We start from the raw sequence: 72089 nt of genomic DNA, 5'->3' as shown, positions 1-72089 counted from the left end.
AACCTTCGGTACATCAAAACATATAAACTCATCATAAAACTATCATCGTAACTTTAAGCGTGCGGACCCTTTGGGTTCGAGAACTATGTAGACATGACCGAGACACCTCTCTGGTCAATAACCAATAGCGGGACCTGGATGCCCATATTGGCTCCCACATATTCTATGAAGATCTTTATCGGTCAGACCGCATAACAACATACGTTGTTCCCTTTGTCATCGGTATGTTACTTGCCCGAGATTCGATCGTCGGTATCTCGATACCTAGTTCAATCTCGTTACCGGCAAGTCTCTTTACTCGTTCCGTAATACATTATCCCGCAACTAACTCATTAGTCACAATGCTTGCAAGGCTTATAGTGATGTGCATTACCGAGTGGGCCCAGAGATACCTCTCTGACAATCGGAGTGACAAATCCTAATCTCGAAATACGCCAATCCAACAAGTACCTTTGGAGACACCTGTAGAGCACCTTTATAATCACCCAGTTACGTTGTGACGTTTGGTAGCACACAAAGTGTTCCTCCGGTAAACGGGAGTTGCATAATCTCATAGTCATAGGAACATGTATAAGTCATGAAGAAAGCAATAGCAACATACTAAACGATCGGGTGCTAAGCTAACGTAATGGGTCATGTCAATCACGTCATTCTCCTAATGAGGTGATCCCGTTAATCAAATGACAACTTATGTCTATGGCTAGGAAACATAACCATCTTTGATTAACGAGCTAGTCAAGCAGAGGCATACTAGTGACACTCTGTTTGTCTATGTATTCACACATGTATTATGTTTCCGGTTAATACAATTCTAGCATGAATAATAAACATTTATCATGATATAAGGAAATATATAATACTTTATTATTGCCTCTAGGGCATATTTCCTTCACGAACGTACGGCACCTCCGAGTTCAGCACACGTTCAGCTCGATGACGTCCCTCGAACTCCGATCCAGCCGAGTGTTGAGGGAGAGTTTCGTCAGCACGACGGCGTGGTGACGATGATGATGTTCTACCGACGCAGGGCTTCGCCTAAGCACCGCTACGATATTATCGAGGTGTAATATGGTGGAGGGGGGCACCGCACACGGCTAAGAGATCAATAGATCAATTGTTGTGTCTATGGGGTGCCGCCCCCTGCCCCTGTATATAAAGGAGCAAGGGGGGAGGCGGCCGGCCTAGGAGGAGGGCGTGCCAAGGGGGGAGTCCTACTCCCACCGGGAGTAGGACTCCTCCTTTCCTTGTTGGAGTAGGAGAAGGGAAGGGAGAAGGAGAAGGAAGGAAGGGGGCGCCCCCCTCCCTAGTCCAATTCGGACTAGTCCATGGGGAGGGGTGTGGCCACCCTTTGGGGCCTTTCTCTCCTTTCCCGTATGGCCCATTAAGGCCCAATACGAATTCCCGTAACTCTCCGGTACTCCGAAAAATACCCGAATCACTCGGAACCTTTCCGATGTCCGAATATAGTCGTCCAATATATCAATCTTTACGTCTCGACCATTTCGAGACTCCTCGTCAAGTCCCTGATCTCATCCGGGACTCCGAACTCCTTCGGTACATCAAAACTCATAATAAAACTGTCATCGTAACGTTAAGCGTGCGGACCCTACGGGTTCGAGAACTATGTAGACATGACCGAGACACGTCTCCGGTCAATAACCAATAGCGGGACCTGGATGCCCATATTGGCTCCCACATATTCTACGAAGATCTTTATCGGTCAGACCGCATAACAACATACGTTGTTCCCTTTGTCATCGGTATGTTACTTGCCCGAGATTCGATCGTCGGTATCTTAATACCTAGTTCAATCTCGTTACCGGCAAGTCTCTTTACTCGTTCTGTAATACATCATCCCGCAACTAACTCATTAGTTACAATGCTTGCAAGGCTTATAGTGATGTGCATTACTGAGTGGGCCCAGAGATACCTCTCCGACAATCGGAGTGACAAATCCTAATCTCGAAATACGCCAACCCAACAAGTACCTTCGGAGACACCTGTAGAGCACCTTTATAATCACCCAGTTACGTTGTGACGTTTGGTAGCACACAAAGTGTTCCTCCGGTAAACGGGAGTTGCATAATCTCATAGTCATAGGAACATGTATAAGTCATGAAGAAAGCAATAGCAACATACTAAACGATCGTGTGCTAAGCTAACGGAATGGGTCAAGTCAATCACATCATTCTCCTAATGATATGATCCCGTTAATCAAATGACAACTCATGTCTATGGCTAGGAAACATAACCATCTTTGATCAACGAGGTAGTCAAGTAGAGGCATACTAGTGACACTCTGTTTGTCTATGTATTCACACATGTATCATGTTTCCGGTTAATACAATTATAGCATGAATGATAAACATTTATCATGATATAAGGAAATAAATAATAACTTCATTATTGCCTCTAGGGCATATTTCCTTCAGTATCCCACTTGCACTAGAGTCAACAATCTAGTTCACATCGCCATGTGATTTAACATCAATAGTTCACATCACCATGTGATTAACAACCATAGTTCACATCGTCATGTGACCAACACCCAAAGGGTTTACTAGAGTCAATAATCTAGTTCACATCGCTATGTGATTAACACCCAAAGAGTACTAAGGTGTGATTATGTTTTGCTTGTGAGATAATTTTAGTCAATGGGTCTGTCACATTCAGATCCGTAAGTATTTTGCAAATTTCTATGTCTACAATGCTCTGCACGGAGCTACTCTAGCTAATTTCTCCCACTTTCAATATGTATCTAGACCGAGACTTAGAGTCATCTAGAGTAGTGTCAAAACTTGCATCGACGTAACCCTTTACGACGAACCTTTTGTCACTTCCATAATCGAGAAACATATCCTTATTCCAGTAAGGATAATTTTGACCGTTGTCCAGTGATCTACTCCTAGATCACTATTGTACTCCCTTGCCAAAATCAGTGTAGGGTATACAATAGATCTGGTACACAGCATGGCATACTTTATAGAACCTATGGCCGAGGCATAGGGAATGACTTTCATTCTTTTTCTATCTTCTGCCGTGGTCGGGCTTTGAGTCTTACTTAATTTCACACCTTGTAACACAGGCAAGAAACTCTTTCTTTGACTGTTCCATTTTGAACCACTCCAAAATCTTGTTAAGGTATGTACTCATTTAAAAAACTTATCAAGCATCTTGATCTATCTCTATAGATCTTGATGCTCAATATGTAAGCAGCTTCACCGAGGTCTTTCTTTGAAAAACTCCTTTCAAACACTCCTTTATGCTTTGCAGAATAATTCTACATTATTTCCGATCACCAATATGTCATTCACATATACTTATCAGAAATGTTGTAGTGCTCCCACTCACTTTCTTGTAAATACAGGCTTCACCGCAAGTCTGTATAAAACTATATCCTTTGATCAACTTATCAAAGCATATATTCCAACTCCGAGATACTTGCACCAGTCCATAGATGGATCGCTGGAGCTTGCTTATTTTGTTAGCACCTTTAGGATTGACAAAACCTTCTGGTTGCATCATATACAACTCTTCTTTAATGAATCCATTAAGGAATGCAGTTTTGTTTATCCATTTGCCAGATTTCACAAAATGTGGCAATTGCTAACATGATTCGGACAGACTTAAGCATCGCTGCGAGTGAGAAAATCTCATCGTATTCAACACTTTGAACTTTGTCAAAAACCTTTTTCCGACAAGTCTAGCTTTGTAGACAGTAACATTACCGTCAGCGTCAGTCTTCTTCTTGAAGATCCATTTATTTTCAATGGCTCGCCGATCATTGGGCAAGTCAATCAAAGTCCATACTTTGTTCTCATACATGGATCTCATCTCAGATTTCATGGCCTCAAGCCATTTTGCTTCCTCATAGTTCGTAGGTTCGTCATGGTCTAGTAACATAACCTCCAGAACAGGATTACCGTACCACTCTGGTGCGGATCTTACTCTGGTTGACCTACGAGGTTCAGTAATAACTTGATCTAAAGTTTCATGATCATTATCATTAACTTCCTCACTAATTGGTGTAGGTGTCACAGGATCCGGTTTCTGTGATGAACTACTTTCCAATAAGGGAGCAGGTACAGTTACCTCATCAAGTTCTACTTTCCTCCCACTCACTTCTTTCGAGAGAAACTCCTTCTCTAGAAAGGATCCGTTCTTAGCAACGAATGTCTTTCCTTTGGATCTCTGATAGAAGGTGTACCCAACAGTCTCCTTTGGGTATCCTATGAAGACACATTTCTCCGATTTAGGTTTGAGCTTATCAGGATGAAACTTTTTCACATAAGCATCGCAACCCCAAACTTTAAGAAACGACAACTTTGGTTTCTTGCCAAACCACAGTTCATAAGATGTCGTCTCAACGGATTTAGATGGTACCCTATTTAACGTGAATGTAGCTGTCTCTAATGCATAACCCCAAAACGATAGTGGTAGATCGGTAAGAGACGTCATATATTGCACCATATCTAATGAAGTACGGTTACGATGTTCGGACACACCATTACACTGTGGTGTTCCGGGTGGCGTGAGTTGTGAAACTATTCCGCATTGTTTCAAATGTAGGACAAACTCGTAACTCAAATATTCTCCTCCACGATCAGATCGTAGAAACTTTATTTTCTTGTTACGATGATTTTCCACTTCACTCTGAAATTATATGAACTTTTCAAATGTTTCAGACTTCTGTTTCATTAAGTAGATATACCCATATCTGCTCAAATCATCTATGAAGGTCAGAAAATAATGATACCTGCTACGAGCCTCAATATTCATCAGACCACATACATCTGTATGTATGATTTCCAACAAATCTGTTGCTCTCTCCATAGTTCCGGAGAACGGCGTTTTAGTCATCTTGCCCATGAGGCACGGTTCGCAAGCATCAAGTGATTCATAATCAAGTGATTCCAAAATCCCATCAGTATGGAGTTTCTTCATGCGCTTTACACCAATATGACATAAACGGCAGTGCCACAAATAAGTTGCACTATCATTATTAACTTTGCATCTTTTGGCTTCATTATTATGAATATGTGTATCACTACGATCAAGATCCAACAAACCATTTTATTGGGTGTATGACCATAGAAGGTTTTATTCATGTAAACAGAACAACAATTATTCTCTAATTTAAATGAATAAACGTATTGCAACAAACATGATCAAATCATATTCATGCTCAACGCAAACACCAAATAACACTTATTTAGTTTCAACACTAATCCCGAAAGTATAGGGAGTGTGCGATGATGATCATATCAATCTTGGAACTACTTCCAACACATCGTCACCTCGCCTTTTACTAGTCTCTGTTTATTCTGCAGCTCCCGTTTCGAGTTACTACTCTTAGCAACTGAACCAGTATCAAATGCTGAGGGGTTGCTATAAACACTAGTAAAGTACACATCAATAACATGTATATCCAATATACCTTTGTTCACTTTGCCATCCTTCTTATCCACCAAATACTTGGGGTAGTTCCGCTTCCAGTGACCAGTCCCTTTGCAGTAGAAGCACTTAGTCTCAGGCTTAGGACCAGACTTAGGCTTCTTCACTTGAGCAGCAACTTGCTTGCCGTTCTTCTTGAAGTTCCCCTTCTTCCCTTTGCCCTTTTCTTGAAACTAGTGGTCTCGTCAACCATCAACACTTGATGTTTTTCTTGATTTCTACCTTCGTTGATTTCAGCATCACGAAGAGCTCGGGAATTACCTTCGTTATCCCTTGCATACTATAGTTCATCACGAAGTTCTACTAACTTGGTGATGGTGACTAGAGAATTCTGTCAATCACTATTTTATCTGGAAGATTAACTCCCACTTGATTCAAGCGATTGTAGTACCCAGACAATCTGAGCACATGCTCACTGTTTGAGCTATTCTCCTCCATCTTTTAGCTATAGAACTTGTTGGAGACTTCATATCTCTCATGTGACGCCCCCGATTTGACCGTACACTAATCATGCACGCAAATGTGTACGATCAAGATCAGGGACTCACGGGAAGATATCACAACACAACTCTACAACATAAGTAAGTCATACAAGCATCATAATACAAGCCAGGGCCTCGAGGGCTCGAATACAAGTGCTCGATCATAGACGAGTCAGCGGAAGCAACAATATCTGAGTACAGACATAAGTTAAACAAGTTTGCCTTAAGAAGGCTAGCACAAAAGTAGCAACGATCGAAAAGGCAAGGCCTCCTGCCTGGGACCTCCTAACTACTCTTCGAAGCCGAACTCCATGTAGAATCATCCTCGGGATCTCTAGCTCCTGGACTCCAGCATCTGGTTGCGACAACCAGGTATAGAAAGGGGAAAAGAGGGAGAAAAGCAACCGTGAGTACTCATCCAAAGTACTCGCAAGCAAGGAGCTACACTACATATGCATGGGTATATGTGTAAAGGACCATATCGGTGGACTGAACTGCAGAATGCCAGAATAAGGGGGGATAGCTAGTCCTGTCGAAGACTACGCTTCTGGCCACCTCCATCTTGCAGCATGTAGAAGAGAGTAGATGGTAAGTTCACCAAGTAGCATCGTATAGCATAATCCTACCCGGCGATCCCCTCCTCGTCGCCCTGTTAGAGAGCGATCACCGGGTTGTATCTGGCACTTGGAAGGGTGTATTTTATTAAGTATCCGGTTATAGTTGTCATAAGGTCAAGGTACAACTCCGGGTCGTCCTTTTACCGAGGGACACGGCTATTCGAATAGATAAACTTCCATGCAGGGGTGCACCACATAACCCAACACGCTCGATCCCATTTGGCCGGACACACTTTTCTGGGTCATGCCCGGCCTCGGAAGATCAACACATCGCAGCCCCACCTAGGCTCAACTGAGAGGTCAGCACGCCGGTCTAAATCCTATGCGCGCAGGGGTCTGGGCCCATCGCCCATTGCACATCTGCACGTTGCGAGGGCGGCCGGAAGCAGACCTAGCCTAGCAGGCGTTCCAGTCCAATCCGGCGCGCGCCGCTCCGTCGCTGACGTCAAGAAGAGCTTCGGCTGATACCACGACGTCGAGTGCCCATAACTGTTCCCGCGTAGCTGGTTAGTGCGTATAGACCAAATGGCCAGACTCAGATCAAATACCAAGATCTCGTTAAGCGTGTTAAGTATCCGCGAACGCCGACCAGGGCCAGACCCACCTCTCTCCTAGGTGGTCTCAACCTGCCCTGTCGCTCCACCACAAAGTAACAGTCGGGGGCTGTCAGGAACCCAGGCCCACCTCTACCGGGATGGAGCCACCTGTCCCCTCATCAGAATCACTTGCGGGTACTCAACGAGCCGACCCGACTTTAGTCACCACATGTGTCATGTATAATTGTATATAGTATATACCCGTGATCACCTCCCGAAGTGATCACGGCCCAGTAGTATAGCATGGCAGACGGACAAGAGTGTAGGGCCATTGATGGAACACTAGCATCCTATACTAAGCAGTAGGATAGCAGGTAAGGGTAACAACTGTAGCAACAAGGTGTAACACACTTGCCATATTTGTAACTCCGACTCTTGCCATTTTCGGCTATGTGTTATGATATTCCCTCCGTGGTCGGGTTTTGTCTTTCGTTTTGCATTTTTTCATGTCATGCATTTTCATATCATGTCATCATGTGCATTGCATTTGCATACGTGTTCGTCTCATGCATCCGAGCATTTTCCCCGTTGTCCGTTTTGCAATCCGGCGCTCCTATCTCCTCCGGTGCACCCCTCTTGTTTTCTTTCGTGTGCGGGTGTCAAACTTTCTCAGAATGGACCGAGGCTTGTCAAGTGGCCTTAATATACCACCCGGAGACCACCGGTCAAGTTTCGTTCCATTTGGAGGTCGTTTGGTACTCCAACGGTTAACCGGGCATCCGCAATGTCCATTTGAGTGTCCAGCAAAAACCCCCCTCAAAACCAGCCCAAAACCCACCAAAATCTCTTCCATACTCTAGGTCGTTCGATCACGATCGTGTGGGCGAAAACCGCACCTCATTTGGAGCCTCCTAGCTCCCTCTAGCTATAAAAGAGCATCTCCCCCGAAAACGAATCGCAGATCAAACCCTAGCGTCTTCCACCTCGCGCCGCCGGACAAAGTCCGCCCGCGCCGGACACGTCTGCCCGCGCCGACCGACGAATCCGGCGCCGACACCTGTCCCCGTCGGCTCTCCCACCGCCGCGGCCCGCCCGGCCCGAGGCCGGCCCCCGCAGCCCGACCGCCCGAGCCGCCGCCGCTCCCGCTCGCCTCCCGTCCGCCGGCCCGGCCACCCGCGCCGCCGCCGCGCCGGGCAGCGCCGCGTCGGGTAGCGCCGCGCCGGGCAGCACCGCGCCGCGCCGCCCTCGACGCCGCGCCGCCGCCGGCGGCCATCACCGCCACCTGCCCGCGCCGGCGTGCCCCTCCGGCCGGCCACCGCCTCCCTCCTCTGCGCCGGCGTCCCCGCGCCTTCCTCCTCCGGCCCGGCCGGCGAGCCGAGCTCGAGCTCCACTGCTCGCGCGAGATCTCGATCTAGTTACTGTACGTGCGTTGACTTTGCCCTCACCCCGAAATTCCCAAGTCCTCAAATCTTTACAATAAGTGCTCATGTTCCTCGTTGCATAACTCCTTGCACGTACCTCCGATTCGCGCGTGTAATATGTCATATTGTTCGTCTCGCGATGCTCTACATTTCGTTCAATTGCACCATGTTCATTAGAGGTCATCTTGATGCACAAATCTCTGTTGCAAGAGGGCTAGTTGCTGTTATCCTCTGGTTCTTAACAGAACTTGGAGATTTGTCATTTTTGTATCATTTAATCCGTGCATCTTATGGGCATCAGCTCTACATGTGTTTTGTTGTATGCCATGCCATCTTTCCAAGGGTGTATGCCATGTATTTTTGTGATCTCTGTGGTGACTAGCACAAGCATGCAAAGTAGGCTCCGTAATGTTTCGGATTTCAGGGACTCGGTGATTGCTCTAAGTCCTTGTCTGCTGTTATTTTGTTGCCATGTAAACTTGATGCTACAGAGAGATCCATGCATATTTTGGTGATGTTCAGTAAGGATGTTTTGTAGCTATTGTTGTAATTGATCCATTGCTTCCCTTGTTTGCAATTATGAAGTGTCATAGCATGACTCAATCTTGCTCTACTTTTGCTATAAAATATTTCTGGCAGATTCTTAACATGATAAGCAATTTTGCCAAGCTTAGTGTAGTTGATCCATACATGCTATGCTTTTGTTCTTGCCATGGATAGCTTCATAAACATGCCATCTTGCTGTAGGTATGCTTTTTTTGTCATGCATTGCCTTGTGGTGAGTGCATCAAGCTCACAAAGAGGCCTACATATTATTGTTTCTGCCATGCTCTGTTTTCTGCCAAGTCTGAAACCTGATAACGAAACTTGCTATGTTTACATGCTTGCCATCATATCTTATGGTCCTTTTTGGCTTATGGTAAGTAAGGGACTTTTGTCATATGCTTTTAGTAGAATACTGCCATGCCAAGTTTTGCCATGTTAAGTTCCTGTAGCATGTTGATTTCGTGCTCTGAACATTGCTACCTGATGCTGTTTTCTGCCATGTCCAGTTTTTCACCAAGTCTGTGAACCTGTTATCTTTTGCACTTTTGCCATGCTTGTTTGAGCTTGATATGTTGTGATCTAGACGTAGCTCAGTGTTCATCTTTTGTCAAGAATCTCCTGTAGATTACTGCCATGTGCTTTGTTGCTATGTTGGAGTGCTGTAGCATTGTTGTTTGTTGCATTTTAAGTGCTATCATGCTGTTAATCGCAGATTCGTGTCATTCTTGTTTTGCTTGCCATTTGCAAACCGTGCATCCGTTTCCGGTGATCTTTATATCGATTTCGACCGAAATCATCTCATATTTCCAGTGGCATGCTTGGTTTGCCAAGTTACTGCCATGTTCATCATTTTCCTTCCGGAGCACGCATATGCATCGCATATCATATCTTGCATATCATACATGTTTTGCATCATGTTGCTTGTGCATTTCTCGTGGTTGATTGTGGTTCCGTTTGTTTGTGTTCTTGTCTTGGGTAGAGCCGGGAGACGAGTTCGTGAACGAGGAACCTGTTGAGTACGCTTACCAGGATCAAGCTTTCGACAACTCTGAGAACCTTGCAGGCAAGATGACCACCCCTCGAAATCACTTCTATCTTTGCTTTGCTAGTTGTTCGCTCTATTGCCATGCTACGCTACCTATCACTTGCTATATCATGTCTCCCATTTTTCCATGTCAGCGTCTAACCATCCTTTCCTAGCAAACCGTTGTTTGGCTAAGTTACCGCTTTTGCTCAGCCCCTCTTAGAGCATTGCTAGTTGCAGGTGAAGTTGAAGTTGGTTCCATGTCGGAACATGGATATGTTGGGATATCACAATATCTCTTATTTAATTAATGCTTCTATATATATTTGGTAAAGGGTGGAAGGCTCGGCCTTATGCCTGGTGTTTTGTTCCACTCTTGCCGCTCTAGTTACTGTTATACCGGGATTATGTTCCTTGAGTTTGCGTTCCTTACGCGGTCGGGTGATTTATGGGACCCCCTTGACAGTTCGCCTTGAATAAAACTCCTCCAGCAAGGCCCAACCTTGGTTTTACCATTTGCCACCTAAGCCTTTTCCCCGGGTTTTCGCGAGCCCGAGGGTCATCTTATTTTAACCCCCCCGGGCCAGTGCTCCTTCGAGTGTTGGTCTGAACTGAGTAGACTGCGGGGCCCCCTCCTGGAAACTCGAGGTCTGGTTTTACTCGTAGGATGTCTCATCCGGTGTGCCCTGAGAACGAGATATGTGCAGCTCCTATCGGGATTTGTCGGCACATTCGGGCGGCTTTGCTGGTCTTGTTTTACCATTGTCGAAATGTCTTGTAAACCGGGATTCCGAGACTGATCGGGTCTTTCCGGGAGAAGGTTTATCCTTCGTTGATCGTGAGAGCTTATGATGGGCTAAGTTGGGACACCCCTGCAGGGTATTATCTTTCGAAAGCCGTGCCCGCGGTTATGAGGCAGATGGGAATTTTTTAATGTCCGGTTGTAGAGAACTTGTCACTTGACCCAATTAAAATACATCAACTGCGTGTATTGCCATGATGGTCTCTTCTCGGCGGAGTCCGGGAAGTGAACACGGCCTGAGTTATGGATGACGTAAGTAGGAGTTCAGGATCACTTCTTGGTCATTGCTAGATGACGACCGTTCCGTTGCTTCTCTTCTCGCTCTCTTTTGCGTATGTTAGCCACCATATATGCTTATTGCCGCTACAGCTCCACCTCATTACACCTTCCTTTCCTATAAGCTTAAATAGTCTTGATCTCGCGGGTGTGAGATTGCTGGGTCCTCGTGACTCACAGATTCTACCAATACAGTTGCAGGTGCCGACGATGCCAGTGCAGATGATGGGGTCGATCTCAAGTGGGAGTTCGATGAGGAACGTGGTCGTTACTATGTGTCTTTTCCTGATGATCAGTAGTGGAGCCCAGTTGGGACGATCGGGGATCTAGCATTTGGGGTTGTCTTATTTTCATCTGGATTTTGACCGTAGTCGGTCTATATGTTTGTATTTTGGATGATGTATGAATAATATTTATGTATTGTGTGAAGTGGCGATTGTAAGCCAACTCTTTATCCCATTCTTGTTCATTACATGGGATTGTGTGAAGATGACCCTTCTTGCGACAAAACCACTATGCGGTTATGCCTCTAAGTCGTGCCTCGACACGTGGGAGATATAGCCGCATCGTGGGCGTTACACAAGGACAGGCTATGCATCAGTATAGGATTAACCAAAAGCAGTAACATGCTACACTACTCTAATGCAAGCAGTATAGAGAAGAATAGGCGATATCTGGTGATCAAAAGGGGGGCTTGCCTGGTTGCTCTGGCAAGTAGGAGGGGTCGTCAACTCCGTAGTCGAACAGGGCAGCAGCAGCGTCGGTCTCGTAGTCTACCGGAGAGAAGAGGGGGGAAGAAACAGTAAATACAATGCAAACATAAGCACGACGATGCGTGACATGACAATGAGCGGTGCTAGGTGTGCCCTAACGCGGCAGTAGGTGTACCGGCGAAGGGGGGGAACATCCGGGAAAGTTTTCCCGAAGTTTGCATTTTTCGGACAGATGAAACAGAGGGGGAAAGTTGCATGTTCAGGTAGTTAGGGTCATGTGGCAGACGAACGGATCACGTATTCGGATTCATCTCGTCGTTCTGAGCAACTTTGATGTAGAAAGTTTTTCGATCTGAGCTACGGTTTAATTCCTATGATTTTCCGAAGTTTTAAAGACATTCTGCAATTTAATTTAAAACAAAAATAAGTTTACTGCATCAGCATGACATCATCAGGGTCAACAGTCAACTCTGACCGGGTTCACTGGTCAAAGGGGCAATGGGGCCCAATTGTCATTGTCTAGTTTAATTAAGCAGGTTTAATTAGACTAAATATGTTCATTAGGTTAATTAGTCAAAGTTAATTAAGTTAATTAACTAATTATTTATTTATTTATTTTAAACATCCCCCTTTTACATTTTTATTTCCGTTTTCATTTTAACAGGGGGCGGGCCCCATTCGTCATTGGCCCAGGGGCTAACGGGCGGCGAATGCGGGTTAACGGGCGCAGGGGGTTGCGGGCATGGGCGCCCGTCAAGGCTGGAGCCCGTCTGGGCGCGGCGAGGCGCCAGCAGCGGTCAGCACCGGCGAGCGGCGGCCCAAGGTGGCGTTGGTGGCAGGTCGACGAGCGCGCAGCGGCGAGGAGCGGGCGCGGGGTGAGCGCTGTCGTGCGTTGGGCTGCACGACAGCGGCAGCGCAACAACGGGGCGCGCGCGGGGAAGGGCACGTGCGGCGAGGGTGAAGGTAGCGGGGCAGGGGCACGATCATGGGCGCGCGCGGGGGGGGCATGCCCAGGGAGCGACAGGCGCGAGCCGAGCGAGCCCAGTGCGCGGCCGGCGCGCAGTGGCCGTTTGCGGGCATCGGGACGGCCGCGGTGAGCGTGAGGACGCGGGCCGGATCCGGTGACGGGGAGAGAAGAGGGGGCGGACGAGGCTCACGGCGGGGTTGGTAGGGAGACGGCAGTGGGCCCGGGGAGGGTCGGGGTGGTCTGACGAGGGAGAGGACGATGCGGACGACAGCGACGGGGACGAGGCAGTCCGGCGACGGCGCGATCGCGGACGAGGCGGCGTCAGCGCGGTCGGCGACGGGGGCGAGGTAGCTTCGACGGGGTCCAGCGATGGCGACGAGGTGGCGGAGACTACGAGCGGCGAAGGGGCGTCGATCCCCCCGATCCAGATCGGGTGGGAGACGAGGGAGAGAGGGGATCGCGGGAGGAGTGGGGGGTTGTGCGCTAGGGTTTCGGGCACCCGGGGGGGTTAGTAGAGGCTGCGGTTGAGCTGGCCTGGCGGCCTGGCAGCCTGCTAGGCCGAGGCCCAATTGGGTGGGGGGGCTCTCTCTCTTTCTCTTCTCACATCTTAATTTCTTCTTTTCAGTTTTGTTTTCTGTTTTCTTTTCTTTATATATTTTCTTTTCTATTTTATTCTTTTAATTCCTGTTTTATAAAATATAAATACAACTCCTAAATTAATGTTATAATTTATTCTACTGCCCCAAATAGTTTGACACCTAATTAAAATAGTTTGCATTATTATTATTTTTAAAAGGCATTTAATTAATTGTCATAGCTGCTGTTTTAATTACTTTAGAGCCTTTAAACATTTTATAAAAGTGTGGTTTCTCCACAATAATTACCTATGCATTATTTGGCAACACCCCAACATTTTAGTTTTAATATTTGAAATTCTTTACCGTTTGACTTTATTTTAAGTTTGAATTTCGAATCGATTTTGAACTAACACGAGATTAACAACAGTAACCATGGTGACGTGGCATCATTAACGTGGGATTACTGTAGCATAATTATCCCGGCGTCACATCTCAACTCGGGTATTTGTAACACCCCAAAATTTTAACCTTGTTTTATTAATTAAAATTTTTGCCAGGAAATTAAATTTTTGTTTTCTGGGGTTATCTTTTGATTTCAGAACCCCTCTTCTCTTTGATATTGTGGGTTTTTACCTCAAGTGGAAACTTTCCAGAAATATTATTGGACTTGTATACTCTCTCAATAAAACAATTCTTTATCAATGGATTTATTTGCATAATTGTTTTTCCTGAGCTTTATTCTTTTAAAATGATTTTTCATAAATTTGGAGCCTCTTTTGCACTGCAACCATTTGATAATTGCATTTAAAATTTTCACCAAAATTTGGGGATGACATGTGATGTTTCCACATCACTTTTATGCAAAAATATCTTTTGGTCATTGGAGATTTTGAGCTCTACACCAAATTTTCAAATCTGGTCCAGTAGGTATTTTTGCACTACGACCTATTTAAATATTCATTTAAAAATTCTTCCAAGTGTTTGGAGATGTCATTAGATGCATATAATTCAACTTTATGCAAAAAACATTGGTGTTCTTTGAAAAATTTGAGTGAATCAACCTCATTTTCTCTGGTCCAGCTTAGTGATTTGTACTGCAACCCTAATTTATTTTGCTCTAGTGCCCATGAGCTTTTTCCTGCTTGTAGTCCTCTCTACTAAACCCTTAAGTCCAGGAGATTGGACCCATTGGAGTACTTTTAGTCCATGCAATAATAGCCTTTAGTTTCTGCCCAAAATTGGCATTCTCAAAAACTTACACTATCAAGTTTCTAGTTTTGCCAAACTAACCTTGCCACCACCACCTACATCTAAAGAGACACTGGTCTGGAGTTTTTGGCCACTCCAAGAGTTGCCTAGATGCACTTAGCAATCTGTCGAGCACCTTGTGTGCATGGTCAGTTTTGACATGATTTTTGCCTTTGCGCTGTGACCTTACACCTCTGGACAAAATAGCATGTCCACTAAGCTCCTAGAAGACTCTAACCTAAACCTGCTACTTGCCAGCCTCACCCAAGCCCTATGGCATGCATTGGCATTTCGTCGAGCAGCTAGCGTGCGTGCTCTAGGCGCGCCCAGAGCGCACGTTTTGCACGCGGACGCACTGAGCCGCCGCGTCGCACTGCCGCCCTCCCCGCGCCCGTTCTGGCCCTTGGCCACCCGCAGCCAGCACGCCCGCCCCTTCCCTCGCCGCAGAGCCGCCCCTCGAGCCCCACAGTGCCGCCGTCAGGTCGGCCACGGCGGCTAGCGGCCGGCCACAGCAGGCTCTGCCATGGACGGCGCCGCCCAAGCTACCCGCGCGCGCCAGCTGCCCCCTGGAACAGCCCGAGCTCATCCACAAGCTTGTCGGTACGCGCTCGTCGTCGCCACGTCGTCCTGCAGCTACAGAACGGCGGTCGCCGGCGTTCTTATCCACGGCCGCCATGGGAACCGACCTCGACCCCTATAAATAGGAGCCCCCGAGCCCGTCCCTACACTCAGGCTACCTCCTTGCACCCCAGCAGTGCCCCCACGGCCAGCAAGCGACGGTGGGAAGCTTTCTTCCCCGTCTCCGGCAAGTTCGGCCGCCGCCGCCCTCCGGTCCCGCTCGTCACAACCAGAGCCTCCCCCATCCTTCCAGCGCCACCGTTCAACTCCCCATGATCTCATGGAGCCGCCCAGCCTCTCAAACGCGACCAAGAACCACCATAGCTCGAAACCCCAAATCCTCCCGAGACGTCGTCCGCCGCAAAGCTCGCCGCCGGCGACTCCCTTCGTCCCTGCCACCCTCTCGACCACCGGGAGGACCGCCCTGGAACCACGGATCCATCCCCGCCCTCGGATGCCATCGAGGAGTACCGTTCGCCGAAGCCCCCGCCTCGGCTCGGACAGGGGAGGAAGGAGGCGGGGGACTAGTCAAACCTGGCCAGTGGGCCCGCTGGACCCACTGTCAGTGACCCAACCCCGCCACCACGTGTTTAAGTGGACGCGTAAACCCCTGAAGTACGCCTCCTCTGCTTCGAAAACGTATTTTCCCCCGAAACGTTTTCTTTTTCTGATTTTATTAAAAACAGAACTTTGACTAAACTTTGACTGGCTATATCTTTTTAAATAAAACTCCAAATGAGTTGATTCTTCTTCCTACCTTTCTCAATTTCTTTCTAGTTTATTTTAGTATTTATTTGAAAATTTTCCAAACAACTTTTTTGTACTGTTTTAAAATTATGTGTTAATTTAAATTTCCTCAAAATAGGATTTTTGAAGAAGGAAAGCAACTTTCAAAAAGTGCACCCCCTTGCATACTCTTGAAGGCAAGCATTCTGAACTCTGGCATAATATTTTTGTGTGTTGTTGATACGGTTACAACACCACCTTGACTTGGAGCATACGTTATTTTATGTGACGATAAAATCATACGCATGAGTGCATAATGGAGATGCTTTGCTGTTAGAAATGGATATGCTGGTGATGGTAATCATCCTCGTAAGCTTCTCATGCATACCGTAAGGAAGCCGGGAAAGTCGCGGTCTTGGGTAGACACGAGCTTGTCCCTAGTTCCTCGTCGAGACGAGTGTGTCCGGTATGGCATGATGAGGTATGATGAGCGGTGATTCTGTCTGTTAGTTGAAATATTTTTGTTATGCTAATCATACAGGGAATACTTGAACCTCCTGAGTCGGCCGTAGATCGAATCTTGTGCCAATAACCCCCATACTTGTTTCATACTACCACTAGTCCCTGCCGCAGGTAGGGTACGGTTCAGTAAGTTGTCAACCCCTCCAAGCACACACCGTACAGAGAGGCCATGGTGGAAGATACCAGAGGCATCCGGTAGGCATGCCACCTGGTCCGGGGGCATGGGTGTTTCCGGTTGTAGCCGAGGGGAGTGGCTTCCCTAGTTTGCGCGCGTGATCCCATGCTAATCGAGGTTGTAGCCTCCCCACTTAGAGTTTTGCTTGACAGGTGTCATGGGTGATTCCAGACACCGGTAAGTTAGGCTGGTGTGTGCGGACAGGTGTGTTTTCAATTAAAAGACCGTCGGCGAAATTAGTCCCGATGGACTAAAGAAATCCGTTACTCGTGGGTAAAGAGTACACCCTCTGCAGAGGTTAAACCTATTCGTATAGCCGTGTCCATGGGTAAGGACTACAGTCTGAGATGGGTTAAGTGTCGGTCTTCGGAGGAAGAACTGCTAAACCAGAACATTGATTATGACCTGTGACATATGAGGATTATGATTATTATTATTGCGGACTAACCATTTACATTATTTGAATTATTGAGTATCCCTGGGACGGTTCTACCTCTTGGATACTCACTGCGACTATTCTCTTATAAGCCCTTTATGTGGTGTCGCATAGACGCCCGACTGTGGCATGCTTCTTATTTCTTTTATATTATAAGCCCTTTATGTGCTGTCGCATAGACGCCCGACTGTGGCATGCTTGTTATTTCTTTTATATTATAAGCCCTTTATGTGGTGTCGCATAGATGCCCGACTGTGGCATGCTTGTTATTTCTTTTATCTACAAGCCCTTTATGTGGTGTCGCTCAGACGCCCGACTGAGGCATGATTTATCTTCTTATCCTTTCGAGGCGTCGATTCAGACACTCGATCGGTGCATTCTATTTCTACTCCCGTATTGCATATTTATATTTTACATGAATAACCTGCATGCGTGCATCATGAATTTTGTTTATTTCGTGACTGACGTTATGATCATAGAATATTTCGGAGCATGATTATCCATTGTTATATTATACCCGTGTTCATAATGTTTGCGAGTACATTCAAAAGTACTCACTGGCTTGTCCCTGGCTATTGTCTTGGCCAGATTTCTTGCTTGGAGAGGAGCGTTGTGATGACAGCCCCGGAACCTACGCAATGATGATAGCAGCCTCGAGAAGATAGGAGTTATCCTGGTCAGCTGTTCTTGTGGGAAATGGAGTCCCATAGACGCGGATGAACCACAAACCGCTTCCGCCATCAACCACTAGAAACCTTTTGTTGTACTCATAGGCCACAATGGTCTTGTACTACATATTTTGTACTTTGCTTGGAATTTCTGTATCAAGTCGGTGCCTCATCAGCTAACACTAATCCTGGGGCTGGTGAGCACAAGGGCCATTTTCTGGGAAATTAATATCCCGAAAACCGGTCCTGACAAACTTGGTATCAGAGCCAGGCTGACCATTGGCTAATCCTATCTTAGCCAGGCCAATAAACCTAGGTTAACCAACCCACCAGGCCTTCGCCTAAACCCCAGCCGAGCTTCTCGTGTAAGATAGCCACACAGTGACCCCGACGCTTTTGGCAGTCGGTGCCCAACCTATCAGCCTAGCCTGTCGATCGCGCGCCAGTGACCGGCACCCAAATAGTCTCTTTCACAACCGTGCGAAGGAAGACTCCGTCCCCTTTTCTATAAAAAGGGCACGCTAGCCTCAACACAGCACAACATAGCCTCTTCTCCCAAACCAAGCCACGATGCCTGGACCCATTGTTCACAATGAGACCACAGCAACCAACCTTGGAGGTTTTGTGACCGTGCTCGCAAACCTCACCCGCCGTGCCTATGCATTAGAAGAGCGCCAAGAATATGTTGTGTACCAAGGACTCATGAGAGGTGAGAGCCGTCAATTCTGGGCCACTGTACACATCTATGGTAGAGGTCTATCGCCGGAACGCCCCTACAGGTTCACTGGAAGGACAACTTCCTTTGAGCCACAAGCCATCCAGCTAGCAGCTCGAGAGGCTATAGTTCAACTCCGGCACTTGTCGCCTAGAGTTAACTGTCGCTCGTTCTACTACTACCCCAGCCGTGACGGGTATGGTAGGACGCCCCAGGTTGCCAATGGAGATCACGAGACGGATCCTGCATTGTTGCATCTTGTGCGCTATGTAAGTGCACTAGAGGAACTGTTCGATCAAATCACCCTTGATCTGATCGCAGCTCGTGGAGAACTGGTTCGCCGAGCCCCGGCGAGAGGAGAAGATGAGCCCGACGTCGTCAACCCAGTCGTGCTGTTCGGACAGCCGATCGAGTCCTTGCGGTCTGCCCCAACCATCGACCAAAATACTTTGGTGTCCCCAGAAGTGCTTCGTCGCCTTTTGGGAACACACTCCAACGGGATTGTGGCCAACAACCCCCGCGATGGTCATCATCGCTACCCCGACCCTGCAGCCCCTCAACCTCATCCGGCTAATCCCGACGGTGAAACCCGTGGAGAAGCCTCGACGTCCACAAGGCCAGCCCGCTTAGACATTAACGAAGTAGACTAAGTCACTCGAGTAGTACTGAGCCTTAGTATTTCTACGCTTTGTAATTGTGTGATCCTGTATCACCATTATTAAATGATGTCTGCTTGTGCGCCCCTATTTTTGAATAGTAGCCATGCATAAGTACGCCAGCGTACAGTTACATTTCTAAATTCCGGGCGCAGCTACCAAAAAACCACCCCGACGACGCCCACAGTGATGCGTCACATTTATGAGATATGTGTATCTGTGGCATTGATCCCGGCCCCAAGAGCAGAACCAACAAACTAGTTACCCTTCACCACGGTAGATAACCCAGCCCCAAATGCTATATATAAGGCCACCTCGTGACCTTGCCAAATACCCCTCACCTTGTGCACAACACTCACAGCCATTTATTTGCCATGCCGACCCCCAGTATTTATCTGAGAACTCCAGATGCCACCCCAGGCAGTTTTGTTAAAATATTGTGGGACTTTACCTGTAGCACCATGAGTGCTATCCATCCACCCCAGTACGAGTTGCTCAAATCGAGGATCACCCCATCCACCTCGAAATATTGGGCAGTGGTGCACATCCCTCCCGTAAACCCAAACCAAGACCCAACAGAAGTCTCCTTCGTGGGGAAATCCATGCCAACTCCGCATATGGCCATTGAAGCTGCTGCGTACGAAGCGCTTGCTCGTCTTCGATTCGCAGTACCCTATGCCAGCGAACGAGGATATTATTATTTTCCAAGTCGTGCAGCACCCGGAGAAGTAGCATCTTTTCCCGGTGGACGAATTGAGAGAGACCCAGTACTGGCCAACCTTGTCCAGTATGTCATCGCTCAAGAACGTTTGACCCAGCGAGTTATGGGTTATCTCCAGAGCCTCACTGATTTAAATCCTCAGATCGCCATCGGCAGACCACTGAGGCCCGACCAGGAGAGACGCGTTCATCGACTGGTCAACCCGCTTCCCCCGATAGAAGAAGAGTGCGCCCCAGTACCAGAGACGTTCTCTCGGGACCCTGTCCATTTGCCGTTTTCATTGTAAACGTCATAGCTATGTTTATTTGTGTGTTGCAGCTTATGATTGTACCCTAAGTTTGTGCTATGAGTAAACTCTTGGTTTCAACTAATGGGAGTATTATTTTTAAAACAACCCTTAGCAAATCTCGAGGACGAGATTTTTCTTAAGGGGGGTAGTGTTGTAACACCCCAAAATTTTGACCTTGTTTTATTAATTAAAAATTTTGCCAGGAAATTAAATTTTTGTTTTCTGGGTTTATCATTTGATTTCAGAACCCCTCTTCTCTTTGATATTATGGTTTTTACCTCAAGTGGAAACTTTCCAGAAATATTATTGGACTTGTATACTCTCTCAATAAAACAATTCTTTATCAATGGATTTATTTGCATAATTGTTTTTCCTGAGCTTTATTCTTTTAAAATGATTTTTCATAAATTTGGAGCCTCTTTTGCACTGCAACCATTTGATAATTGCATTTAAAATTTTCACCAAAATTTGGGGATGACATGTGATGTTTCCACATCACTTTTATGCAAAAATATCTTTTGGTCATTGGAGATTTTGAGCTCTACACCAAATTTTCAAATCTGGTCCAGTAGGTATTTTTGCACTACGACCTATTTAAATATTCATTTAAAAATTCTTCCCAGTGTTTGGAGATGTCAGTAGATGCATATAATTCAACTTTATGCAAAAAAAACATTGGTGTTCTTTGAAAAATTTGAGTGAATAAACCTCATTTTCATTCTGGTCCAGCTTAGTGATTTGTACCGCAACCCTAATTTATTTTGCTCTAGTGCCCATGAGCTTTTTCCTGCTTGTAGTCCTCTCTACCAAACCCTTAAGTCCGGGAGATTGGACCCATTGGAGTACTTTTAGTCCATGCAATAATAGCCTTTAGTTTCTGCCCAAAATTGGCTTTCTCAAAAACTTGCACTATCAAGTTTCTAGTTTTGCCAAACTAACCTTGCCACCACCACCTACATCTAAAGAGACACTGGTCTGCAGTTTTTGGCCACTCCAAGAGTTGCCTAGATGCACTTAGCAATCTGTCGAGCACCTTGTGTGCATGGTCAGTTTTGACATGATTTTTGCCTTTGCGCTGTGACCTTGCACCTCTGGGCAAAATAGCATGTCCACTAAGCTCCTAGAAGACTCTAACCTAAACCTGCTACTTGCCAGCCTCACCCAAGCCCTATGGCATGCATTGGCATTTCGTCGAGCAGCTAGCGTGCGTGCTCTGGGCGCGCCCAGAGCGCACGTTTTGCACGCGCACGCACCGAGCCGCCGCGTCGCACTGCCGCCCTCCCCGCGCCCGTTCTGGCCCTTGGCCACCCGCAGCCAGCACGCCCGCCCCTTCCCTCGCCGCAGAGCCGCCCCTGGAGCCCCACAGTGTCGCCGTCAGGTCGGCCACGGCGGCTAGCGGCCGGCCACAGCAGGCTTTGCCATGGACGGCGCCGCCCAAGCCACCCGCGCGCGCCAGCTGCCCCCTGGAACAGCCCGAGCTCATCCACAAACTCGTCGGCACGAGCTCATCGCCGCCACGTCGTCCTGCAGCTACAGAACGGCGGTCGCCGGCGTTCTTATCCACGGCCGCCGCGGGAACCGACCTCGACCCCTATAAATAGGAGCCCCCGAGCCCGTCCCTGCACTCAGGCAACCTCCTTGCACCCCAGCAGTGCCCCCACGGCCAGCAAGCGACGGTGGGAAGCTTTCTTCCCCGTCTCCGGCCAGTTCGGCCGCCGCCGCCCTCCGGTCCCGCTCGTCGCAACCAGAGCCTCCCCCATCCTTCCAGCGCCACCGTTCGACTCCCCATGATCTCACGGAGTCGCCCAGCCTCTCAAACGTGACCAAGAACCACCATAGCTCGAAACCCCAAATCCTCCCGAGACGTCGTCCGCCGCAAAGCTCGCCGCCGGCGACTCCCTTCGTCCCCACCACCCTCTCGACCACCGGGAGGACCGCCCTGGAACCACGGATCCATCCCCGCCCTCGGATGCCATCGAGGAGCACCGTTCGCCTTCGAGGATCGCCGGAGCCCCCGCCTCGGCTCGGACAGAGGAGGAAGGAGGCGGGGGACTAGTCAAACCTGACCAGTGGGCGCGCTGGACCCACTGTCAGTGACCCAACCCCGCCACCACGTGTTTAAGTGGACGCGTAAACCCCTGAAGTACGCCTCCTCTGCTTCGAAAACGTATTTTCCCCCGAAACATTTTCTTTTTCTGATTTTATTAAAAACAGAACTTTGACTGGCTATATCTTTTTAAATAAAACTCCAAATGAGTTGATTCTTCTTCCTACCTTTCTCAATTTCTGTCTAGTTTATTTTAGTATTTATTTGAAAATTTTCCAAACAACTTTTTTGTACTGTTTTAAAATTATGTGTTAATTTAAATTTCCTCAAAATAGGATTTTTGAAGAAGGAAAGCAACTTTCAAAAAGTGCACCCCCTTGCATACTCTTGAAGGCAAGCATTCTGAACTCTGGCATAATATTTTTGTGTGTTGTTGATACGGTTACAACACCACCTTGACTTGGAGCATACGTTATTTTATGTGACGATAAAATCATACGCATGAGTGCATAATGGAGATGCTTTGCTGTTAGAAATGGATATGCTGGTGATGGTAATCATCCTCATAAGCTTCTCATGCATACTGGAAGGAAGCCAGGAAAGTCGCGGTCTTGGGTAGACACGACCTTGTCCCTAGTTCCTCGTCGAGACGAGTGTGTCCGGTATGGCATGATGAGGTATGATGAGCGGTGATTCTGTCTGTTAGTTGAAATATTTTTGTTATGCTAATCATACAGGGAATACTTGAACCTCCTGAGTCGGCCGTAGATCGGATCTTGTGCCAGTAACCCCCATACTTGTTTCGTACTACCACTAGTCCCTGCCGCAGGTAGGGTACGGTTCAGTAAGTTGTCAACCCCTCCAAGCACACACCGTACAGAGAGGCCATGGTGGAAGATACCGGAGGCATCCGGTAGGCATGCCACCTGGTCTGGGGGCATGGGTGTTTTCGGTTGTAGCCGAGGGGAGTGGCTTCCCTAGTTTGCGCGCGTGATCCCATGCTAATCGAGGTTGTAGCCTCCCCACTTAGAGTTTTGCTTGACAGGTGTCGTGGGTGATTCCAGACACCGGTAAGTTAGGCTGGTGTGTGCGGATAGGTGTGTTTTCAATTAAAAGACCGTCGGCGGAATTAGTCCCGATGGACTAAAGAAATCCGTTACTCGTGGGTAAAGAGTACACCCTCTGCAGAGGTTAAACCTATTCGTATAGCCGTGTCCATGGGTAAGGACTACAGTCTGAGATGGGTTAAGTGTCGGTCTTAGTGTCGGTCTTCGGAGGAAGAACTGCTAAACCAGAACATTGATTATGACCTGTGACATATGAGGATTATGATTATTATTATTGCGGACTAACCATTTACATTATTTGAATTATTGAGTATCCCTGGGACGGTTCTACCTCCTGGATACTCACTGCGACTATTCTCTTATAAGCCCTTTATGTGGTGTCGCATAGACGCCCGACTGTGGCATGCTTCTTATTTCTTTTATATTATAAGCCCTTTATGTGGTGTCGCATAGACGCCCGACTGTGGCATGCTTGTTATTTCTTTTATATTATAAGCCCTTTATGTGGTGTCGCATAGACGCCCGACTGTGGCATGCTTGTTATTTATTCTATCTACAAGCCCTTTATGTGGTGTCGCTCAGACGCCCGACTGAGGCATGATTTATCTTCTTATCCTTTCGAGGCGTCGCTTCAGACACTCGATCGGTGCATTCTATTTCTACTCCCGTATTGCATATTCATATTTTACATGAACAACCTGCATGCGTGCATCATGAATTTTGTTTATTTCGTGACTGACGTTATGATCATAGAATATTTCGGAGCATGATTATCCATTGTTATATTATACCAATGTTCATAATGTTTGCGAGTACATTCAAAAGTACTCACTGGTTTGTCCCAGGCTATTGTCTTGGCCAGATTTCTTGCATGGAGAGGAGCGTTGTGATGACAGCCCCGGAACCTATGCAATGATGATAGCAGCCTCGAGAAGATAGGAGTTATCCTGGTCAGCTGTTCTTGTGGGAAATGGAGTCCCATAGACGCAGATGAACCACAAACCGCTTCCGCCATCAACCACTAGAAACCTTTTGTTGTACTCATAGGCCACAATGGTCTTGTACTACATATTTTGTACTTTGCTTGGAATTTTTGTATCAAGTCGGTGCCTCATCAGCTAACAGTAATCCTGGGGCTGGTGAGCACAAGTGCCATTTTCTGGGAAATTAATATCCCGAAAACCGGTCCTGACAGTATTTGCTTGAAATATTAACTTCAACTCCTGGAACATCTCATATGGTCCATGACGTTCAAAACGTCTTTGAAGTCCCGATTCTAAGCCGTTAAGCATGGTGCACTAAACTATCAAGTAGTCATCATATTGAGCTAGCCAAACGTTCATAACGTCTGCATCTGCTCCTGCAATAGGTCTGTCTCCTAGCAGTGCATCAAGGACATAATTCTTCTGTGCAGCAATGAGGATAATCCTCAGATAACGGATCCAATCCACATCATTGCTACTAACATCTTTCAACATTATTTTTCTCTAGGAACATATCAAAATAAACATAGGGAAGCAACAACGCGAGCTATTGATCTACAACATAATTTGCAAAAATACTATCAGGACTAAGTTCATGATAAATTAAAGTCCAATTAATCATAGTACTTAAGAACTCCCACTTAGATAGTCATCCCTCTAATCCTCTAAGTGATCACGTGATCCATATCAACTAAACCATGTCCGATCATCACGTGAGATGGAGTAGTTTCAACGGTGAACATCACTATGTTGATCATATCTACTATATGATTCACGCTCGACCTTTCGGTCTCCGTGTTCCAAGGCCATATCTGTTATATGCTAGGCTCGTCAAGCTTAACCTGAGTATTCCACGTGTGCAACTGTTTTGCACCCGTTGTACTTGAACGTAGAGCCTATCACACCCGATCATCACGTGGTGTCTCGGCACGAAGAACTTTCGCAACGGTGCATACTCAGGGAGAACACTTATACCTTGATAATTTAGTGAGAGATCATCTTATAATGCTACCGTCAATCAAAGCAAGATAAGATGCATAAAAGATAAACATCACATGCAATCAATATAAGTGATATGATATGGCCATCATCATCTTGTGCTTGTGATCTCCATCTCCGAAGCACCGTCATGATCACCATCGTCACCGGCGCGACACCTTGATCTCCATCGTAGCATCATTCTCGTCTCGCCAATCTTATGCTTCTACGACTATCGCTACCGCTTAATGATAAAGTAAAGCATTAGAGGGCGATTGCATTGCATACAATAAAGTGACAACCATATGGCTCCTGCCAGTTGCCGATAACTCGGTTACAAAACATGATCATCTCATACAATAAATTTAGCATCATGCTTTGACCATATCACATCACAACATGCCCTGCAAAAACAAGTTAGACGTCCTCTACTTTGTTGTTGCAAGTTTTACGTGGCTGCTACGGGCTTAGCAAGAACCGTTCTTACCTACGCATCAAAACCACAACGATAGTTTGTCAAGTTGGTGCTGTTTTAACCTTCGCAAGGACCGGGCGTAGCCACACTCGGTTCAACTAAAGTTGGAGAAACTGACACCCGCCAGCCACCTATGTGCAAAGCACGTCGGTAGAACCAGTCTCGCGTAAGCGTACGCGTAATGTCGGTCCAGGCCGCTTCATCTAACAATACCGCCGAACCAAAGTATGACATGCTGGTAAGTAGTATGACTTATATCGCCCACAACTCACTTGTGTTCTACTCATGCATATGACATCTACGCATAAAACCAGGCTCAGATGCCACTGTTGGGGAACGCAGTAATTTCAAAAATTTCCTACGCACACGCAGGATCATGGTGATGCATAGCAACGAGAGGGGAGAGTGTTGTCCACGTACCCTCGTAGACCGAAAACGGAAGCGTTAGCACAACGCGGTTGATGTAGTCGTACGTCTTCACGATCCGACCGATCAAGTACCGAACGCACGGCACCTCCGAGTTCAGCACACGTTCAGCCCGATGACGTCCCTCGAACTCCGATCCAGCCGAGTGTTGAGGGAGAGTTTCGTCAGCACGACGGCGTGGTGACGATGATGATGTTCTACGGACGCAGGGCTTCCCCTAAGCACCGCTACGATATTATCGAGGTGTAATATGGTGGAGGGGGCACCGCACACGGCTAAGAGATCAATAGATCAATTGTTGTGTCTATGGGGTGCCCCCTGCCCCCGTATATAAAGGAGCGAGGGGGAGGCGGCCGGCCTAGGAGGAGGGCGCGCCAAGGGGGGAGTCCTACTCCCACCGGGAGTAGGACTCCTCCTTTCCTTGGTGGAGTAGGAGAAGGGAAGGGAGAAGGAGAAGGAAGGAAGGGGGCGCCCCCCCTCCCTAGTCCAATTCGGACTAGTCCATGGGGAGGGGTGTGGCCACCCTTTGGGGCCTTTCTCTCCTTTCCCGTATGGCCCATTAAGGCCCAATACGAATTCCCATAACTCTCCGGTACTCCGAAAAATACCCGAATCACTCGGAACCTTTCCGGTGTCCGAATATAGTCGTCCAATATATCGATCTTTACGTCTCGACCATTTCGAGACTCCTCGTCAAGTCCCCGATCTCATCCGGGACTCCGAACTCCTTCGGTACATCAAAACTCATAAACTCATAATAAAACTGTCATCGTAACGTCAAGCGTGCGGACCCTACGGGTTCGAGAACTATGTAGACATGACCGAGACACGTCTCTGGTCAATAACCAATAGCGGGACCTGGATGCCCATATTGGCTCCCACATATTCTACGAAGATCTTTATCGGTCAGACCGCATAACAACATACGTTGTTCCCTTTGTCATCGGTATGTTACTTGCCCGAGATTCGATCGTCGGTATCTTAATACCTAGTTCAATCTCGTTACCGGCAAGTCTCTTTACTCGTTCCGTAATACATCATCCCGCAACTAACTCATTAGTTACAATGCTTGCAAGGCTTATAGTGATGTGCATTACTGAGTGGGCCCAGAGATACCTCTCCGACAATCGGAGTGACAAATCCTAATCTCGAAATACGCCAACCCAACAAGTACCTTCGGAGACACCTGTAGAGCACCTTTATAATCACCCAGTTACATTGTGACGTTTGGTAGCACACAAAGTGTTCCTCCGGTAAACGGGAGTTGCATAATCTCATAGTCATAGGAACATGTATAAGTCATGAAGAAAGCAATAGCAACATACTAAACGATCGTGTGCTAAGCTAACAGAATGGGTCAAGTCAATCACATCATTCTCCTAATGATATGATCCCGTTAATCAAATGACAACTCATGTCTATGGCTAGGAAACATAACCATCTTTGATCAACGAGCTAGTCAAGTAGAGGCATAATAGTGACACTCTGTTTGTCTATGTATTCACACATGTATCATGTTTCCGGTTAATACAATTCTAGCATGAATAATAAACATTTATCATGATATAAGGAAATAAATAATAACTTTATTATTGCCTCTGGGGCATATTTCCTTCACGTTGCCGGGGAGGCTAGGTAAGCGGCACTCACACCCCGTCAACTAAGCTCTTTTCCGGCGCCGTTGCCGGGGAGGTGAGTGCTCGAAGGTACATCTTTAGAACTTTCAATCGAATCTTTTAGTTTCTTGTTTTATCACTAGTTTAGTTTATAAAACAAAACTACAAAAAATGGAATTGAGTTTGCCTCATACGCTTCATCTTTTTAATATCTTTCGTGAAAATGATGGGAAGGAAAATTGTGCTTCATTGCTAGAGGAAGAATGCATTAAAATGTTTGGCACTAAATCTTTGAATGATGAGCATGATTGCAATGTTGTTAGTATGAATTCTTTGAATACCCATGATGCTAATGATATGCAAAGCCACAAGCTTGGGGATGCTATGTTTGATGAAGATGATGTTTTTTGTCCCCCAAGTTTTGATGAGCAAATTTATTATGATAAAAGCATGACTCCTATTTATGATGATTATTGTGATGACACGTATGCTATAAACAATAAAGATAACCATGAAACTTGTCATCATGATTTTAATTTTCAATTGGATTATGCTTCACATGATAGTTATTTTGTTGAGTTTGCTCCCACTACTATTCATGAGAAGAAATTTGCTTATGTGGAGAGTAATAAAATTTCTATGCTTGTGCATCATGAAAATAATGCTTTATGTGCTGGTTATATGGTTGAATTCATTCATGATGCTACTGAAAATTATTATGAGGGAGGAATATATGCTTGTAGTAATTGCAATAATATCAAGTTTCCTCTCTATGTGCTTAAAGTTTTAAAGTTATGCTTGTTTTGCCTTCCTATGCTAGTTGATTATTGTTCCTATAAGTTGTTTGCTCACAAAATCCCTATGCATAGGAAGTGGGTTAGACTTAAATGTGCTAGTCATATTCTTCATGATGCTCTCTTTATGTTTCAATTCTTATCTTTTATGTGAGCATCATTGAAATCATCATGCTTAGCTAGGGGCGTTAAACGTTAGCGCTTGTTGGGAGGCAACCCAATTTTATTTTAGTTTCTTGCTTTTTGGTTCTGTTTAGGAATAAATAATCCATCTAGCTTCTGTTTAGATGTGGTTTTGTGTTTTAATTAGTGTTTGTGCCAAGTAGAACCTTTGGGAAGACTTGGGTGAAGTCTTTATGATCATGCTGTAAAAAACAGAAACTTTAGCGCTCACAAGATTAGCTAAAACTTTTTACTGGAGAGTGCTATTTAGTTGATTCTTTTTGCAGATGATTACTAGAGAAATTCCTCAGGTCCACCAATTTATTTAAGAATTTTTGGAGTTACAGAAGTATTCGAATGATGCAGATTACTACAGACTGTTCTGTTTTTGACAGATTCTGTTTTCATTGTGTTGCTTGCTTATTTTGATGAGTCTATGAGTAATATCGTAGGGTATGAACCATAGAGAAGTTGGAATACAGTAGATATTACAGCAACATGAATTTATAATGAGTTCACAACAGTACCTAAGTGGTGATTTATTTTCTTATACTAACGGAGCTTACGAGTTTTCTGTTAAGTTTTGTGTTGTGAAGTTTTCAAGTTTTGGGTAAAGATTCGATGGACTATGGAATAAGGAGTGGCAAGATCCTAAGCTTGGGGATGCCCAAGGCACCCCAAGGTAATATTAAAGGACAACCAAGAGCCTAAGCTTGGGGATGCCCCGGATGGCATCCCCTCCTTCGTCTTCGTTCATCGGCAACTTTACTTGGAGCTATATTTTTATTCACCACATGATATGTGTTTTGCTTGGAGCGTCGTTTTATTTTCTTTAGCTTTGCTTGTTGTTTGAATAAAATACCAAGATCTGAAATTCTTAAATGAGAGAGAGTCTTCACATAGCTGCATAATTATTTAACTACTCATTGATCTTCACTTATATCTTTTTGGAGTAGTTTGTCATTTACTCATGTGCTTCACTTATATCCTATGAGTAAATGGTTGAATGATTTGAATGTCATAAATCTAAAATTATATATGTTTCATATGCCTTTCCCATGGGGAGTAATGCCTTCACATATAAGAAGTGGAGGTGGTAAATTTATTGAAGGTTAGCAAACATTGTATTGGTCACTTGAACAATTCATGAAAGAATATTGAAGGAAGAGAGGTTTCACATATAAATATACTATCTTGGACATCTTCTATGATTGTGAGCCCCATTAATTATTTTCAAACCTGAGCAAATTAGTTGAAGTTGGACAAGGAAGACATCATAATGAGTTATGCTTGGGTATATTTGTATAGAAGTTATATTGTTATGGATCCTCTTACATGTGGTGCTTGCTATTTAGAATCCTTTGCTAGCCAAAATATCTATACTAAGCGGGAATACTGCTTGTGCATCCAAATTCTTTGAACCAAGTTTCTTCCATGAGTGTCCACCATATCTACCTATATGTGGTATTTACCTGCCGTTCCAAGTAAACTTGCAAGTGCCAAACTATAAACCTTCAAATAATAATCTGTTTTGTATGCCCGAATCGCTCATGTAGCGACTAGGGGCTGTCAGTATCTTCCATGCTAGGTGGGTTATTCTCGCGATGAGTGGACTCCGCTCATCATTCACGAGAAAATGGCTGGTAACTGGGATGCCCAGTCCTATGATCAAAAGATCAAAAACAAATTCGCAAATAATTTAAACAAACTCCCCCAGGAATGTTGATAGTTGGACGGCACCCGTTGTTTCGGACAAGCCGTGGAGTGTGAATGTTGGTGGAGGGGGAGTAAAAACTTTACCTTTCTGCGTGGGAACCGCCTATAATGTATGTAGTATGGAAGATATTGGGAACTCTTGGTCGTTATGTTGACAATGAAAGCATACCTCTCAAAATTATTTTCATCTCTGTTTTTGCTTCGAGCTCTGGCACCTCTGCAAATCCCTGCTTCCCTCTGCGAAGGGCCTATCTTTTACTTTTATGCAAGAGTCAGTAGTATTCCTTCTCATTCCAACCTACTCTTTAGTTGGCAAGCATCATGTGATGGAAAGATCTAAGCATATATGGCCATTCAAATATATTTGAGCATGAATTATTACTGTTGACATTACCCTTGAGGTAAAAGGTTGGGAGGCGAAACATTAAGCCCCTATCTTTCTCTGTGTTCGATTAATACTGTTTGTTCTAAAAATATGCTTTGAGTGGTAGCAATCATAGAAGACTAAATGATAGTTGAGTATGTGAAGTTTGCTGAATCAAACCTCTAACATAGACTCTTCCTGAAAATAAGATGAATTGCAATTGTTTGATGACTGAGAACACGGTTTGTTAGTTTTCAAGAAAGTTTATGATCTATACTTTAACATGTGAATAGTTTGTTACTTGATCATGCAAATTTTTATGATATGATCTACTATTATGACATATAATGATGCTAGAAAAGGTGATTGAAATTATCATTGATCAAACTTGTGCACCTGCTAGCATTCACACTTCATAAATTCTTTCTTTTATCATTTACCTACTCGAGGACGAGCAGGAATTAAGCTTGGGGATGCTGATACGTCTCCAACGTATCTATAATTTATGAAGTATTCATGCTATTATATTATCCATCTTGGATGTTTAATGGGCTTTACTATGCACTTTTTATATTATTTTTGGGACTAACCTATTAGCCCAGAGCCCAGTGCCAATTTCTGTTTTTACCTTGTTTCAGTGTTTCACAGAAAAGGAATATCAAACGGAGTCCAAACGGAATGAAACCTTCGGGAGAGTTATTTTTGGAACGGAAGCAATCCAGAAGACTTGGAGTGTACGTAAGGGAAGCAACAAGGAAGGCACGAGGCAGGGGGGCGCGCCCAACCCCCTGGGCACGCCCTCCACCCTCGTGGGCCCCTCGTGGCTCCCCTGACCGACTTCTTTCGCCTATATATATCCATATACCCTAAAACCATCGGGGAACAGAATAGATCGGGAGTTCCGCCGCCGCAAGCCTCTGTAGCCACAAAAAACCAATCGGGACCCTGTTCCGGCACCCTGCCGAAGGGGGGATCCCTCACCGGTGGCCATCTTCATCATCCCGGCGCTCTCCATGACGAGGAGGGAGTAGTTCACCCTCGGGGCTGAGGGTATGTACCAGTAGCTATGTGTTTGATCTCTCTCTCTCTCTCGTGTTCTTGACTCGGCACGATCTTGATGTATCGCGAGCTTTGCTATTATAGTTGGATCTTATGATGTTTCTCCCCCTCTACTCTCTTGTAATGGATTGAGTTTTCCCTTTGAAGTTATCTTATCGGATTGAGTCTTTAAGGATTTGAGAACACTTGATGTATGTCTTGCCGTTCTTATCTGTGGTGACAATGGGATATTACGTGATCCACTTGATGTATGTTTTGGTGATCAACTTGCGGGTTCCGCCCATGAACCTATGCATAGGCATTGGCACACGTTTTCGTCTTGACTCTCCGGTAGAAACTTTGGGGCACTCTTTTGAAGTACTTTGTGTTGGTTGAATAGATGAATCTGAGATTGTGTGATGCATAACGTATAATCATACCCACGGATACTTGAGGTGACATTGGAGTATCTAGGTGACATTAGGGTTTTGGTTGATTTGTGTCTTAAGGTGTTATTCTAGTACGAACTCTATGATAGATCAAACAGAAAGAATAGCTTCATGTTATTTTACTACGGACTGTTGAATAGATCGATCAGAAAGGATAACTTTGAGGTGGTTTCGTACCCTACCATAATCTCTTCGTTTGTTCTCCGCTATTAGTGACTTTGGAGTGACTCTTTGTTGCATGTTTAGGGATAGTTATATGATCCAATTATGTTATTATTGTTGAGAGAACTTGCACTAGTGAAAGTATGAACCCTAGGCCTTGTTTCAACACATTGCAATACCGTTTGTGCTCACTTTTATCATTAGTTACCTTGTTGTTTTTATATTTTTCAGTTTACAAAAACCTATATCTACCATCCATATTGCACTTGTATCACCATCTCTTCGCCGAACTAGTGCACCTATACAATTTACCATTGTATTGGGTGTGTTGGGGACACAAGAGACTCTTCGTTATTTGGTTGCAGGGTTGCTTGAGAGAGACCATCTTCATCCTACGCCTCCCACGGATTGATAAACCTTAGGTCATCCACTTGAGGGAAATTTGCTACTGTCCTACAAACCTCCGCACTTGGAAGCCCAACAACGTCTACAAGAAGAAGGTTGTGTAGTAGACATCATGGTGCATCAAGGACATAATTCTTCTGTGAAATAATGAGGATAATCCTCAGATCATGGACCTAGTCCGCATCATTACTACTATCAACTTTAAACTTAGTTTTCTCTAGGAACATATCATAAATAAAACGGGGAAGCTATGTTCGAGCAATTGATCTACAACATAGATATGCAAATACTATCAGGACTAACTTCATGATAAATTTAAGTTCAATTAATCATATTACTTAAGAACTCCCACTTAGATAGACATCCCTCTAGTCATCTAAATGATCACGTGATCCATATCAACTAAACCATGTCCGATCATCACGTGAGATGGAGTAGTTTTCAATGGTGAACATCACTATGTTGATCATATCTACTATATGATTCACGCTCGTCCTTTCGGTCTCAGTGTTCCCAGGCCATATCTGCATATGCTAGGCTTGTCAAGTTTAACCCGAGTATTCTGCGTGTGCAAAACTGGCTTGCACCCGTTGTATGTGAACGTAGAGCTTATCACACCTGATCATCACATGGTGTCTCGGCACGATGCACTGTAGCAACGGTGCATACTCAGGGAGAACACTTATACCTTGAAATTTAGTGAGAGATCATCTTATAATGCTACCACCGTACTAAGCAAAATAAGATGCATAAAAAGATAAACATCACATGCAATCAAATAAGTGATAGGAAATGGCCATCATCATCTTGTGCCTTTGATCTCCATCTCCAAAGCACCGTCATGATTACCATCGTCACCGACTTGACACCTTGATCTTCATCGAAGCATCGTTGTCGTCTCGCCAACTATTGATTCTACGACTATCGCTACCGCTTAGTGATAAAGTAAAGGAATTACATGGCGATTGCATTTCATACAATAAGGCGACAACCATATGGCCCCTGCCTGTTGCCGATAACTGTTACAAAACATGATCATCTCATACAACAATTTATATATCATCACATCTTGACCATATCACATCACAGCAAGCCCTACAAAAACAAGTTAGACATCCTCTACTTTGTTGTTGCAAGTTTTACGTGGCTGCTATGGGCTTCTAGCAAGAACCGTTCTTACCTACGCATCAAAACCACAACGATTTTTCGTCAAGTGTGCTGTTTTAACGTTCAACGAGGACCGGGCGTAGTCAAATTCGATTCAACTAAAGTTGGAGAAACAAACACCCACTAGCCACCTGTGTGCGAAGCACGGCGGTAGAACCAGTCTCATGAACGCGGTCATGTAATGTCGGTCTGGGCCGCTTCATCCAACAATGCCGCCGAATCAAAGTATGACACGCTGGTAAGCAGTATGACTATTATCACCCACAACTCTTTGTGTTCTACTCGTGCATATAACATCTACGCATAGACTTGGCTCAGATGCCACTGTTGGGGAACGTAGTATTTCAAAAATTTCCTACGATCACGCAAGATCTATCTAGGAGAAGCATAGCAACGAGCGGGGAGAGTGTGTCCACGTACCCTCGTAGACCGAAAGCAGAAGCGTTTAGTAACGCGGTTGATGTAGTCGAACGTCTTCGCGATCCAACCGATCCAAGCACCGAACGTACGGCACCTTCGCGTTCAGCACACGTTCAGCTCGATGACGTCCCTCGGGCTCTTGATCCATTTGAGGCCGAGGGAGAGTTCCGTCAGCACGACGGTGTGGCGACGCTGATGATGAAGTTACCGGCGCAGGGCTTCGCCTAAGCACTACGACGATATGACCGAGGTGTGTAACTGTGGAGGGGGCACTGCACACGGCTAATAGATTGTCTGTTGTCCCTTTGGGGTGCCCCCCTGCCCCGTATATAAAGGAGGGGAGGAGGAGGCCGGCCAACAAGGGGCGCGCCAGGGAGAGGGGAGTCCTACTAGGACTCCAGTCCTAGTAGGATTCGGCCCCACCCTTTTTTCCTTCTACCGAAGGGGGAAAAGGGGAAGGAGAGGGAGTAGGAGAAGGAAAGGGGGGTGGCGCCCCCTTCCCAAGTCCAATTCGGCCTCCTTCCATGTGGGGGGGCACACCAGCCCCTTGTGGGCTGGTTAGCCTCCCTTCTATGGCCCATAAGGCCCATATCTTTCCCCGGGGGTTCCGGTAACCCCTCCGGTACTCCGGTATGTACCCGATACACTCCAGAACCCTTCCGGTGTCCGAATACTACCTCCCAATATATCAATCTTTACCTCTCGACCATTTCGAGACTCCTCTCATGTCCGTGATCTCATCCGGGACTCCAAACAAACTTCGGTCATCAAATCACATAACTCATAATACAAATCGTCATCGAACGTTAAGCGTGCGGACCCTACGGGTTCGAGAACTATGTAGACATGACCGAGACACATCTCCGGTCAATAACCAATAGCGGAACCTGGATGCTCATATTGGTTCCTACATATTCTACGAAGATCTTTATCGGTCAAACCGCATAACAACATACGTTATTCCCTTTGTCATCGGTATGTTACTTGCCCGAGATTCGATCGTCGGTATCCTCATACCTAGTTCAATCTCGTTACCGGCAAGTCTCTTTACTCGTTTCGTAATGCATCATCCCGCAACTAACTCATTAGTCACATTGCTTGCAAGGCTTATAGTGATGTGCATTACCGAGAGGGCCCAGTGATACCTCTCCGATACACAGAGTAACAAATCCTAATCTCGATCTATGCCAACTCAACAAACACCATCGGAGACACCTGTAGAGCATCTTTATAATCACCCAGTTACGTTGTGACATTTGATAGCACACAAAGTGTTCCTCAGGTACTCGGGAGTTGCATAATCTCATAGTCAGAGGAACATGTATAAGTCATGAAGAAAGCAATAGCAATAAAACTGAACGATCAACATGCTAAGCTAACGCATGGGTCTTGTCCATCACATCATTCTCCCAATGATGTAATCCCATTCATCAAATGACAACAGATGTCTATGGTTAGGAAACTTAACCATCTTTGATTAACAAGCTAATCAAGTAGAGGCATACTAGGGACATTCTATTTTATTTATGTATTCACACGTGTACTAAGTTTTCGGTTAAAACAATTCTAGCATGAATAATAAACATTTATCATGAAATAAGAAAATAAATAATAATTTTATTATTAACTCTAGGGCATATTTCCTTCAACAGTATTTGCAACGTTGCCTACATGCACAAAGGAAAATATCTATTGCTAGTAGTAGATCATTGGAGCAGCCATGCGATTATGTGTTGGGCTTTGATCGGCTCGGTCTTATATTATAGTACCTTCTTTTTGCTGGCCTCGATCGGAGTGTCCAAATTGACTAAAATAACAAGGTAATCCTATTTGGCACATAAGTCGCTAGATAGCCCAAGGCCTATATCTCGCTTTTTTAGTAATGGGCTATATCTCATTTAGTGTGAGCATTTCTTCCTTCCCGCCTGAAGCTTTTGACCGTGCACTGTAGCTACTGGCCAGCCCGTTTTTGTCTGTTTTTTTTTCTTTGTTGGGTTCGTTCGATCAAGTGAGTTCGCTGGTTCACTCGGGTTTTTTCGTTCTTTTTTGTATTTATTTTTTCTTTATTTCTTCATGGATTAATATTTTTCAAACACTTGTTTAACATTTTTTTCCAAATGTTTGATCAACATTTTCTAAATATGATAAACTCTTTTGACACTCATTGTGTGTGTTTTTTATACATAAGAAACATTTTCTGTATACACATTTAACATTTTTAATGCCTTGGTGTACATTTTTTTAATGTTTTATGTAAAGTGTTTTTTGTAATATATTTATTTAGAATATTTGAAAGTATACAAAAAACAAAACATAAAACATAAAACGTGCAAAAATAAAACGAGGTTGTGGCCTCCCGTGAACTAGGCGGCCCATGTCGTCTGGCCTTCAGCGAGACTACCCTATGTCTCGCTATAGAGCCCCTCATAAAAAAATGTCTCGCTATAGAGACCGAGCGCATACCCTTGAAATCACTAACTAAGTAGCACTCCTCGCAAAGGTCACTCCCATCTATCTTCCCAGGTTGTAACAAGTAACGCACTGCATGTGCGTCATTTGTCATAATCTAGATGTTTATTTTTTCTGTAGAATTCGTTTATTCAAAAAACAAAATCTCTTAAACCACGCATCATGAACCGTTTTCACCGTTGGTTTTTTTGTGTCGAGATCTTCATAACTAGATCCCATGTTAATATGTTTCGACAAAAAAAATTTATGAAAAAAACAAAAATGCGGAAGAAAAAACCCGAGCCGGAAGCACGATTTTCCCCATTCTTTTTTTTCGAGAGGCACAACAGAAGCAAATTTGTACCGCGTGGATGGAAAAAAACATTTTTTCCCTTTTTCGTGTGAGAATCAAATCTGTGCCTGCCACGGAAGAAAAAAAATGACATTTTTCTTGCAAAGCAAACCCGTGCCTACACGAAAATCAAATACAAGTGTCTCGCAAAAGATAAGAAAAACTTGTTTCCCCCTTTGTTTGAGAGGCACATTCGTGCTAGCAAACATGTGCCTCTATGGGAAGCAAATCTGTGCCTCGCAGAAGAAAAGAACGCGCTTTTTCTGCAATTTTTTATATTAATTTTTCTTCTAAAAACTAGGAAAAAAGGGGCAAAACTGAAAAGTTGAAAAAACCATATCTAAAACCAAAAAACATGTAAAAATAGTAATAATAGAAAATTCCAAGAAAGCAGGCAGCATGCGACATGTGGCAGTGGTTGAGAGCGCGCCAACTAGCGTGCTCTCTTTCCATCAAAAGTGACCCTTGATGGGCTCCCGCAAGGGGTACCATTCAATTAGTTGCTCTCCCGTACCCTTCGCTGCCACTACGTACACTTTGGGCCAGCCCATTTAAATATCATGTTTCCTCTTTTATTTTTTTCTTTTATTTTTTCTGCTTTTGTCAATTTCTGTTATTTTCGTTTTATTTTTGTATTTTGTTACTAGTCACGTGCCCGTGCGTTGCTACGGAAGCAAAAACAAGCAAAGAGGAAGAATTATTCTTGTAAGATGAAACACACGTGGATTTGAATGTTCACTTAGGTTTGTTGCTTTTTGACTTTGACAGCTTTAATATTCATTCTTAGTAGAGAAAATTAATAAAAACTTTAGGGGACCTTATGACACTTTACCTGTTCTTGTGTTGTGCAACACGAAATCACAGTTTTTAGGCTAACAAGTTGAGGCTTGTCAGTGAGCAAATGTGTAATTAATTGTCCAAACTCCTATGTTATCTTGATCACGTAAGCAGAATGTATGTTACCAGTGTAGCAGATTCCACTTTATAGATTGATCATGTAATTGTGGGAAAACAATGGACATGACCATTGCTGAAAGACCGTCCTGTTCGACACAACACATCATAATAAGAATGGCATGAATTGTAACAAGAAGACAGCCTGTCTTTTATTGGCAGCTTGGCACCACCCAAACAGACAAAAAAATTGTGCAAAAACCTAGGTAGTGGCACGGTGACATGTTGTTTGGCTAAATTACAACAATCCGTTCAGTCAGAGCAACATAAAATTGTTCATCAACATAAGACTTGTAGATCAGTAGTCCACACTGAAGCCTGCTCCAGGACTTATTTCAGTAGCAGAAAACTGTTCATGAACATACGGCCAATTCTGGATCAGTAGTCTTCACTAAAGCATGCTCCAGGACTTATTTCTCTGCAGAGACATATACTATACTGAGAGAAATTAGTGTGATTTCTTTGAAACACACTAACACAATAATAGACACAATGGCCTCACCTTGCTTGTCAGTGACCCCACTGCGAAACTGCCTTCTATATCCTGAAATCCACAGGAAAAAATCATAATCAGAGACATGTTAGAATGAGATTATCTCGCGAAATATGCTCCTAATCGACGAAAGCTTGGAACCGGAGCCGTCCGGAACGAGTAGCTCGCCACCGGCAAACATCCTCCGCGGCCTACTCATGGAGGTCCTGCCGCTGCTAGCCTCCATGGGCAGCACAAAAAAAAAGGCCATGTCCTTGGAGGTTGAGAACCAGAGACAACACAAAAGGGAATCAATGTCATCAGAGAAAACAAAGCAACTTACAGCCCAGTTCATCTTCCTTTACCGAGGCACGCCGATCTCTGCATCCACCAGTGCGAGGAAGAGTGGTCGTCCACGAGACAACCATGGACGGGAACAAGGGGCGGGTTCCTGTGCATCAGCCAGGGGTAGACCTCGTGCTCCCCTTCCCCTGTTTTCGAAGCTGCCACCAGCGCAAGCCTTCGCCGGAGTGGAGCAGTAGCTCCAACCATTCGCCCACTACAGTCCGCAGCTGCCAGTCGTCCGCGGTGACCGGATCTGGAAATCCCTCTCCACAAAATCCCAACTCCTGTACACGCCCTTCACCGACCAAACCTCGCCGGATGCCCGAACCAGAGAGAGACCAACCTCCCTAACCCTGCAGCGCCGCCGGAGAGAGCACAGCCACGACGGGGAAGGAACCGGAGAAACCATATTCCACTGCGTCGACGTCGGCCCCGCCTGCCCGCAAATGCCATAATCAAGTCCTAAAACACCATTATCTACAACCGCGGTGCGGCCGTCCGAGATCTCGCCCACTTCCCAGAGCCCGCCGGCGACCCGCCGGGAAACCCCCTCTCGTGTCGCCTCTCTGTTCGCGTTTTTTAACTGTATAGTCGGGAGAGACCCTTTATAGTGGCGTTGATCTTTAAGGGGTAAGCGGAGTTTTGGCTCCCGAGGTCATCCGCAGGCACGCTCAGAAAAAAATCAAAACAAATATTAGAAATTTTTTAAAAAAATCCATATTTTTTGGGTGGTAGATAATTTGACACGTGAGGTCCGCTCTAAATTTCAACTCATTTGAGCATCTGAGCAGCTCTTGGCAAAAAAGACAAAATCGGGTCTGTAAAAATGTTTACGATTCACGCACTGTTTTGACTCGATTTGTCTTTTTTGCCGAGAGCTACTCAGATGTCTAAATAAGTTGAAATTTGGAGCGGACCTCACGCGACAAATTATCTATCACACAATTTTTTTTAGAATTTTTGAATTTTTCTAGTATTTATTTTGATTTTTTTCTGAGCGGGAGCAGATGAGCCTTGGCACCGAATTGGATATCCGGTACTCGACGCTTCTGTTTCTTTCGCGAGAGAAGCAGAAACAAATAGTCTGTCCCGGGCTCGGGAACAACTTGAGTCGATCTCAGCCTTACGTTTTGGATCAGACGGTACAGATGCAACAAAGGCAGGCACATCATCACCACCTAGTCACATTTTTATAGGAGTAGAGATTTTTTGACCGTTCGCTTTTATTATTTTTTTAATTCATGAATATTTCATGAATACACAATTTCTTTTCAAAACTTGAACATTTTTTTATTTCTCGAACAGTTGTTTTCAGAATCATGAACATTTTTTGAGTATGTGAACTTTTTTTTGAAATACCGTACATTTTTTGAATCCAAAAGTATTTTGTGACTTATCCAAAATTCTTTTTAAAGAAGAAGAAGAAAAGAAAAATATACGAGAAAACAGGGAGCATCGCACAAGGGCTGCCAGAAAAAGGTGCGCGGGAGGAAGGGCGTGCGCGCTCGCTCGTTCGCCAGCGCCTAGCACCCCAAATAGGATGTCCCGAAATAACGAGACTTTCTATTTGTCGTCACAGGCGTTAAATAGAAATCATTAGTTAAGGGGAGTGACCTTTGGGCCCTTGCAAAGGTCACTCCCCCTCAGGTGCTAACAAGTGGTAAACTAGGATTTTTTTCATAGATTAGTTTTTCAAAACCTTTTATCTCTTAAACTGTGTGTCCAAACTCCGTACCATTTTGACCGTTGCATTCCTCGCATCGAGATTCAAAATAGGATCCCATGTTAGTAGATTCCGACGAACTTTTTTTCACAAAAAAATCTGAGAAATAAAAGATAAAAAATGTGGCCGAAAACATGTTTATTTTTCCCATTTCCGAGTGGAACAACTGTGTGCCTCCACGAGAAGCAAATCTATGCCCCCCTCCCCCCCCCCCTCTATGCATATTTTCCTCTTCCGAGAGGCATAGCTGTGTCTATCATGGTAGCAAACATGTGATTCTCATGGAAGAAAAAAAACACGGTTTCTCTCGCGGAAGTAAATTCGTGCCTCCATCGAAAGTAAACATGTGATCTCTCATGGGAAAACGCGTTATTTTTCCTTTTCCAAGAGGAGGCTCTCGCGGAAGCAAATCTGTGCCTCCACAAGAAGCAAATATATGCCTCTCGTGGAAGCAAAAAAATTGTTTCCCCCTTTACTAGAGGCACAACTGTGCCTCCCGCGAAAGCAAAACTATGCCCCCTCGAGAAGCAAATCTGTACCTCCATGGAAGAAAAAAAATGTGTTTTCTCGCGCATTTGTTTTATCAAAATCTCAGAAAAATCGGGCGAAAACTGAAAACCGAAAAAACCATCTAAACCATGTAAACATGTATAGAAATATAAAAAAAGCCGAGGAAGCGTCTAGCACGCGACGCGTGGTGGCAACTGAGAGTGCGCCAAGTGGCGCGCTCTCAACCCACCCGAAGTGTCCCTTGAGGGGCTCCGGCAAGGGGTACCCCCTCAGGTAGTTGCTCTCGTATATAGTGGATGCGACGCATAGGGTGCATGCAATGGGCCGTTTAGCAGATTCACTATAGAGACAAGCGCATGTAGTAGTCAGTTCACTTCAGTGAACCGTTTCAGTTAGCCAACCAGGTTTGTTGATTTTTTTTTCTTTTTTTTTTGTTTTTTCACCTTTTCTTTTCTATATTTATTTTGTGCAACAAACATTTACATAATATATGACGAACATTTTCCAAAAAAAACATTGAACAAATTTTAATATATGTTGAACTTTTTTTAATACATTGATTTTTTGTAATATACACTGAATATTTTCGAAATACACATTGAACTTTTCTTAAAATATGCTGAAACTTTTCAAAATATGCATTGAATATTTTTTAAAGTACGTTGAACATTTTCTTAGTATACGATGAACATTTTCAAAAAACACATTGAACTATTGTTTTTTAAACGTTGAACAATTTCTTAATACACGATGAACATTTTTGTAACGGACCGAGAACTTTGTTTAATATACGGTGAACATTTTCTTAATATATGATGATTTTCTGTAATACATGCTAAAGTTTTCTATATAATACAAAATACGACAAAAATAAATAAAAAGTAAAAAAAGAAACAGAAGAAACAGCCAACCCGACATGGGCCTGCCCAACTAGGGTAGTGGGAGGGACGCTCCCTCAGAGAAGCCAACACTATTTCCCGCCCACGGGCGGAAAATAGGATTGGCGCGAAATAACATATGCTCTCTGTTAACTCAGGAGAACTAGATTCAACGTTTTTCGTTTGATATGAATCCGACGGTCGAGAGAAAATCCAACTGAAACAAATAAAATTTTCAGGCATCTGAGCCATAGGTGCTCTCAAATTTTGGCATCGGTTCAGTGTATTTTTAACTTCAGACACCAAAGCGATCATCACACGCAACATCATGTATCACTGATGTATCGTACTCAATTCACAGTACTAACGATTCACAAAAACCACGTCACACACCGACAAGTATAGCAAGGCACGAGGTTGCTCACCGGCAAGAAGGTGGCCGGTTCTGAGATTTGCGCGTAACTTGCGGGATTTTGTCCTGGGAGACTTGGTCGCTCTGTGTCGTGTAGTGTGATATTGTCCATTCAGGGAGCGAACGAGACAGCAAACTTTCGTCGCCTTGCAGAAGATAATGCTACTGGCGGTAAACAAATGCGCAGCCGGCTGCAATATCTGTGTCCGTGAGTACATTACTCTGGCTTTCGTTTGGACTTGGCAGCACAAAGGCGTCGTAGGAAAGTGACCGGCCACGTTGCGTATGCGGGATCTATGTCCAAATCTTAATAATACTTAGGCGTTTGGCTCAAATCCAGGCTGCTTAGCCCACCAAGTTGTGGCGTTCGTATGCGTGCTATAGCTATTCATATTTTTTTAACGAAAGATAAGAAGGTTGAGATCATACTTGATACTACAACGACATTGTCAACCGACGTGCGTCAGTGCATCTCAATCAAAAGATGGGTCATGGTTGCAATCTCTCGGGGTGGAGCATTCAACTGAATCAACTCTCACATTTTCTAAAGATATACTCAAACTAGTCTGTCCTCAAACACCGTGTCAACTTCGTGGCACAAGCTCAACTGCATTTCTCCAAAGCAGCAAAGGATTGATAGCCTGTCTGTTGTGGACGCGGATTAACTTAGCTCGAGCTCAAATGAGCTCGGATGAACAGAAAAATCCAAAAGAAAAACAATTCAAGAAATTCTTTTTTTGTAAAATTTGACATGTTTTAAATGATTGCAAAGTTTCATCGTAGAATGACATTCGTGAAAATTATGGCAAAAAAAATTCAACACTCTAAAAATAACTTCGGTTTTTTTTTTGCCACGACTCCCACGAATTTCATTTCATGATAAAATCTTGCAAGCATTAAAAATATTTGTCAAAGTTTGTCATCAAAAAAATTCAGAATTTTTTGTTTTTGTTTTGTAAATTTTACTCCTCACTCGAGCTCATATGAGCTCGAGCTGAGAAGGGCACATTCAGTCTATTGCCTGCTATATGGGCTGACATATTTGGCAGGAGAGGAACATGAGGGTCTTTCAGGATACATGTTTTACTGTAAGGGAGGTGATTAACCTTGCTAGGGATGACATAGGGCTCCTAAAGGAGGAGAGAGACTATTCCTTTTGTGATCTCTTAATCTAGCTCGGCGATAAATCCTCGCGGAATATAAGTTGAAATAGCATTAATCTCTTCAACGATGCCATATATAGCTTCAGCGACCGTGAGAAAGATCCAGCGAGTAGGGGCAAATTTGACAATTTTAACCTGGAAACGAAATAAATTCACAGAATGAACTGGGTGCGAAACTATTTCACACCCCTAACCCTTTTGTGTAGCGCCCGCCACGCCGGCGCCACACCCTACGGTGCAGCGCCTAGCTCCGGGGCGTTGCACCTCTGTCCACCGTGGCAGCCCATGGGCCCGCACCCAGCAGTGCAACGCCTCCGAGCTAGGCGCTGCACCTGTAATGTGCAGCGCCTAGCCGCTAGGCGCTACACATGTAATGTGCAGCGCCTAGCGGCTAGGCGCTGCACTGTGACTTATCTGCAAACGCGCCAGCCCTCTCCTCCCCCACCCTCCCCATTGGCAGTTACAGAAAAACAGGGCGGCGGCCATCTGCACTCCCCCTCTCAATCCCCTCTCCCAAATCCTTCCGATCCGACGATTTGGTCCGTGCATTTCTTCACCAATCCATCGTAGAAGGTACTCTCCTCCGATCCCCTTCTTTCTATCCATAGAAAATATTATATTTTGAAGATTTGGGGAACCCTTGTTTGAATCTTGCATGTATTAGATTTGGGCAACTTTTGTTTGAATCTTGCATATATTAGATTTGGGGAACCCTTGTTAGATTAGAATGTGGTTTGGATAGATAAGTTGACATGTTATTTATATAGTTTGGATACATAGATTGACATGTTATTTCTATGGAGAAGTTATTTGTATGAAGTAGGCCTAGTTTAGTTTATTTGTACTAAAATTATACTCGTATTGAGAAAAATGCTTTGGATACATATGCTTTGAATCTTGCATGTAGTAGGCCTACTTTAGTTTTTTTGAATTGAAAAGATAATCGTGTTGACAAGAATGCTTTGTTGAAATTGTTAGGATGGTTTGGCTTCTCGATGATCATTGGGACAAACAACACCGGTCGTACGCTATGTCGGTGCAGCAGCGGGTAATACTGAAAGTGGCCGGTGTTATGAATTTCGTATGTTTTTTCAAACACAAATGCCCCATATGTAATGTTATGATTTGTTTGTTTGTAGGAGCTTGCACCTCTGAAGCTTCGGTCTCACGGGATCAGCCTTGGAGGGATGCGCTATGATGAGCGGTACACACCTTATGTTAGGGAGGCAGGACTTCTCCCTTTCATTGAGTTGGTCCGCCGGTCGACGCCACCCAACAATGTTGCAGCACTCACCGCGCTTATTGATCATTGGAGGCCGGAGACACACACTTTCCATCTTCGGACCGGGGAGATGACCGTGACGCTGCAGGATATTGCTATGATCACCGGTCTTCCTATCGATGGCAATCCTTTATGTATGAACACCGATTCTGAAGGGTGGCGCGCGCAGATGCAAGCCCTTATCGGTATGGTTCCTCCGGAGCCTCGGGAGCCAGAAAGGGAACATAAGAAGAAGGAAAGAGTCGCAGCGGGCGCTACTTTCACGTGGATATCATCGAACTTCGCTCATTGCCCCGATGATGCTAATGAGGACATGGTGAAGACATATGCTCGTGTCTACATGTGGTACGTGATATCGAGGACAATGTTTGCTGATGGCACAGGCAAGCATGCTCCATGGATGTGGCTGAAGGCGTTGAACGTCTTCGATAGCAAATGGAGTTGGGGTTCGGCGACACTAGCTTACTTGTATCGACAGGTATGAAGTTGTTTCCTTTTCACTTCATTGATACATGATCAATGCGCTCTTGCGGCAAATTTGACCATGTTCTTTTGTATGTGCAGTTGGACGATGCCAGTTGTAGGCACACTGGAGGTATTGGTGGTTGTCTGCTCGCACTTTCCATATGGAGCTGGGAGCGTTTGCCGGTTGGACGACCTAAGACCGTGAAGTACGAGGATTGGGACGATAAAGACGACCCACTACGGCTCCCCACTTGGGCTTACAAGTGGGATGTGTTAAATGAGACGACGGATGATCCCTCGGTAATGTACAAGTTGTACAAGAGCGAGCTGGACGCGATCACGCCTGAGCAGGTGAACCGACCTTGCATAAGTGATTATCATGCTTGTATCTTCACTCGATATCAATTTTGCATCCAATCCCATTTTGCAGGTGGAATGGGAGCCGTATGAAAAAGGAGAGAGTTTTGGTAACCCTATAGAGTTCAAGCTTAATCCGATGTGCATTAGGGATAGGGATCTCTGGCATATGCGGTGCCCACTGATATGCAACTGGGCGGTTGAGCTTCACCTGCCACATCGGGTGTTCCGCCAGTTTGGTTTGTTCCAGCCACACCCGCCGGAGTGGGAGGACACGGACAAGTTGCTACACGAGTAAGATATAATTAACCTTGAGCACTTAGCAGCTTCTCGACGGTTTCGATGATGCTAATATTCTGTTTCTAACTTGCAGGTTGGATAGGAAAAAGCAGCGGAAGATCAAGGATTGGGCCAGCCATCACAGGAAGTATGTCGTGCAGTTCGCTCTTAGTGTGGAGCAAGCAAGGGCTGGAAAACGAGCCCAGCTTCGTGAGCACTGCCCGATCGCGTTCAACAACTATCTCGCATGGTTTCTTGCAAGTACCCGCGTGGAGGTATGCCAGCCGGCGTATGCTGAGGAGATTCTGGAAGAACCCACCTTTTTCATGAGGTAGCCCAGCACCAGTACAACGCATTAGTCAGGAAAGGCAACTCGGTGATCCCTTCAGCTCCAATGATGAACTTTGTGGTTAGCCCTTTTTGCTTTTCCATTCGCACTTTTCACATCTTCGCTTGCCTAACACTTTGATACCGTTTCTGTTCATAGCGTGCCCAGATCAAGAAAGCAGCTGACGAGACCGAGACTATTCGGTTGTATGCTTCCTCCCATGTACCATACAACATCTTAAATGCGGCTTGCTTCGCCTTCCATGCCTTGCCGTATTTCACCTTGTAATGAAAGATGGCTTTCACAAGGTCAATGACATGTTGGACGCTCATTGTTGGAAGTGTGGATATTGAGTTGGAGAGCCTGTAAGCGATGAACTCGGACGTGAGTTGTTTGTGGTCTTCGGACACAATCTTGCCATCCACCCTTTTGCCTTGGCACATGTGAGTTGGCACACAACTCACTACATGCCAAGTAGGACCTCCTTTCCATGGTCTTGCACGCACAATCCACGGACAACCGCCACGGCGTCTTGCCACTCCTTGTTGGACCTCCTTTCCACGACCTCTACCACCACCACGGCCTCTTGTAAGTCCAAGTTGGACCTCCTTTTCATCTTCACATGCACATGCAACCGTGTAGCGCACATTGACGTCCAAGTGCACCACCTTGTGTGGACGATAATGCGTAACCGAGTAGTTGTCGAGCCACATCTTCAAATCCAACAAGCTGTCGAACTTAGAACCTTTAGCAATCCGGTTCTTGTCGTCTACCAAATCACGGTGAGAGCTTGGCCTAACCCCAAGAGGTACACATTGGCCACCATCTACCACGGCTTCATCCGCGAGACTAACATCCTTGAACAATGTAGTCCGATGATCCCGACCAAATACCTTCTCGAAAGCTTCGGCCTCCTTCACCGTGAACCCCTCCGCATCAACTTGTTCATCAGGACCATCGTCATCCGAGTCCGATGCATATGCACGGGAAAAAGGGATGGAATGGTCCATTGTCTCTTGCAAATGATATTTGTTGAGATCACCCACATTGTTGTCATGGAGATCAACTTCATTGTCATCGTCCACATACTCATCATTGTCCTCTTGCAAAGATTCATCTTGGTTGTTTCTATAAGGGCTCAATGTTGGCCTCACTTCTTGGGTCAAAAGAGGTTCAACAATTTCATCTCGCTTCAAGGATGGGGGGCTACTAGCAACCAAAGGGGAGGGGTTCCCGTTCAAGTCCAAATGCAAACTTGAATCAACCTTCTTCGTTGCAAATAACTCAAGAGCCTTGTCTAGTGATTCGGCCACCGTCTCCTTGTATGCAACCCAACGTTGCTCCGAGTTTACACGCATTGTCTTCCAACGGATGTGCATTCCAAAACCAACATTATGCCTTCCCTCCAACTCAATGATATCACTAGGGTCCATCCAATTCAAATCTTTCCTAACTTGTTGCAAGAGCTCCGCATAGCTAGGACTACTATCAAACACCATGTCAAACTCATCCGGGTCCGGTTCTTTATTGCCTTTCAAAAAGGCGTCTTTGTCCCCATGATGAACAAACACACATGTTCTTCCCATCCCTATAAGCAATGAACACAAGGTAACATTGCTTCCATGAGTACAAATCCATGGATTAACACCGAATACAAACCCTAATATATATATATATATATATGAAACAACAACCCTAACCATAACCCTAACCCTAACCATAACCATAACCCTAACCATAACCCTAGCCCTAAACCTAACCCTAGCACCAACATAAGAACACCCATAAGAATAACCCTAGCATACTAACAAAGCCTAATCATAGAAATTGGCAAACAAACATCTCACATCTCCATGCAAATCTCTAGATCCAAACAAAACTAGGGTTTCCCCAAACTACCAACAAATGAGCAATGGGAGAACTTTACTTCGATCAAAAAAAGGGGATCGAAGATTATTACCTTGAGGGAGGGTTTGACTTCGAAATCCACGGACAAATTCTTCAAATTTGCAAGATTTGGAAGAAGATTTGAGAGGGGGGAGAGTGGGAGAGGGGGCAAAGCTCGGGGAGAGAGTGAGAGAGTGTGTGGTGGGGGGGGGTGGGGGAGGGGGGCCCAGCCAAGTGGCTGGATAAGTCACAGTGCAGCGCCTAGCGGCTAGGCGCCGCACATTACACGTGCGGCGCCTAGCTCGGAGGCGTTGCACTGCTGGGTGCGGGCCCATGGGCTGCCACCGTGGACAGAGGTGCAACGCCCCGGAGCTAGGCGCTGCACCGTAGGGTGTGGCGCCGGCGTGGCGGGCGCTACACAAAAGGGTCAGGGGTGTGAAATAGTTTCGCACCCAGTTCAGTCGGTGAATTTATTTCGTTTCCAGGTCAAAATTCTCAAATTTGCCGCGAGTAGGGGCTCGCCATAATTGGTTGAATCAACAACTTGCGTCTATCAGATCAATCCTCGACATAGTGTTCATTTCTGCGGATTGGAAAACTTTCTATCCAATGTCCTCACTCAAAGCTGAACGAGGATCGGCTCTGCTTTTGTGCAATATGTCAACTCTGTGTTTGCGCATCACCTTGACAGCTTCAATAAGTTTTTTATAGAGAAAATGCTAGAGCTCAACTTTATAAATAAAGTCATACGTCAAGATTTGATATGCACGAGACATAACCAAGTTTAAACAATTGCATGCAGCAGAATTACAGTCTTAACAACAGAAGTTAGCACGCAGGCCAGCGATCCACGGATAAGGACTAACAGTTAAGATTAGAATAAGATAAATTCAGGACGGCTCGGAGGCCCGATCTTGACTGGTGATATCAGACGCCATAGCTCGCACACAAGACATAAGAATGTCCGTCGCCTCCTTGTCACCAAATTTAACCAGAGGCTTCCACTGCTGTAAAATGGCAAGTTTGAAAAGACAATCAATAGGGTTAATTATTAGGAAAAAATATGCTCGATAGAGAACTTGTTCCAAGATGTCCAAAGGAACAAAGAAATAGCCGCAAAAACGAACAAGAATATCGTACTCATCTACCTGGGCAGGGATTTAGCAAGATCAATAAGACTAGCAAATGAGGTAGGGGCCCAATTAACACCCAACCACGATTGGGTGCAGCTCCAGAGCAAGTTAGCTAGGTCACAACGAAGAGAATGTGATCAGTATTCTCAAGTGCACCACATAAAGCACAAAATTCTGAACAAGGGCCATTACGTTTATGAACTTGATTAGCAGCCGGAAGCCTACCTCTGACAACATGTGAAAGGAAAATCTTAATCTTAAGGGGAACACGAGCCTGCCAGATATATTTAAACCTGGAAGCGGGATTACGAGAAAACAATATAGAGTAAAGCGATTTAACCGAAAATATGCCCGAGGGGGAGTGAGGCCAAGTCACCACATCAGTCTCCTCCAAAAGCATGGGGAAGATAGCAGCGAGACGCTGCCAATCTTCCAACTCTAGAGGAGAAATAGTACGGCGGAGCTCCACATCCCAATTATTAGATGTGAGGTCTGAGACAGAGATCCCCAGACTAGCATAGTATGAGAAAATAAAAGGAAATGAAGGACTAAGAGGACCATCACCATGCCACCGGTCAAGCCAGAAACAGACCGAGGAACCGTCGTTAACCACAAACTTCGCCTAAGCCTGAAAATTGTAATGAACTTTAGTCAACTTCCGCCATAATTGAGAACCACCAGTCGCAGGGGAAAATATAGGGCTAGAGTTTGGTAAGTATTTCGCTTTGAAGATATATAAGCCACAAATTCCCAAGGGCAGAATTAGGATACACCATCACCATTTAATAATAATACATTTATTCATGATAGCGGTGTTAATAATGCCAAGCCCCCCCCCAAAGCGTTTACGTTCACATCACTTTCCACTTGATTAAACGGTATTCCTTTTTGTGATATGCAGCATTCGAGTAAAAGCCACTCTGGTGTTTATCAAATCCATCATGCATACCAGCAAGAAGGCGATAAAAGCCCTAAAAACATACGAAGAGAAGAAAGGTAGGCATTGATTAGGAAAACCTTGCTAGCAAAGGTATTATAACGCCACACTAGGGTATTACCCTATTGTCGGCCTTCAAGAAAGAAGGAGCAAAATCCTTAGTATAGAGCTTGAACGGGGAAATAGGGTTGCCCAGATATTTGAAAGGAAAAAAAACCATGTTTACAATTGAGAATATTAGCTATACATATATTGTCTTCCGGCAAGCAACCCAAAACAAGGACTTCGCTCTTAGATAAACTGATTTTGAGCGTCGGCAAGGCTTCAAAATAGAGAAGCAAGAATTTGAAATTAGCAAGGGCTAGGTCATCATTATTAACCGGCTAAGAACACAACAGGTTTAATGAAGATAAGACACACCAGACATGATAAGGCGAGACACAACATGTTTAATGTGGCCAGTAGTAGCATCATAGTTAAGAATACATGACAAATCATATGTAGGGATACGTAGCAGAAAACAAAAAAATTCGTCCTACGCTCCAGCCCAGGACCACTATGAAAATTCATAGAAGGTTTGATCTGATTGTTACCAACTTGTAGCAGCAGCAGAAGAAGAGTTGGTGATGATTGTTTGTGCAGATTCCCGTAGCTAGGATTTACAAACTCCCAACCGCAAGAATTTTCTCCCTCAAATAGAAGATCAAACATACGATCTCTCTACCAGCTTGCACACATATGGTGTTACTAATCCAGCAGTGCTTCACCAGCTAGAATTAATCGCCGCCAAAGACTAGGCAACCTTGCAGCGCTACAAAACTATTTCGTGCAGTAGCTAGATAGATAGATAGAGAGAGGGGGGGGGGGAGGGGGAGAGAGAAGACATACTATTTCATGCCATTTGGTAAGAGAAAAAAATGCTTAACCTGAGTTGTGAATGGAGAGCTCCCCCCTCCTCTATTTACACGGGAAGAAAGGGGGTGGGGCAGGCATGAGGGTGGCTGCCCAAAGGGGGGCCTCTCACCAACATCAATGCACAAAAAAGGGGGAGCTTGCCCACAAGGCCCCCTCACTCCTATGCGGCCCACCTTGGGGGGACAACCCCAAAGGGCCACCCTCCACTCAACACTTGGCACACATGGGTGGGGGCTGCCCCCCATAGCACCCAACATTTTCCACCAAAAAGGGGGCTGCCTCACTAAGGGAGCGCCCCACCCAACATGATCCCAGAAAAAAGGGGGATGTTGTCCCCCATGTGAGGGCAGCCCCATGGGGTTGTGAAAATTCTAGGAGGTCTTGAAACCTTTCCGGTACTCTCCAAAAAAATTGGTACATACTTTGAAACCTTTTCTACTTGATGGTTTACTAGAAACATTTTCGATTTCAACGAAACTCTTCCGATTTTCTTTCCGAAATATTTCCAGTGTCTCTAAAACTTTTTCAGTGACTTTCTCTCAGGCTCCTAACCAGTACTCAGTAGATAGATGACCCCCCTGTAGGTTCAGCGAAATATAAGTGAAAGGGCATGGATGTCGCCTAGAGGGGGGAGGGGTGGATGAATATGCGCTTTAAAACAAATATAGTTTAGGCTTGAACAAATGCGGAATAAAATTAGCGTTTAATTTGTCGAGCACAAATGTAAATATACTAGGCTCAACTATGTGCACCAACAACTTATGCTAAGCAATATAAACAACTATGTGATAGCAAGATATATAACATGAAACACTATAGCTATCACAAAGTAAGTGCATAAATAAAGGGCTTGGGTAAGAATAACTGAGCGACGCAGAAAAGATGATGTATCCCGAAGTTCGCACCCTTGCAAATGCTATTATTCGTTAGAGAGGCGTGGAGGCACAAAGCTCCCCAAAAATGCCACTAGGGCCATCATATTCTCCTCACGCCCTTGCACAATGCAAGGTGCCGTGATTACACTAAGGGACCCTTGAGGGAGGTCACTGAACCTGTACAATTGGCAACCCTTGGGGGTGGTCACCGAACCCGTACAAATTGCTCGAGGCAATCTCGACAACCAAATTGAAGACCCCTAAGCGTGCCCAAAGCTTTACACCACAATGATTGAGCTCCGCGACACCACCAACCATCTAGGGCACCCAAGCACCCAAGAGGCATAAGCTCTAGGGTGCCCAAACACCCCAAGAGTAATAAGCTTATTAATTTTCACTTCCACATATCACCATGGAGAACTCATACCCATGCAACAAATGCAATGGCAAGAACACACGAAGTGCTCAAGTCCCGCACTCTCAAATCCTAGCAAAGCAAGGAAAGCTATGGAGGAATATGATAGGAAGATCAAGGAGAACACAAAAGAACTCCAAGGTCTAGATCCAAAGGGTTCCCCTCACTCAGAGAAGAGATGGATTGGTGGAAATGTAGATTTATATCTCCTCTCTCTTTTCCCTAAAAAAGATGCAAGAATCATGGGAGGAATAGAGAGAAAGCAAACTCGAAGAGGTCAACAATGGTAGGGGGGGGGGGTGAAACTTGCTCAAAGTCGTTGGGGGCACTGGGGAAGAAGACCCCCTTAAATAGGTCCTCATGAATCTAACCGTCACGGTGTAGAAAAACACATGAGCACTACAACCAGACCAGGGTCCGGTACAACCGCCCAAGGCAGAAATACCAGCCTGCGGTGCTCCATGCGGTACAACCGCTGGTGCCGCCGGTAGTACCTCTTGTGGTACTACCGGACGGGTACCGCCGTGTACCGCCCTAGTACCTGAACAGAGTCAACCGTGTGCGCCACAGGGGCTGGTACATGGAACGAAATAACCGTTGTGTCTGGTTGGTGGCAAGTGAAACAAGTGAGGGCAGAGGAGGCACATGAGGAACTTGAGCCACCTAGTGGAGCTCCACAGCTAGGGGCGGGGAGGGATGACACGATGCCATCACAAAAACAGATCCAGAAGGGTTGTCATAGTTGCGAAACTTGTGATTCTTGTTGGGAGGGTTGTTCCTGTTGTAGTTGTTCGAGTAGTTAGAGTAGCCGTCTTAGCGTTGGTTTAGACAAAATCCATTGTTGCCATAGCCATAGGAAAAGCCAGCATCGGCCGGGTCGGGCAATGGGGGTTGGGGGCGGCAACCACCAAAAGGGGTACAAGAAGCATCAGTTGGATGGGCGAGGGAGCCCGCTGTCGCCGACTGCCAGAGATCTACAGGTACAGGATAGAATATGCCGGAGGAGGAGTGGCCGCCACCTCCTGCCACTCCATCGCCTGCGACTTCTCTGGATCCACAACACACACCACGAATTTGCATCATTTCTCTTCTTGGAACCAGGCAGGAGGAGAGCCCCAAGCCTCGCACTCACGAGCAGTACGCTCACGAGCCGCCTGCGTGCGCTCGAGCTTGGCACGAAGCTCGGCCTCCAGAGCACGAGAGTCAGTCCCCTCCCCACCTGAGGTGGGGTGGTGGTGCTTCCCATTCGAGTTCCTCTCTCTAGAGGAACCATGAGAGCCTTCCATGGAAACCACTGAGCGAAGGAACAAAACTGAGGAGGAGGAGGAGGAAGGAGGGGAACAAGATGGTGGATGGGGTGGCTAGATGTGCGAATGTCAGCGGGGGGAGCTGGAACTCTTAAGGGGGGTCGCGACAACCCTTTGGGAGCCAAATATAGCGTGTTGCATACTTGGCTATTATTTTAAAACTACTCGTACTGCATAATTGACTGTTACTAACAAAAGAGCTCGTGCATTGCAACCGGAAAAAAATTAAGTCCTCAAGCCATTTTTAGTTTTTATTGATTCTCCTTCTAACCGGCTATTTTATTTCAACTCTCAGTGGCCCCTCTTAAATTAGAGCCCATATATGTTACACACACCTCATCATGTTTATCATAATTCTTTTTTCCTTCGAAGGGGCTTGTTTCCTACCCGCACACGTATTAATTATGGAGATATGGTGTAAGCAAGATGAGACTATTGATTAATAAGCGACCTCTATCTTTATCACAATCAAAATCTAGTTGAACTGGTTGAACCGTCATCATAAACTGAAGGAGGTCGTAACAGTTTGATTCTCCATGATAGCATTGTTTTTTGTTTTGGCCCAGCATTGACCAGTCCGATGAAGCCCTAAAATAGCCCAGCAGGGCTGCTACGCAGTGCAGGCAAAAGGTCAAGGAGTACATGCCATCGACGGATTTACATGATCGATCTATGGCTTCTGAGGGCATCTCCAACGCAGACCCGCAAATACCTTCGGTAAATGTCCGTTTTTATTCCCGGACGTGGTCCGCGGACATGATGCGGGAGAAAGCCATTCAATGGTGTGGTATCCGGTTGGGAGGAGAGAAAGTAGGTGAGACCATGCATGTCGTGGGATATTATGGTATGGTGTTCGGTTGAGATGAGAGAGAGGAGAGGGCGACCATGCATGTGCAGAAAGAGAAGAGAGGAGGAGCACACAGAGTCTTTTGGTTGATCATGTGGATGTCCGATATCCGGTATAGTTTTTCTACATTTGTCTTTATTTTGTCGGAAAACGGACGTTCGGACCACTTCGCGGACTGATGCAGGCCAATTACAAAAGTGTTCGATCGAACATATATTGGAGGTTTGAGGGTCTCTCTTGAAGATGCCCTAAACTTTTTAATGCAGAAAACTCGCTTGACCATCAAAAGGGTACCATTCTTTATTTCTCTAACAACATTGGCTAGATTGGCTAGATGACTTTGGCTCTTGCATGCGGGCTCCTTTAACACGATCATTGTCCGAGTCCTTGTTCCGCAATTTCTTTTTTTAGGCTAACGTGCAACACAAACGAGCAATGAAAAAAAAAGGACGACTACAAAACGCTGCGTGCAATGAAACGACCTTCGAAAAAATCAATGCGGGATTTTGTGACTTATGGGTGGATAATTACTATCAACTTCGGGTGCAACTAAATGACCTACGAAAAAACGAATGAGTATTTTTGTGACTTACGACTGACATGTTGGGTAATTACTATCTACTTTTTTTTTTTGCGTGGTTTACTATCTACTTCTGGATGGATGAAAAAATCGAAGAAACCCGCCGTATAGATTTTACTATCGCAGTTGCTCCATGTATATAAGTCGTACTGCGTTCAATCAATTACGCCAACAGCCCATCGCATCCTGAAGTGTAGCAAGCGAAAATGGAAGCTTCGTACATGCTATGGGCTTGTGTACGTTTCACTCGCCTCTTGTGTCCTCTACAGTCTTCCTTGTAGGCAGAAAGAGTTCGCGGCTGCCGCCGGGCCCGACGCCGATCCCTCTCCTCGGCAACATCTTTGACATCCAAGGCGATCTGCACCAGGCCCTTACCAGGCTCGCCCGGGTGCACGGCCCCATCATATCCATCAAGCTCGGCGCCACCACCGCCGTCGTGGCCTCGTCCGCCGCGTGCGCCCGCGACGTGCTGCAGAAGTACGACCACCTCCTGGCGGCGCGGTCCGTCGCCGACGCCGCGCGCACGCTGGGCAACCACGAGCGCTCCATCATATGGCTGCCGTCCAGCAGCCCGCTGTGGAAGCGCCTCCGCGCCGTGTGCACCAACCACCTGTTCTCGGCGCACGCCCTCGACGCGGCCCGCGCGGTGCGGGAGGAGAAGGTGAGGGGCCTGGTGGGCTGCATCCGCGGCCATGCCGGGGAGACCGTGGAGGTCGGCCGCGTCGTGCTCTCCGGGCTGTTCAACATCGTCTCGAGCGTGCTGTTTTCCGAGGAGGTGGGCGACCTGAGCTCAGACCGGGCGCAGGGTCTCGAGACGCTGACCAACGACCTCCTCATGGAGCTCATCAAGCCGAACATGTCGTACCTCTTTCCCGTGCTCTCTGTTCTTGACTTGCAGGGCCGCCGCCGCCGTACCGTCGAGCATCTGAGGAGGTTCTTTGACTTCTTTGACCCGATTATTGAGCGTCGTATGATGGCCGGAGGTGAAAGGCAGGGGGATTTCTTGGATGTGCTACTCCAGCTTCACTCGGTGGATCAGCTCAGCATTCAGACAATCAAGTCCTTTCTTTTGGTATGTTTGACTCTGAACTGAAGTGAGTACATGTTCATTCCAACTTGGGAAAGAAAATCTAATAAACTTTCACAACATTCTTGAAGATTTGAAAAGGTGAACCAAAACTTGAAACTGTTTCAGTTTAGCGTATAGTATATTATAAACTGATCTTTGAAGATCCGAGGAAATCTGACACAAATGAGAAATCCGAGCTAACCAGAAAAATGTCGCGTGTTTTGCAGGATCTGTTCATAGCAGGGACAGAGACAAACGCTCTCACTGTGGAGTGGACGATGGCCGAGCTACTTCGGCACCCGGCCGTCATGTCAAAGGTTCGCGCCAAGCTGCAGGAAGTGGTCGGTGCAGAGCAGTATCCCGACGAATCTAACATCAGCAGGCTGCCGTATCTCCAGGCCGTGCTGATGGAGAGCATGCGCCTACACCCGCCAAGCCCGCTCCTGATACCGCACCAGGCCATGGCTGAAGGCGCGGAGGTCGGGGGCTTCGTGGTGCCCAAGGGCGCCATGGTGATCGTCAACCTGTGGGCCATCATGCGTGACCCGGCGACGTGGACGCAGCCCGAGGAGTTCATGCCGGAGAGGTTCATCGGGGCGGACATGGACTTCCGGGGCAAGGACCGGTTCGAGTTCATGCCGTTCGGGGCGGGGAGAAGGGCCTGCCCTGGGATGCCCATGGCGACAAGGGTTGTGACCCTCATCCTCGCGTCCCTGCTGCACAGGTTTGAGTGGAGGCTGCCCGAGGGGATGCAGCCCTGCGACGTGGATGTTCGGGACCGGTATAGGATGTCTCTCAACATGGTCACGCCAATCAAGGCCGTGCCACTGCCATTGTTCTCGTGATGGATTGTTATCCTTGATTGTCCGTGTAGATGTAGCACGCGTGCACTGTTAGTTTACGTATGTGGTATCAGCAGTTTGTGTTGGAATGAACAAGGGAGACGTTCAGATCACAAGTGTAGTAGTAATGAATAGGTAAGTGATGATAATGAATAAATGTACAAGTGCTTTGTGTAAACTATCAAGCATTGAAGTTAAAGAACAGCTGTGGTGTCGTCGCTCTAAAGGAAGGAGCGGTGCTGGAAGCTTCATCGCCAGAAGAACAATTGTGGGCTTTCTTCTGGAATTGGAAGTTGAAGGAGGTACCGAAGGTACGCTTGTTGTGTTGGAGGGTTGTACTGGAAGTCATGTCCTGGTATTCAACGGTTATTTTCTTCACACAAATCCACTATTCAATGCTCAACTTTTCCGACTATGCTTTTGGATGGGAAGATATTGTTCAACCGTATTCGAGAGGGAGTGGTGGGTTCTGATGATTACTTCAAATGCAAGTACGATGTTATTGGTAAGGTTGGCTTCTTCTCTTATCAGAAATGCACTTGAGCTATCCGGCTGCTTGCATATGGAGTTCCCGGTGATCTAATTCATCAATATGTACGAATTAGTGAGTTCATATGCCTTGAGTCATTGTACATTTTTTGCAAAGCTGTGGTTAAGGCTTTTGGCGCGGAGTACTTTAGAGAACCAAATGAGGATACAACCCGGTTGTTATTGATCAATGCTTCGCGAGGCTTTCCGGGGATTCTTGAAAGCATAGATTTTATGCATTGTAAGTGGAAGAATTGTTCATTTGCTTGACAGGGGCAATATACGGGACATGTTGATGGTTGCACGGTCATACTTGAAGTTGTGGCATCACAAAATCTCTGGATTTGGCACTCTTTTTTCGGCATGGCAAATTCTTATAATGACATCAACGTGCTTTGGCAGTCTCCAGTATGCGGAATGCAATTTCCCAGAGGTCAACTATGAGACCAATAACGACCAATATGACAAGGAATACTAACTAGTTGATGGTATCTATCCTCAATGGTCTACGCTTGTGAAGATAATGTCCAAGCCTCAAGGAGATAAGTGGGCTAGGTTTATAAAGAACAAGAGAGTGTGATAGGAAGGATGTGGAACGTGTTTTTGGTGTGCTCCAATCTCTTCGGGCTAGTGTTCGACACCCTGCTAGAACATGGAGCGTTGACACTATGTGGGAGGTGTTGGCTACTTGTGTGATCATGCACAACATGATCGTAAATGATGAGCGTAATGTCAGCATCTATGACCAAGGGTGGGATCACCAAGGTGATCTGGTTGAGCCCGTGGGTGGAGCGGCAACGTTTGCACAGTTTATCCATTTTCATCATCAAATGTGTTATCGGATAAATCACATTTAACTTTAGTTGATTTGGTTGAGCATATGTGAACTCACATAGAAAATCAATAGTTCTATATTCTCATTTTTCTGCCAATTTATTTGCTGCAATTTTAAATTTATTTGATTGTAAACTATGTGATGATGTCTACTACACAACCTTCTTCTTGTAGACGTCGTTGGGCCTCCAAGTGCAGAGGTTTGTAGGACAGTAGCAAATTTCCCTCAAGTGGATGACCTAAGGTTTATCAATCCGTGGGAGGCGTAGGATGAAGATGGTCTCTCTCAAGCAACCCTGCAACCAAATAACAAAGAGTCTCTTGTGTCCCCAACACACCCAATACAATGGTAAATTGTATAGGTGCACTAGTTCGGTGAAGAGATGGTGATACAAGTGCAATATGGATGGTAGATATAGGTTTTTGTAATCTGAAAATATAAAAACAGCAAGGTAACTAATGATAAGAGTGAGCGTAAACGATATTGCAATGCTTCGAAACAAGGCCTAGGGTTCATACTTTCACTAGTGCAAGTTCTCTCAACAATAATAACATAACTGGATCATATAACTATCCCTCAACATGCAACAAAGAGTCACTTCAAATTCACTAATAGCGGAGAACAAACGAAGAGATTATTGTAGGGTACGAAACCACCTCAAAGTTATCCTTTCTGATCGATCTATTCAAGAGTCCGTAGTAAAATAACACGAAGCTATTCTTTCCGTTCGATCTATCCTAGAGTTCATACTAGAATAACACCTTAAGACACAAATCAACCAAAACCTTAATGTCACCTAGATACTCCAATGTCACCTCAAGTATCCGTGGGTATGATTATACGGTATGCATCACACAATCTCAGATTCATCTATTCAAACCAACACAAAGTACTTGAAAGAGTGCCCCAAAGTTTCTACCGGAGAGTCAAGATGAAAACGTGTGCCAACCCCTATGCATAAGTTCACAAGGTCACTGAACCCGCAAGTTGATCACCAAAACATACATCAAGTAGATCACGTGAATATCCCATTGTCACCACAGATAAGCACATGCAAGACATACATCAAGTGTTCTCAAATCCTTAAAGACTCAATCCGATAAGATAACTTCAAAGGGAAAACTCAATCCATTACAAGAGATAGAGGGGGAGAAACATCATAAGATCCAACTATAATAGCAAAGCTCGCGATACATCAAGATCGTGTCGAATCAAGAACATGAGAGAGAGAGAGATCAAACACATAGCTACTGGTACATACCCTCAGCCCCGAGGGTGAACTACTCCCTCCTCGTCATGGAGAGCGCCGAGATGATGAAGATGGCCACCGGTGAGGGGTCCCCCCTCCGGCAGGGTGCCGGAACAGGGTCCCGATTGGTTTTTGGTGGATACAGAGGCTTGCGGCGGCAGAACTCCCGATCTAGGTTATTTTCTAGAGGTTTGGGGATTTATAGGAGAGGTTGGCGTCGAGAACAAGTCAGGGGGCCCCACGGAGAGTCCACGAGGCACAGGGGCATGCCCTCCACCCTCGTGGGGCCCACGGGACTCCCCTCCGGTAACTCTTCATTCCAATATTTTTTATATTTTCCAAAAAAATCTCCATTGATTTTCAGCGCATTCCGAGAACTTTTATTTCTGCACAAAAACAACACCATGGTAGTTCTGCTGAAAACAGCGTCAGTCCGGGTTAGTTCTAACCAAATCATACCAAAATCATGTAAAAATATTATAAACATGGAATGAATACATCAAAAATTATAGATACGTTGGATACGTATCATGTGACTTATTTGGATGTAAACTATGTGGTTTACCTTATTTATTCCATCAAGATTGCGTGACCAAAATGATAAATTGACTGAAAAAAGGCCATGAGGGATCAAATGGGTCGCCCGTTGGATGCACTGGCCATATGACGACAGACATGAAGCAAACGCATGTTCGATTGAGCATCCAAACAGACAAAAGGTAGACATATTTTGCGATAGTTTAGGTTGGTCCGTTGAAGTTGCCCCTATGACCCGGTGCAAGTTGTGAAGTGGGAGCATGCAATATTGTCTCTACTGGAATTCCCAACAGGTTAAAACAAGATTCCTGCACGCCAGTCCTGGGCTCCTGGCGGCTACCAAATCTTGAATGGGTGAAGATTTACACGGATGATGCGAGTCACCAGATGCTCTGGAAGGGGTGCTGGAGGGGTTGCCACGCCTCTCACTATCAAGGTTGCTGAGGTGCTGCCCCTAGCGAAGGCAAAATCTTTTTTTCTTTCGCAAAGGCAAAATCTTTGCTCAGCTCCAAGGCTTTTGACACATCGTCATAGAGATGGCTTGCTTAGAGATTGCTTTGTTTTATATTCGAAGTGAGAGGAGGATCGCTAATAATTCTGCTCACTAGCTAGTGTGGTGCTTGTAATATACTACTAGTAGCCGACTTAATGAGAGATCGAATCTTAGTTTTTTTGGGGGAAAGGCCATCATGGCTAGCTTTATTAAAATCAAAGAATAATTACATAGTTGACTAGTTGGCTAAGTAAGAACCCAGGAGGTTCATTAGTCCAACTATCATTACGTTTATTACAAAAAACTAAACTTTGCTAGCTCATGAGCTACAGAGTTTGCATCACGAAAACAGTGCTTAAAGATGACCTTCCCGATTAACATTACCGTGTCTATGCAGTCCGCAAAAATTGCCACCAATGCATCCCACCATTGATCTTGCCCTTGACAATAATTTACCACATTTTGTGAATCAGATTCAGCCTCAATCCTGTTGAACCCCAGGGAGTTTGCAAAAGATAACCCGTCCCGCATAGCCATCGCTTCAACTGTCATTACATCAGCTGCATGCTGAACAAAATTGCATTGAGCTGCTATGAATCTCCCCCTCTCATCACGGAGAACAGCTCCAGTTGCGCTAGAACCAACATCTGCATGAAAGCACCCATCTACATTCATTTTAATGAATTTTGGTTGTGGCCTCACCCACTTATGTTCGCTAGCTATCTCCTTCCTTGATGATTTCATAAAATTCCCCACGATTGCTAGGACCGAGCTGGTCCATCGGAAAGAAGGGGGACATGAATCATGGTGAGTGTGCTGACGCCGCAGCCACCATAGGTGCCAAGATCCCGCAGCAATAACTTCTTTGCAGTTAATAGCAGGCATAATGTCTAGTGGTGAGTCTGATACTAACAACAAAAACTCAAAGATCGTGATCCAGACCTACCGACATGTGTCGCTGTATTTATACGATCAAGCAAACCCAATCCCGTCCAAAGTCTCATTGCTAGATCGCACTTGAATAAAATATGTCGGATATCTTCCGGACCCTTGTGACAGATCGGGCATTCACCACTAACTTGAATGTGCTTGTTTGCTAGTATAGACTTCAAGGGCACAATACCTCTCAAGGCACGCCAGCAAAAAATCTGGATTTTCCTCGGGACCTGAAGCTTCCAAACCTGATTCCAAATCTCTGGTTGCATGGCACTAGTTGATGTCAGATTTGCCATTGATTGTCCTCTGTACTTGTGCTTCCATTCCTCATTTTATGCTGTCCGCACAGAAAAAATCCCATTAGCAGTGAGGTGCCAAGCCATAAAATCATCAAAGGCCTGAAAATTAAGAGGGATTTGCAAAATCCTTGCCACATCCACCATATTAAAAATGCCTCTGATCAGTTCCTCATCCCATTTGCCCGTAATCGGATCAATAAGTTCATACACTTTTGTTAACATAGTGTTTCCCCGGGGAGTCAAAACTTTCCTATCAGGGCTTGATGGAATCCATGGATCATTCCATATATTCACCCTCTCACCAGATCCAATACGCCAAATATTCCCACGCTTAAAGGTAGCAAGTCCAGCCACAATACTTTGCCAGGTAAAGGAGGATCCCTTTTTAGGTCCAGCCTGCAAAAGATCAGAGTTTGGGAAATATTTGGCCTTTAAGATTCGAGCACAAATAGAATCTGGGTATATGATCAGTCTCCAACATTGTTTGGCGAGAAGAGCTAGGTTGAAAGAATATAAATCTCTGAACCCCATACCACCCTCACATTTTGGGATACAAAGTTTCCACCAAGAAAACCAGTGTAATTTCTTATTTTCCTCCTCATCTCCCCACTAGAACTGTACTATCACATCCGTAATATCTTTGCATATTCCTTTCGGCAAACAAAAGACCGACATAGCAAATACAGGGATGGCTTGAGCAACAGCTTTTAATAAGACTTCCTTCCCACCTGTAGATAACTGTTTTTCCATCCATCCCTTCAACAGTTTTTTGATTTTCTCACAGAAGTGTTTAAAGCAATCACTTCTATCTGCACCCACCATAGCGGGCAGGCCAAGATACTTGTCACATAGTGCTTCAGTTGTGATGTGTAAATGCAGGTAGATTTCATCTCTAGTTTGCACATTAGTATTTGGACTGAAAAATATACTGGATTTCCCAAAACTTACCAATTGTCCTGAATTTTCACAATAGGTGTCCAGCACATTCTGTAAGGAAGTTGCATTCAACATATCTGCTCTCATGAGAATTAGAGAATCGTCAGCAAATAAAAGGTGTGATACTGATGGTGCATTCCTGCACACCCTAATCCCATCAATGCCACCAACTTCTTCTTCATACTGCAACATGCTGGAAAGGCCTTCTTCACAAATTAGGAACAAATAAGGTGACAAAGGGTCACCCTGCCGAATACCCCTTGAGGGTATAAACATATCAGTCTCTTGAGAATTATATCTGACTTTATATCTGACAGAACTCACACAAGCCATTATAAGATTGACCCACTGTTCGTCAAAACCTAACTTCTGCATCATATTTCTTAAAAAGATCCATTTGACTCTATCATATGCCTTGTGCATGTCAAGCTTTACCGCACACAAACCTGCCTTACTATTTTTGGTGTTTTTCATTTTATGAATGCATTCATAAGCCACAAGAATATTGTCAGTGATCATCCTGCCAGGTACAAATGCACTTTGGGTGGGAGAAATAATGTCAGGTAGAATACTCTTAAGACATACTGATAGCATCTTCGAGATTATTTTATATAGCACATTGCAAAGGCTAATTGGACGATACTGAGTTATTAATTCCGGAGAATCCACCTTTGGAATCAAAACTATAGAGGTATCATTCCATTCTGGTGGGATCTGCTTCAAACTAACAACATTCAAAACCGCAACAGTAATATCGTCCCCAAGGACATGCCAATATTTTTTGAAGAAAATTGCGTGTAATCCATCTGGCCCCGGTGCCTTAAGATCGCCGATACTAAAGACTGCCTTACGCACATCATCACCCGAGAATGGAGCCGTGAGCATCCTGTTCATTTGGTTTGTAACCTTTCGATGCACCCTCTGAAGTAGTATCGGGTCTGTATGCTGAACTTCCGATGTAAACAGATTAGTAAAATAACCTTGAATATGAGGGTTTAACTCTGTCGTACCTTCCATAATGTCACCATTATCATCCTTTAATTTCTTAATATAATTTCTTTTCCGCCTTGCCGCTGCATAAGCCTAGAAAAAAGCCGTATTCCGATCTCCAAATCGAAGCCAGTCAACACGAGAACACTGCATGGTTTGAATCTCTTCAAGTTCCAAAAGATACTCTACTAGTTCAGCTAGCTCCTTCCTCTTGATTTCATTATCATCCGTCATGGGGCCCGTCATTACTTCCTCTAACTCCCTCTGCACTTTCCGGAGCCTTTTCTTTGGTTTTTTCAACACTCATTGATCCCAGTCATGAAACGCCAAGTGCATACGAGATAGCTTTTCAAAAACTCCTGAGACATTTGGATCAGCACTCATCTTGTCCCACGTCTCATGTACCAGCTCCGAGAAGCCATCTTCTCTAAGCCATCTTGCTTCAAATCTCATAGGGGCTTTCTGGTTTGGTGTTGCACCACTATAGAAATCTGTATCCACTAGTAAAGGGCAGTGGTCGGAGTGGTTATAACTCCTATGTTCCAAACTTGCGTTTGGATATAATCTGGCCCACTCATCATTTATCAAGCCTCTTCCAGTCTTTCTCTTATTCTTCGTCGACGCCAAGTAAACACATCTCCAGTATACCCCATATCGTTCAACTCACAGTCATCTATTGCCTGCTGAAAAGCCGTCATATATTGTTGTGGGCGCGGGTTCCCGCCTTCTTTCTCATGCAAAAATTGAATTTCATTCATGTCTCCCATCAGCAGCCACGGTAGGTTATTTTTCTGGTGTAACCTACGCATACGATCCCAGGTGAGGTGTTTATTCCCCCACCGGAACTCGCCATACGTCCCTCTCAATCGCCAAGTTGCACCTCCATCACACGAAATCTGGACATCAATAAACATCGGATCCAAGCCGAGGCGTTGAACCACTACACCATTCCTCCAAAGCAATATAAGACCTCCACTTCTCCCATTACTTGTACAAACCATCTTTTGATCCATTTTTAATCAGCGCCTCAAACATTCAGCCGGATAGCTATCAAGGTGTGTCTCCGACAAGAACATCACATCGGGATGGGTACTTCGCTGGACGTCCAGCAAAGCTCGAACTGCCGGTTCATTCCCGAGTCCCCGGCAGTTCCATGATAGAAGTTTCATTGCTCCCGGCGATCACCCTCGAGGGGTGTCGCCGATCCTAAGTCATTTGTCAAACTTGAGTTATTGTTCACAGCTTGCCCATCCATTCCTCTTAACTTCTTCCTGTTTGCATTCTTTTGTGGTGTACCTGTACCTGGGGGAATCTGATCTCCCTCACCATCCCCTTCAAATAGGTTAACTTTCTCTGCCACTAATGCCTCTTCCGGTGTCCTGTCTTTTTTTGTCCCTGTGAAAGGAACCAGTGCTGTTGTGAGATCAGTAGTCAGGCTATCAACCACTTCATTGTTAGCGTCCGAGACACTATCATACGCAATCCTCTTGCCCAAGATGTTTTCTGAACCATCCTCCGTTCGCATAGTCTGGTCACCTATGTTGTGAGTAAACTGCTCACCACCACCTGTTTCCCCCAAATGTACAACAACATTAAAAACATAATTATGTCTCCAACTGACATGGTCAGTCGGTCCCTTATGGGCATCACCTGTGTGGTGTTGCTGCATATTATTGGCACGACCTCTCATAAATCCACGACCAAAGCCTCTCCCTCCTCCCAAATTGTCATCATCCTTGTTCTCCTTATGGCCGCCCGTGCCACGGCCCCCACGACCGCCTCCTCTGCCTCGCCTTGGAGCCATTATGAAATTTCCCCATTCGAAAGTATCTTTATCATGTTCTCCTATTCCACATTCCTCGTGCCAATGCCCCATTAGGCCACATGCATTACAAAAAGTTGGCAACTTCTCGAATTTTACCAAATATTTCTCCGTTTCCCCTCCCTTGGTTATGCCTACAGCTCGAGTCAGTTTCTTGTTGACGTCAAGTTTAACCCTCACCCGGATGAACTCACCTATGAACCCATTCGGCAATGTGACCTGCACTTCTTGCACCTCTCCAATTCGAGATGCTAAGCTTTCTAGGGCCTTCTTGCTCTTTAGAACCCCGTCAGGTAATCTATGGATCTGACACCAGGTTTCCAAAGTGTTTAACTTAACTTTCTCCGGGTTTGAGAATCCATCATACTCAGCCATAATCAGTGCCACGCCATGGAAGTCCCACGGCCCTTGATGCATTGCTTTATTCCAATCTCCCAAACAATTAAATTGAATTGAGAACAAATTTGAGTTGATCCTTCTCCATACCACAGACTGAGCTGGATTCCAAGCAGCTCTCATCTCCGCGATCAATGCACTCTGACTGAAGTTTTTGTTCATGAGCAATCGCCCTAGGGCTAGCCACTTGGGCTTGATCTCCTCGACATCTATCTCATCTTCCCACACCAAGTCATCGGTTTCTTCATCTTGCAGATTCAATCTCTCCAGCAGTTTCCCCGTATCCTCCATCCACTGATCTCTCGGCGCACTACCTTGTTCGGATGTCGCCATGGAAGCCGGATTCCCCAAAGCCCTAGACCGCTCTTGATCCCTCCAACAAAGCAGGGGATAGGAGGAACCCTGATAGGGAGAGGACTAGGATGCGAGAGGGTGCTGCACTCAAATAATATTTCCACGGATAATTTGAGGAACTCACGGCGGCGGCGGCCGCCGGAGGACTAGAGAACCCTAGGTTCGAGCCCTAGGGGAACAAAACTCGACAAGACGACGAGATCGAATCTTAGTTAAGCAAATTAAAGCTAGTCAATATAATAAGAGCTTGCTTTCAACGGCGAGAAGGTGGGACTGGTTTCCGCACCTAGATTTGCGTGCACTGTCCGTTTTTCTATTTACGGGTCAACTGTATGGGATTTTGCCTTGTAATGTGACTTAGACGTTGGGTTTTTGTGCGCAAATACGCATGATTGTATAATTTTTTTATTGACATAAGTTAGAGAAATAGTCATAGGACTACAACTTGTAAGGCCACGCACAAGAGACAGTATGATATGGAACGTCGAGCAGAACAATCGAGGGGGTGCTCACCCCTCAAGCAACCCTAAGGCAACATCTCATGAAGCAATCTATCTAATCCTTTGGCACCGCCTTGAGCTCATAGTCGCCCATCCTCCTGGATTTGGGAAGACAACCCCATTGTGGTGCTTCGACAAGCACCAAGCAGTTAGAAGCAGAAGCGAAGACAACCCATTCTGTGATGTCGTCAAAGTCTTCAAATGGCTTCTCCACATCCTTCCAGAACATTATTGCATTTGGACAAATAGATTTTTTACCTTATGAGTCAAAGATAATCTTCACAATCTTCGCCCCATGAGGATGAATACCATCGATAAGGTAGTCACTATTACAGGAATGCCAGCAGTAGCAGGCACCAAAAGTCCATCAGTGACGGGCGAGGCTCATAGTGGTGCCCACCACTGGTTGGTCTATTTCAGTTGTGGCCATAGGATAGTGCTCTTCACAACAACTGTAGGTAGGAATTTTTGAAGTAGTGGCAAGAAATTTTTGGCGCCCGCCGCTGGTAGTGATCTAGGCCTACAGAAGAATTGCTGCCACGACAACGTATTTTGCTGCCGTGCAGTATTTTAATGATGCAGTTGCAGCATTTTGTACTTGATCATCGCATTGCATTACATATATAGAATGTTGTCTCAGCATTAAAATTTTCAAACAATCATCCAGATGCTTGCAACACATTAAAATGTCGAGACAATATTGTGCATATTAGTGAAGCAAACATACAAACATGTCTCAACACATAACTAACAGTTTTACAAGTTGTTTTGGAGAAGCATATCTGCCAACTTGGGTAGTCGGTGGCAATCGACGACCGTCGTATGTTTTCGACTCGATTAAGTCGTTCTACTTCTAGCTCTGGCTTGCAGTGGAACTTCCCATCCTCGTCTACAACCTCCCTATGGATGATTTTGGCCAACACTTTTTGGAGGTTCCCATGCTCTCTTAATAATTCTCCTATGTCCATGTCCCTCTCCTTCTCCTCGCACCACTTGATGATATGGCTATGATTTCGCAAAACTTGGCTTTTCTGCAGAAAGTATTCCATCATGGCCATGGCATAGTAGCCAGACCTTTGGGAGGTTTTGGCATTTGGTACTTGGTAGCAACAAGCGCCGGTGATCAACTTGAATTCTGAATGTCGTGTTATCGTCTTTTGTAGTTCTTACACTTGTGTAGAGCACCATTTAGAACCTCTAAAATTTTGGTCCAATGCTTTTGAGGGTCTCTCTTTGAATCGAAGAAATAAGCCAAGCCCTACGTCGGCGATAGTGCGATTATGATCCAATGTCGGTTCTGTGCGGAAAATTGAAGAAATTAACATGGATGAGATCAAACCACAAGGCCATGTATATGTTTCAGAATAAAGAAGTGAATGTTAACGACTTATTGGCCGCTGTATGGCACGGGAAAGATATCCTTATGCGGATGATTCAGAATCATGCACGTGAACAGGTAGTCTGAGATGAGGTTCTGGACAGTTGGAGATTCCATGTTGTGCCAGTGCATGTAAAAAGGATCAGGTATGGCCACATTACTATGCTAGAGTTGGGGATCTGATGCTCGATGAAGCGCCCAAAGCCTCATTAACTCTGTGGAGATTGTCCTGACATAGAAGATATTTGCATAGATCACCTCATTATAGGGCAAATCAATTTTATCGGGCGGAAACTTCTCGACGAAATTATAACCTTCTATAACCTTGGTCGTGTAACGTTGTCAACCTTCTTTTGATTTATATAACATGTCGTCATGTAGAACATGAAGTTCGATCAAGAGTGTCCTTATACATATTCCATTTGTGCCCTTTGGAGAGGACAATGGGCACATGTGGTTTGTCTGCGGCTAGTCCGGAATTGGGAGGTAGATCCTTCCCCGCTGATTTCGGAATATCTTCGACTATGTGTGCGGTGTCAGCAAGGTTGAAAGGGGGTCAAGGTTCATGAAGGCGGGATCGCCATCATTAGCAGACAATCTACGCGGAATCTCCGCTATATCAGTCACTCGCCACTTAAGAAAGTGGCCATGGGTCACTTATCCAAACATAGTGACGTTCCCTTCAGGGGGATGAGGTAACGACCATGGTTCAAAGCACGTCTTTACCTCCAGCACCTATACCCTTGTCATGTCCAGTGGCAGGATGACCCCGTACATCATTCTAGTACCATCCGTAAACGACATGATTTGCTCCTTGGCAACCCTTGCCATCACGCCGTCCACGCTGGCTTGCAGCCAACATGAAATAAAGTGTGATTATCATGCCTGTTGGGTGCTACTAGACATATGTTGCTAGGTGCTACTAGCGTGCCATGCGGAAACAATTCAGCTAACTTCTTCTGAACTGTTGCATCTACTGCGGGGCCCAGTCGTGCTTGCAACTCTGGCTTTGATCTTTTCATCAACCCTATTTTTCCTTCTAAGTTTTTTAATTCCTTTGATTTTTGGATAGACCTCGTCCCACAAGGTCTTTCCCGCGCCCAACGCACGCCTAGTCTTGAGCTTCATGTTAACCCCGAAGCCCTTGTCGACTGCCAGGTAAGAGGGCTATCCTACCTAAATCTTTTGGGAGAATCTTGAGGAGCGGGTCCAAATTCCTGCTTTATTCTTCTCTAGGAAAATACATAAGTTGTGGTAAACGGTTAGTAAGGTAATAAATGTATTAGGTACCAAATTATTAGTGGTGACTGAGGTTACCAGGTTTTCCTCCGTTGAGCGAAGTTCCAACATTGGGATGAAAGCACCTTTGCTCCCATGGTGGTTTTGGTAATTCATGTCAACATACATATTGTTGGACTAATATTTCCCTTGAGTATATTTCAGGAAGAGTTCAACTTAGGCAAGTATATGGATGGAGATGTGGAACCCTCAAGCTACTTAGGAACAATGTTGGCAAAGCTTCAAGAAAATACATTTTTGGTTAAGTGATCCAAGATCACACTGAGTCCATAGGAAAACCAATACTATTAAACGGGGATGACGTTTCAATTATGGACTAACTGCTCAAGTGCTTAGTGATATTTCTCCAAAACCCTCAGCCATACTCTCACATTCATCTATTTTCGAAACCCTAAAAGTCATTCTTGGTCCCACCGAAACACATATAGCCGATCTCACCGAGAAACCCTAGAAACTTGGCCTACCGTGCTGACCCTTCGTTCCCATCGAAGAGAACCTGCCAACCTTTTGTAACCTATCGATTTCACTTTGGAATTTTTGAGTGGTTTCAATCGGTCTAATCGAAGTGTGGAAAGTGATTCGGTCATCACTTTAATGCCCGGCTAATTAAGCTACAGTAATCCCTGCTAATGATGCCATGTCATCACTGTTACTGTTGTTAATCTCGCTTAGATTCAAATCGGTTCGAATTCAAATTTAAGTTAAAGTCAAAATTTAGAGTTTTCATAATGTCAAAACTAAAATGTGCAAACTGTGGCGATTAATTCATAAGTATTATTAGTGAAGAATCCAAATTTTTATAAAAGGTTTAAGTGCTCAAAAATGGTTAATACAGTGGCTTAAACAACTATATAAATGCCTTTTATAATTTCTAAAATGTTAAACTATTTTATTTGTGAGCGAAATTTTTTGTGGCAGTAGGTTGAGTTAAAAAACTAATTTAGTTGTGGGTCTCATTTTTATTAATAAGCTAAAATAATTAGAAAATAAAATGGGAAAAATAAATAGAAATAATAAAAATAAAAATAAAATGTAAAAAGGTAAAGGTCCCTCCCCTCCCCTGGGCCTTGGCCCAGTTGGCCAAGCAGCCAGGCCGGCCCATCTGCTCTCGCCTCCCTCCTCTGTTCATCGAGGGAGGCGTGGACGCCGTCGATGGCCGCCACGGCTGAGGTTGTTGTCGTGGCGCCCATCCACGCCCTCAGGCACCTATACCTCCTCCCCGCGGGGCATGAACCCTAGCCCCCTCCACACTTTTCCCCCATCGCGCCCCTGTCCACTCCTCCTCGCCGTGGGCGCCCCGATCCAGAGGCATCGCGCTCGTCCCCGTCACCGTCTATCGTCACCTCGACCTCTACTTCCTCCTCGACCACGGACTCGAGCAGCAGACCGCCTCAACGATGAGATCGACGCCGCTACTCCACATCGACCATCACCTCCGTCTGCTACAGTCGCCGCCGTCTTCCACGACTCTGGCGCCGCCCTGCAGCTACTAAGTCGCCGAAGGGCCACCTTGTGCCCACGCGGTTGTTGGAATTTTGCTAGTAGGCCTTGTTGGAAATATGCCCTAGAGGCAATAATAAAATGGTTATTATTGTATTTCCTTGTTCATGATAATTGTCTATTGTTCATGCTATAATTGTATTAACTGGAAACCGTAATACATGTGTGAATACATAGACCACAACATGTCCCTAGTAAGCCTCTAGTTGACTAGCTCGTTGATCAATAGATGGTTATGGTTTCCTGACCATGGACATTGGATGTCATTGATAACGGGATCACATCATTAGGAGAACGATGTGATGGACAAGACCCAATCCTAAGCATAGCACAAGATCGTGTAGTTCGTTTGCTAAGAGCTTTTCTAATGTCACGTATCATTTCCTTAGACCATGAGCTTGTGCAACTCCCGGATACCGTAGGAATGCTTTGGGTGTACCAAACGTCACAATGTAACTGGGTGGCTATAAAGGTGCACTACAGGTATCTCCGAAAGTGTCTGTTGGGTTGGCACGAATCGAGACTAGGATTTGTCACTCCGTATGACGCAGAGGTATCTCTAGGCCCACTCGGTAATGCATCATCATAATGAGCTCAATGTGACTAAGGAGTTAGCCACGGGATCATGCGTTACGGAACGAGTAAAGAGACTTGCCGGTAACGAGATTGAACGAGGTATTGGGATACCGACGATCGAATCTCGGGCAACTAACATACCGATAGACAAAGGGAATTGTATACAGGATTGATTGAATCCCCGACATCGTGGTTCATCCGATGAGATCATCGTGGAACATGTGGGA

At 45.3% G+C, this 72089-nt stretch overlaps 1 protein-coding gene, 1 long non-coding RNA gene and 1 pseudogene across 3 annotated transcripts; 2 read left to right on the top strand and 1 right to left on the bottom strand.

Annotated features, from left to right (window-relative positions):
* Positions 1–38218: 38218 nt before the first annotated feature.
* Positions 38219–39804, bottom strand: LOC109754707 (uncharacterized). 2 transcript variants are annotated; one of them, XR_002230782.3, is made up of 3 exons: positions 39029–39638; positions 38716–38757; positions 38219–38646 (listed from the first exon to the last, which is right to left on the bottom strand). It is a non-coding gene; the product is annotated as an uncharacterized lncRNA (long non-coding RNA). The 2 variants fall into 2 exon arrangements; XR_005757162.3 differs by having other exon boundaries at positions 38320–38646; positions 38716–39804.
* A 4655-nt stretch (positions 39805–44459) lies between these two features.
* On the top strand, positions 44460–46616 carry LOC120963943 (serine/threonine-protein phosphatase 7 long form homolog). Its single transcript, XM_073498622.1, has 5 exons — positions 44460–44764; positions 44856–45476; positions 45563–45814; positions 45894–46114; positions 46194–46616. The coding sequence occupies exons 1-5, from the start codon at positions 44696–44698 to the stop codon at positions 46432–46434; spliced, it is 1404 nt and encodes a 467-aa protein (XP_073354723.1). The 5' UTR covers positions 44460–44695; the 3' UTR covers positions 46435–46616.
* Positions 46617–55529: 8913 nt separating this feature from the next.
* Positions 55530–57491, top strand: LOC109754701 (cytochrome P450 76M5-like; annotated as a pseudogene).
* The last annotated feature ends 14598 nt before the right edge of the window (positions 57492–72089 follow it).

The sequence above is a fragment of the Aegilops tauschii genome, chromosome 5 (assembly GCF_002575655.3).
Source record: "Aegilops tauschii subsp. strangulata cultivar AL8/78 chromosome 5, Aet v6.0, whole genome shotgun sequence".
NCBI classification, from domain to species: domain Eukaryota; kingdom Viridiplantae; phylum Streptophyta; class Magnoliopsida; order Poales; family Poaceae; genus Aegilops; species Aegilops tauschii.
The sequence above is the reverse complement of the archived record's forward strand: the minus strand, read 5'-3'. Positions and strand labels throughout refer to the sequence as shown.

What these genes read in the sequence shown, in the direction of transcription:
- LOC120963943 (XM_073498622.1), top strand. Translation starts at nt 44,696, where the DNA reads ATGGTTTGGCTTCTCGATGATCATTGGGACAAACAACACCGGTCGTAC. An exon ending in ACGCGATCACGCCTGAGCAG is followed by an intron (nt 45,815 to 45,893) that starts GTGAACCGACCT and finishes CCCATTTTGCAG; the next exon opens with GTGGAATGGGAGCCGTATGA. An exon ending in ACGGACAAGTTGCTACACGA is followed by an intron (nt 46,115 to 46,193) that starts GTAAGATATAAT and finishes TCTAACTTGCAG; the next exon opens with GTTGGATAGGAAAAAGCAGC.